The sequence below is a fragment of the Melanotaenia boesemani genome, chromosome 22, assembly GCF_017639745.1.
Source record: "Melanotaenia boesemani isolate fMelBoe1 chromosome 22, fMelBoe1.pri, whole genome shotgun sequence".
Lineage (NCBI taxonomy): Eukaryota > Metazoa > Chordata > Actinopteri > Atheriniformes > Melanotaeniidae > Melanotaenia > Melanotaenia boesemani.
The window spans coordinates 11,740,544-11,798,438 of NC_055703.1; the positions used below are offsets into that span (position 1 = coordinate 11,740,544).

Sequence of the window (57,895 nt, forward strand, 5' to 3'; positions counted from 1 at the left end):
CACACAAACATACACATATTCAGGACTGTCATGAGCAATGCCTGATTTTCTCTTTCTTATACTTTATTTCCAATGAGCCAGATTTTCCTGCAGTCTTTTAAACTGGTCTGGAGCAAGAGTTCTGGCTTTATGAATGTCTTTCAAATGTTTCTCGAGATAATGACTGCTTTTATTGCTCATTTTCAGTCCAGTCCTAGAACCCGATCACTTTCATAGGAATGTGTTTTTAATTAGAGCATAAAAGGCACCAAGCTCAAGGAGAGAACTGGCGTAGAGTCCACATATCATGGACAGCTTAGCAAAGAGTATTTTACATAGTATCTTTGTTACAAGTTGCTTTTTGCAAAGACACTTTATTTGTTCCCGTTTCTTCAGTTGCTTACATAAAAGCACTGAAGATAGCACAGTTGAAACCCATAAAATTATATTTTTGCACCAACAGGATGATTACCAGAGATATTTGCTAAAAACTTTGCAAATTTCCACAGGGTTTGAAATATGTGAAGGAACTGGACAAGTGGACAATAAAAGAAGAAATCAATCTATATCTAAAAGTGATACCTTTAAGAAATAGGAAATAAATCCAGAAAATAAATCTGATAAGAGCCCTATAAGATACATCTTGACCTTCATTTGATCCATTTACTCTTCTTTGAAGCCTCCTCAGAAATGCTATCCATGAAAGAGTTGCTGACAAGAAGCCATTCTTAAGGAAGGTATACAAGGAGAAAAAGCTGGGGCATGCCAAAGGAGGCAACATCCAAAGAAGAGCTTTGAAATGTCATTAAAGAAGCCTGACATCCCTAAAGACTAATTAAAGAAATGACAAGAAAGCTTGTTTCAGAGGGCACAAACTGTGTTGAAGAATAAAAGTGCTCATACCAAATATTGATTTAAAGGTGATTATAAATATCTCTCACATATGGTTTCCAACTGCATTTGCACATGTTTTAATGAATCCTTTCACATATTTTCCATTTTCCTGAAAAACATCATCTCAAAAGGGATGAACTAATGTCTTTAAGATATATGAGAAAAATCAAGCAAAGACTTCCATGACAGGAAGGCTGCCAAGAAGCTGTTCTTGTGGAGCAAGCTTAAAAGTTAATTTTTGAAATGAACACCTTTTTCAGCACAGTCTGAGCCCCTTTCAGACTATCTTTGTTGTCATTTCTTTCTCATGAATAGTTCTCTAGGATTTTTGAGAGCCATTTCATAGCTTTTCTTTGGACGTTGCTGCATTTTCATCAGTTCTCTATCAACACTGCTTCAACTATGTTGAGGTCTGGAGTCTGGGAATGATTCATTACTCCATTTCCAGGCCAGTTCTTGTGTCATTTTAGTATAATTAAGCCTTTTCTCCTTGTTTCCTTTCCACACTGTATTTCCAATTAAGTTTACACATTGCCATTTTTTAAAATAAAGATACGAAGGGTGGCTCAAGACTTTTTCACAGTACCACACACTGTAAGACTGGTTCGAAAATGAGCCGAAATGTCTGTCTTCCATTCTCCACACCTCGCCAAAGCGGGCGTATTTTCATTGAATCACTTCCAGTATGTAAACACAGGAAGTGACACATGCCAACATCTGCAACGTTTTTGCTGCCCTCTCTTGCTGTGTATGTGCGTACGTGTATGTGTGGTTGGAACAAAAAGTTAAACAAAAAGCAGTACTCGGTTCTAACCCCTGAATATCTGATATATAGCCTATGCGCATAAATAGAGCAGAAACGGTGCCATTTCACATCCAAACATTAAACTCAGCTTTCCCTTGCTTATGAAGTTTAGAAATTCCTCCGCTTTGTTTGCTTCAGTTTTCAGAATTCTGTCGCTTTTTCATTTTTACAGGCAATTATGCTGACAGAACAGGCTGATCGATTTCTGTCATTACGCATCAGGTATTTTCCTCAAAAGAAGTCTGCGCTCTACAAGCACATCGCCTTTTTCCCTTCTAAATAAAACACGCGCATGCATTAACTACCTATAAACGTGCATGCAAACAAGTCTCTCTCTCTCGCTTGCTCGCTCGCTCTCTATCGCTCTCTCTCTCTTTCTCTCGCACACACAATCCCACAAGTGTAGAGGCGCTTTTAGAAGAACTGGATGGAGCTACCGCTCATCTCTCCGAATCAGTGGACTAAAAAAAAAAGAAGAAAAAGAAAAAAAGAAAAAGAAAAACCAACAAAAACCAGCTTTACTCTTCAGAACATCAATTTTCTCAAAACAAAACTACTTGCTGCTGATATTTCTTTAATACATTTTGGGATTAGTTAATTTGTTTTAAGGTAAAAATCAAGGTTTTTTTGGACGGTGACGCCAGGATAACGACTTTTACGCGTTACTGTGATCCAACCAGCGAGGACGTCACATCCCTCTCACATAAAAAACAAGGATAATTTCTCTACTGGAGAATCTCAACACGAGCGTTTACGGCTTTAAGCAAGCTAACTGATGTGAAAAAGGATTTTCCTTCAGTCACAATTAGCCTGTCTCATCGCGCTCGATATCTTGAGCGTGCGCACGGCTCCGTCCACAAGGCGTAAAACGTGTTCCGAACTGAATAAAGTCCTTTTTAAAAAGACACTTTGAAGCGCTCAGGTTTGAGTTTGAATCAAGCAAACTATCGCAATGATAGATCATCTAGTAAGCTGAGGAGCTTCCAAACCCTGCACGGAGGCACTGTCATCTTAATTTTCTCCGGCATGGCATCTCGCTTGAAGTAGCCTTCAAAGTGGAAGATGGCTTTTGACTTTCCCCCAGGTTACAGCTTAATCCCTTTGCGTTCCTAATGGGTACAGTGAGAGTGAGCACTCAGCTTTTGTAAAGGTAAGAACTGAGTTGTGTTTAACCTTTCCCAATCGTGATGCAAAATTCCAGCGGTACATTTTAAATTTGTGTCCATTTCTGATGATGTTTTGTTAGCAGATTTGACATAAGAGACACGCTGTGAGTGGGTACACATTTGCCATTTTCTAATTGTATTTGATAGAATGGGGTTTAGTAAAACCTTACTTATTTATTTATTAGTTGAGCTTAGAGGTTACAGTATAGAATTTGTGCCAAGGTTGAGTTGATCACTTTACAACCAAGCCTGCTTTCTCTTCATTATAGCTCACTGCAGGGCCACTGCTAACCATTTGGGCGCCCTAAACAGAACTGCTTTGTGGTGGCCCCAATTTTTTTACATTACATACAGTCCCTGACAAAAGTCTTGTCGCTTATCCATTTTGTAGAAACAAAAGCTTATAACCTGACTTTAAATTCATCGATTGGTTTTAGAAATGTCTCATATGAAAGCTAAAACCCTCCCAAATTATGCTCAATATACTAAAATAAATTTGCTTCACTGAAGAAAGATTGATCATTTAATGAACACAGAAAGGTCAGATTTTGGCAAGACAAAAGTCTTGTCGCCTTGTCATATGATGCACCCAATCCTAGATTACAGCCTCACCTGTGATCAGTTACTGATCAATCACTTAGTGGGTGTGTATAAAAAGAACCCCAGCACACCAGACCTTCACATCAACTGCAACTTGACCTCTGACAACATGCCTAAGATCCACCCTGAGACCAAAGCGTTAATTATCAAGAGGCTGAAGACCAGATCCACTGCTGAGGTGGCTGACACCTTCAATGTGTCTCAGCGTCAAGTACAAAGAATAAGAAAAAGATATGAAAAGACTGGAGATGTTTTTGACAAGCCCAGGTCCGGCAGACCCCGCAAGACAACTGCTCGGGAGGACCGTTTGTTGCTTCGAAAATCCAAGGCCAGCCCCTTTTCCACTGCAGCAGAGCTCCACCAGGCCTGGTCACCTCAAGTTCCTGTGTCAACCAGAACAGTTTGTAGAATCCTGTCTCGAAATGGCCTCCATGGTCGAATCAGTGCACAGAAACCAGCTCTAAACAAAAGGCAATTAAAAAACCGTGTGGCATTTGCCAAGGCCCACAGCCTGCTAAAAGGATGGACACTGGAAAAGTGGCAGAAGGTGGATTTCTCAGATGAATCCTCGGTTGAATTACATCACAGCCGCCGCAAATATTGCAGGAGACCTACTGGAGCCCGCATGGATCCAAGATTCACCCAGAAAACAGTTAAGTTTGGTGGCGGAAAAATCATGGTCTGGGGTTACATCCAGTATGGGGGTGTGCGAGACATTTGCAGGGTGGAAGGCAATATCAATAGCCTAAAATATCAAGAAGTATTAGCTACCTCTTACATTCCCAACCATAAACGGGGTCAAATTTTGCAGCAGGATGGTGCTCCATCACATACTTCTATCTCTACATCAAAGTTCCTCAAGGCGAAGAAGATCAAGGTGCTCCAGGACTGGCCAGCCCAGTCACCAGACATGAACATCATTGAGCATGTCTGGGGTAGAATGAAAGAGGAAGCATGGAAGGCAAAACCAAAGAATCTTGATGAACTCTGGGAGGCATGTAAGACTGCTTTTTTTGCTATTCCTGATGACTTCATCAACAAATTGTATGAATCATTGTCGAACCGCATGGATGCAGTCCTTCAAGCTCATGGAAGTCATACAAGATACTGAATATGGATCTCACAGCACTACTACTTAATTCACTGATGTTATGCAACATATTTTTGTATTTGAAGTAAATTATTTGTTCAATTTTCTGTAGGCGACAAGACTTTTGTCTTGCCAAAATCTGACCTTTCTGTGTTCATTAAATGATCAATCTTTCTTCAGTGAAGCAAATTTATTTTAGTATATTGAGCATAATTTGGGAGGGTTTTAGCTTTCATATGAGACATTTCTAAAACCAATCGATGAATTTAAAGTCAGGTTATAAGCTTTTGTTTCTACAAAATGGATAAGCGACAAGACTTTTGTCAGGGACTGTATATTATTTGATGTTTGGGGTTCATTTTGGGGAAATATTTGTAATTTTTTAACAGTTCACCACTCAGCCCCATGACAGGCCAATATGCATGAAATACTTTTGGATAAAATAAAATTAGAAATTTGTGAATATATATATATTGTGAATATATATGTATATATATATATATATATATATATATATATATAAACAACAACCAAAAACAAAAGACGTGAGCAACGTCTGAACATCTTTGTCACTCAGACAGTTTTAATTTAAGGCAAAGTTAAAAAAGAAAACTATCACATGTTATTGTCGTTGTTAAACATAACTGGTAGATGTTTGCTGTTGGGTGTGGTCTCAACTCATTTATGGTTAAGTATGTGGTCTAAGGTTTAGCTTACATTATGACATATATATATATATAACAGTAATTTAACAGAAATCAAAGACAAAGCCAGGCAGAGTTTTAAGGAATCACACATACACTTAACTTAGGGTGCCAGCGTAAGGCTTGCCAAACGTATGATGGGAAATATGCAAACAAACCCACCCACAGCGGACCAGCCACAGCAACCACTACAATATGTTTGTTTTGTATTATTGATATTGGTCAACATAGTTCATACTATAATAAACTGGGACATGTTCTTTGTAATTACCATGTTTAGACTGTTACCATGCTCACAAAATAAGTTCAGCTGAGATCAAAATATTCTGTTACTGTAGTAGTGTCATTTGCAGTGTGATTGAACATGTCAGCAGCTCAATCAATGCAGTGAACGATAACACGTCTTATTTAAAATCTCTGTCTGGCTGGCAGTTAAGGGGGCAGTTCTATTCCTGTTTTCCCTTTGCGTGTGTGTGGTAAGAGGACAGAGTGTGTCGGTGCAAGTTACAGCTGTTGGTGGCTAATTGCTTAGCTTTTTTGTTTGTTAGTTTATGGTGTGGCCCACAGCAATCTCGTATCTTCCTGTTAACCCTTTAGGCGCCAAAGGTTCAAAATTATGACAAGCACCAGGCCAGAGAACTACTTTCCACCTCTAAATGGTAGACATGTAAATCGGCCGTCTCTCTCTGATTAATGATTCAACTTTTTTTTCTCATTTACAATGTGTCTAAAAAACAAAAGGGGCTAAAGACATGGGACCAACTGTTATAAAGAGTTCTTGACCTGAGCTGTCATGTAATAACTCATGTGTTATAACCACCAAGTTGGGGCGCTGTCAAATATGGATACAATATATATTTTCACTCATTTAACAGTTAGATTATTAAGATCTGAATCCACACTTGCATTTATCATCACTTTAACCCATTTTACTGTTCTGCATCTAGAACCTCATTAGCTGGTGGTGTGATTACTAACAAGACTTAAACTTTGTGACTGCCAAATAAAAAAAAAAAAAGACAAACACACAACCAAAGACTGCTATCTGCATCATCATTTAAAAATGCTAACTAGTGATATTTAAACCTTGAGAAGCAGGAAAAATGATGCAACAATTTTTCCTTGGAGGAGAGACATCTCTTTGCACTGTGATGCTTTACAGAAGGACAGAAAAATCTAGAAAGCGATTAAAAAAATTTAAACCAGTGTTGGAAGAGATGTTTACACTGATTTCATAATGTGCCTCTCGATTGCTCCCTGTCCCGGCAGCATCAGGTTCATGTCTGGTAGAACTGATTTAGTTTGTGCTCACGCTTAAATCTCCTTTAAGTCACATTTTACGAACTTCAGGCCTACAGTGCCTGTGTGAAATTGGCAGAAAAAGACAATTTTCAGTGTATGCTCCATGGAGACTTCTTTTAAAAAGGAAGATGGGGTCCATGGATGCAGAGGCTTCAAAATTCTTCATCATCCTGCCTTCTTGAAGAGGACACTGTCCTTCTTCCTAAAATATTGTCATGTGTTCATGCATGCAGATATAATCTATGCCTGTAGTAATGTTGGAACAACATGCGACCTCTAGTGGTTGTAAGAGCAACTGCATGTGAATTCTAAAAATCATTGAATGTTGTGCTATGAAAATGACGTCTTTTAGTCAAGACCATGATTATATTTTTTATCCTTGCCCCATTTTAAATAAAATATTCTTAAATAAAATTATTTAAATGAATGAATAAATTACCTATATGCTCATTTTCATTGGCCAACTTCTCTCTGTACATTCAACGTAAAACATTCAAAGAGAATGAACAAAAAATAAAAAAACTTCTGAGTTGAGGGGCACTTTCACAACAGATGCTCTATCATTGCTTTTATTGAGCAGCACAAGTCAAATGATGCTGAATCAAGAGTAACTTTCATCTTGGGAGCTGTTTAAAGAACTGGAGTAACTCGCTGAGCCAAATAGCTCACAGTGAGACATCTGCCAAACACTTCATAGAAAGCTGGATCTCTTTAATTTGAGAATCATTAGCAAGTCAAGTGACATGTCAGTTAATCCTCCTTCATAGATATCATGCTAGCTGGATAATCCTGTTTAAATACCTCTCTGGTAGCTCAGCAATTCCTTCTTACTGTCACTGCACAGACCCACAAGGAGGTGACTAGTGCAAGAGACCTTCAAGGAGATTCCTAACCTAAATAAGGAGACTGAATAGAAACTTGTGGAAATCAAAACATCACAATCTAATTACTGGTTTAATTAAAAGTATGGAGTTTCGTAAAGGTCCAAGGTGTCCCACCACTGGACACTGTTGGATGAGTGACTGACAGTCAAGACTGTGAGGAAAACAGATGAATCATGTCACTGGAATCAATAGGGGGGTCTCACTCTAGCACACACACACACACACACACACACACACACAGACGTACACACACACACACACACACACACACACACACACACACGCACACACACACACATATGCCTGGCACAAGCACCTAATGATTCAATTTCAAAAGTTAATTTATTGAGCAGAGCTGAATTTATTAGAAGGCACTGACACTGATTATGTGTGAAGGATGCGAGACAGAAAAGAAAAACAGTATGTATCATCAATATAATGAGGGGAGGAAAAAACAAACTAAATAGTGAAGACGGTGCAGGATTGGACACTCGAGTGGCTGCATCAGGAAATATGCTGCCAAAAGGTCAGTGTGAAAACAGAGTGACATATTCTCTAGACAGATGACTCACCCGTGACCGTGAGTCTGTAGGACTGAATTGCAAACACTCATTATGCGTTTCGTCTGCTTGCACTATTATTTTCTCCGACACTCTTATCTGTTCCCATATAAACTTACATTGACGTAAATTAAAATGGAAATTAAACTAATTTTAATCTGCAGAATTAGTGCCTTAAGTACTGACTTGACTAGAAATCTTTCATCTACAAACTTGCCAGTAGTTATATCAGTTGTGTCCACACGTGCTGATCTGGTCAGGGATTGTATCCATTTTCATTGCTGGCTAGCCAAAGTAGCCAGATGAAAGTAGATAGGAAGGCACAAACATTTAAATATAAGTCTTGAATCTTCTTATTGGCAGATGCAAAGAGGCAGTTAAAGACAGTATATAGATAGATCTAAATCAAAGGGGAAAGATAAAGAAATATTGCACAATACATAAAAAAAATATTTAAGAAGAGTAGCTGTAGGACTTTTGTGATCATTCTAGAAAACCACCTCAGGAAGGAACAAAGTGACTTTGTGAAATGTCTGGTTGTGAGAAACAGATTTGCTGCTGCAGGACACATCATGAGTAATCCATGTCATAGTTTATGTCGTATACGATCTCATCTCTGGTTTCCACATTCTCTGTCTGTCTTTACTTCCTGGTGGAGCAGGAAAATCAACCTTTGACAGTGACTGACCAGTAGAGAACTACCTAAAGGGGATCCACCCCCACCTCTTAGTCTTACCACGAGTAGCGGTGCAGCTCATATAAACAAAGAGGAGAGAGCAGGTTTTTAAACATTTTTATCTGGCAGTGACTAAACATGGATAATAAAAATGGAAAAAGTAAAGAAAAGAGCAAGACAGCGGTAAGTAGTGCAGTCTGTCCTGATTAAAATTGATTGCAATTGAAGAATTTAATGCTGTAACAACAACGCCTTTAAAGATAACATCGTTAACATGTTATTTTCAATGTTATAAGTATACAGTATCATAACATAAGGGCAATGAATGCTGCACATGAATATACTTTATACTGTCACGTGTTACAGTGCTGTGCAAAAATGTCTGGAGACACATAATTTCTTTACATTTTGCTTCCAAAAAACCTGATTCATAATCTTCTAAAGTGTTCTGCAACCATTTTGCTCCAGGCTTCCTGAAGCTCTTTCAAAAATTTTTCTTTGACATATGAATCATTCAAACATAAAAGAGACACCTTACTTATGGTGTGAGCCAGTGTTTTGTCGACACATAGCAGGAAACTAAACAAAGAACCAATCTGAAGTCGTATCTTTAGGAATTTTGTTACTAGCAGCCTGCCACACAAACATCTACTGTGCTTCCATCCTATTAGGTGCATCTACAAAAAGAAATGTCAACAATAACACAGTTTGATGGACATAAATCCCACAATATGACTCTGAAAGAGCTATTTGCTGAAAGGTTGGCATATATCAGCATGCTTTGCAGTGTGTCCTTAACCCTTTAAGGCCCGACCCATAAAAAATTGTAAGAAAAGTCCATTTTCTTTAATATGAGGTCTTTATTTGGCACTTTAACAAAATGGAAAAAAAAAAAAAAAAAAAAAAAAAATTTTTTGGGGGGATATTTACCATTGATTACTGTGTGATATGTCAAAATTATTATAGTGTAGTCTTCTGTTTTCCGGTCTCTATTAGGAGGCCAAAGACAAGTTTCAGATTGTGTTTACCAATTGATTAACAATGTCTCAGAAACAATATTTTACTTTGGGCTCTATAAGGTCAAAAAACAGAAAATGGCAAGAGTGCAGATGAACAGTACCAGGAATAGATGTCTTTAGGAATAATATTAACAAAACAAAAATCCATCAAAAACCTATCACAAGGGCTGAGATATGTATCTGGACCTGGAGTTGATCCATTTGCTGTTCACTGGAACCTCATCAGAAATGGTCTGCATGGAAGGGTGGCTGTCAAAAACCATTCTTAAGAAAGAGAAACAAGGAGAAAAGACCGAGGAATGCAAAGTAACAGGTTAGTGACAACAGGTTCAATGGAGAGATTAATTCTTTCTAAAGCTAAGACCATAAAAATATTAAAGCAATGTAAGGTAGTCAGAGAAAAGAACAAAAGGCAGCAACATCTAAAGAAGAGCTTTGAAATCTCCTTGAACAGTCTGGAGAATTACTCTGGAAGACTAAGAAATGACAAGAACGCTGATGGTTTGTGCTGTGTTAAGAAGCAAAGTTGTTCATGTACCATGTTTCCATTTTCATTTGTGTGTTTCAATTCATTTTTGCCCAGATTTTCCATTTTCATGTAAATATAATTCATGAAGAGGAGTGGCTCAAGACTTCTGCATGGTACAGTAGTAAAGCTGCTGTACTATGGAGTCATGAGATGAGTTGTAGTATTGTAGTATTGGACTGTGTAGGTGTACATCAAAGCACTCAGTCTTGACCCCAATATTAAAATGCTTGACTAATAAACCATTCAGTTTTTAAAGCTGCATGACAGAGACGGCAAAATAGCAACAAAAAAAGCTGTATGTCATGAATCATAAAAAGCTAAACCTTTCATGAGACCAGATGATAGAACACCTTATGCTATTCTTAACACCCTCAGTTTAGCCCTCACACTCACAGAGGAAATACACACACCATGGGGACTGAGTATTTATTAGTGTTTTGAAGGGAGTCTTGCTGTGTGGTAGTAAGAGGGTGACCTTAGCTTATGCAGCATAGAGGGGAGGGATGTCTGGCTCTCAATTTAAGCCCAGTTCATGTAGAAAAAAGTGCTTCTGACACTGCTTTTTATTGATCTCAGTTAACTTCAGCTTGACAGAAACATCAAGAAAGTTTCCACTGTAGCTACAACAGGATACAGGGCTGAAAGCTAGTTTTGATCTCCCCAGCTTGTCCCTCTCTCATCACATCTATCATGTCTGTCTTTCTTATGCCACCTGAATCATAAGAGACAAACTTTTCTCACCTTGTTTCAAGAGTCTAAAAAGTCTCTGGAGTTTGTAAAGTAGATCAAGGAACCTCCTGTATGTCTGTCTTCCCATCTTTTCCCCCTTAGGCATTCTCTTTCTGGTCTCACATTTTTACCCTCGACCCTAACTTATTTATTAGTTTCTCACACTATCACATCCTGCTTTGCTCACTTTTCTCTTCCCCTCTCACAGTTTTTTTTTTCTTGTCTTGTGTGTTAGAGAGCTGCAACGCTTCAGCACAAATCAAAGAAGCAAGATGTAATCAACAACCTGAATGCAGGTCTGTCCTCCTTCATCACTTTCTCCTAGTGCCAGCCCACTTGTCAGTTTTCATGTGCTTTCATTCACCCTCCTTACTCTACTCCAACAGCCTTTGTTGACCCCATTTTTCCTCCCTCCCTCAATCACACCTCTTTGAAACTTGAAGAGTGAAATCAGTGCAACACATATGCGATGTAAAAAAATAAATAAATAAAATGATACACAGTGAAAGCCTGTGTATCGACATACCTGTCATTCCTGTGCACACAACTGGTAGTTGCTATAGAAACATGTCACCTAGCAGCAGCACATGTAGTTGCTATAGGGACAGTACCTCATGTGAGGTCTCTTATAGATAAGGAAACTTGTTACAAAATTCATGTCGTTGCTCAAAGACAAAGTAATTGCAAGGAAGGTTGCAACGTAGTGAGGGAACCCCCTGCTTTAAAAGTTGTGATGAAGTGGAAATATATTGAACATAAATGTCTTTCTGAACTAATGATGGACATTAAAATGCTTTATGTTTTCTTCTCATATAGTGAGCCTGGAATGACTAACAACAAAAGCAATTTAGTCACTACCGAGATGATCACAAGGCTGCTAATTCATTATACATCATACATGGTAAATGAAGAGGTTGATTTTGCATTATTTATGAGTTCTTTTTGGCAGGAGGTGAAGATCCGTATTTGAATTTTCCACAAAATAACACAATTTTGTCTCTATCATGTCAGTTCAGACTTGATGAAGCCTTACACTGAGCACTTGATCTTCACTTTGATGTGATGTTGACATTGTGAAGAATGGTCTAATATTTTCAGCAGCTCGTGCAGCGTTTTTTTTCTGGACAATCATCTCCAGTGGCCTCAGAGTTATCTCCAGCACAGAGCCTATTCTTGATCAGTTTGTTCAGTCTCTTTAAGTCTCTGTCTCTGATGCTGCTTCCCCAACAGATGGCTCAAAGCTGATTGGACGTTCAACAGACTCAAAGAAGATGTGCAACATCTTAGTGCAGACATTGAATGACCTTAGCATCCTTAAAAAGTAGAGTCTACCTTGTCTCTTCTTTTAGATGCTTCTGTGTTGCATTTCCAGTCTAATCTATTGTCTGGCTGAACTCCAAGATACTTGTATTTCTTCTCCACCTCCACCTCTTATCCCAGGATGCAGACAGTGCTTTGTTTACTCTTGTTCCTCCTGAAGTCAACAATTATCTCTTTTGTTTTGTTTGTGTTCAAGATGAGGTGATCTCACAAGTTGACTGACCAGTTCTCTGTACCCAGCTTCTTGTCCATCACTGATACATCCAACAACTGCAGAGTAATTAGAGTATTTCTGCAGATGACAGGACTCAGAGGTACAGTGTGAAGAGAAATGGTGAGAATACATTACCTTGTGGTGCTCCAGTGCTGCTGACCACCCTCCCAGACACACAACCTTTCAGTTTCACAAACTGTGGCCTGTTTGTTAGGTAGTCATAAATCCAGGTGGCGACAAAGGTATCCACCTGGAATTTATGGAGCTTCTCACATAAGTGAGCAGGCTGATTGTATTTAAAGCTCTTGAGAAATCAAAGAACATGATCCTCAAATGTTGCCTGATTGGTCCAGATGAGAGTGGGCTCTCTGAAGCAACCACAAGCCCATTATGATATGCAAACTGTAATTGGCCCTGAAAGGTGTTCACTTGGTTACTGAGGTGCTGAAGAATCCAACATAGTTGTTCTGAACAGGTTTTCAGAACCCTGGTCTGACACCATCTGCACCTGCAGCCTTGTTGTGGTTCAGTCTCTCCGGTTGCTTCTTCCCTTGACTGCAGGCGACAGGCTAGAGGTGGAGGCAGAGAAGGTCTCAGTATGTTCTGATGTGGAGGGAGATGAGGCTGTGTTAAGGTCCATGACTGAGCTGCAGGGTGACAGAGTGGAGGTGTGACAGGAAAGCTGTGGGCTTGTGGAGGTGAAGTGTTTTTGTGCTGTTTTCAATAACTCCCTGTCTCTCTCCCTGAAGGCTTTCTTTTTTATGTTTAGCAGATTTTTCAGGTCACTGATGATCCAGTGTTTGTTATTGGAGAAGCACCTTACTAGAAATTACTTGAGGAACACAACCTTCAAACCAGCATGAAAAATCTACTTAAAAAATTAACTTGACGATAATCATTTTCAAAAAAAGTTGGCTGTATTTTAAAAATCATGACAGCATTATCCGACTTACTACAACATTCTAGACTGTCAGATGTAGATGTTAATATTTTATCTTTTTAAAGACTAATACAAGATCTCCATATGTTTATTACTCATGCACCGAAAGAGGCTTGCTTGCAGCATGATCAGCCTGTTCAATGCTGAGGTCGTTTACTGAATATTAATTTGTTATTTTATTCTGACATCTCAGGCTGTTGTCAGGAGAAAAAACCTCTTTGTATCAGCACTGGAGTGGTTTCTCATTAAGCTACTTTTGTGTCTGTTACGATAGCATTTTTTTTTCTCTCTGCTCCACTTGTTCCGCACTCCAGACTTGTTAAAACTACAGTACAGATGCAGTAAGCTTGTCTCCCTTTACTGTCCTTTCATCACTGCTAGGAAAAGCATTGCACTCTCCTGTCCTTTATCGCCTTTCCATCCTCGTTCTGCCAATCATCATCTAAGAGCAGCTTTTTCTGCAGGATGTGCCTTTACTGTCATTACTTAATGCTGCACCTTGTTAGATGCAATTAATAATTAGTAATTGTTATTATATTCCCTGTTCGCTCCCCTTCTTCTGTTACCATATTCCTGCTGTCATGCTGTCACTTCTGTTATCCCAACTCTTTTCCTCTCTCCTTGACCAACATCCATCCCTTTCTCCTGTTTAAGTAAACAGAGGAAATCTCTCCCATTGCTCTTGTGTGGATTTCTTTTTGACACACACTAAGTAATGAAATGAGATAATCGAGCCAGAGCAAGCGGGACCTCAGCAAACCTGAGAAAAGTGGCTACTTGTGTTTATCCCTGTGTGATTCACCATCTGTGATAAAACACTTTCCTATTACCAGAGAGATGATTGACAGAGGAAAAAATACATAAAAATGTGAGGAGAAAAGGGGCTTGTGGGAGAGAATGTCTGGTCTTGTGTGACTCACATCTACTTTGATTCCAATTATCAGAGCTTTTTGGCTTTATTGCTTTAAAATATGTAGAGGGAAGAAGAAGGAGGACGAGAAACAGGAAAGTGACCAAATAAAATTAAATTAAAATTAGAGACAGAATAAAAATAGGAGGACGATTTTAAAAGATAGGAAGAGGAGTGAGATAAGCAAGGAGAAACAAGATGAGTAGTGTAGAAAAAGAAAGCATGGGAAGGAAAAAATATGCAGGGTCACAACCAGAATGCATTAGCTCACAGTCTTAGAATAAGAATGGAGGCAAGGCGAAGAGAGGGGGTGGGGGGTTACCACTGGTCTTTGTAGTGAAAACTGAAATGGTGATGTAGAGACAAAAAAAATAAATAAAATTTAGAAAGAAACAGGAAATCAACACAAATAAAGACATGCATGTCATGTATGTTTGATGGAAAAATCTTGTATTGATGAGATAGTGACTATCTGTTTGAGACACAGCTAAGGAGCCAGTTCAACATTGTCTGGCAACCTGTGTGTTCAAACTCTGTGTGGCATCCTGCAATTGCAGTTAACCGCTGTGTCTTCCCGATCTTAGAGTCTGTCGTTCATTGAGAATTTTTCTAACATTGCTTTTGTTTCCATGGTTAATATGCTTGATAATCTTCATACACTTGCATGCTCACATGCTCACATGTTGGCATGTTACTTGGAAAACTAAGAAGAGAATACAAACACTTATGCAAGTTTTACAAATTGCAGAGGTAGTAATGAACATGACTTATAGAAAACATCAGGAATACAGAGAGAATTATTTCACATTCTTCTTGCACATTAAAATATGCATACTTGATTGATATGTTAGATACTAAAAATTGAAATTACAGTGCTTTGTTTTCTCAACTTTTAAAATTTCCATTGTCCTTTAGTGTTAAAAAAAAAAACTTTTATAAAGAGATGATTGACATCATCTCTGTGGTGAGTTTAAGTACTACGTTTTTTTCCGAGGAGGGTGGAAATGTCAGCAGACACAGCAGGGGGCATTTTGTCTCTACTGGTTCTTGGCATCAGCTTGATGCCTTTAAGTGTTTATTTTTTTAATTTAGATCTATCTTTAGAGGGACCATGGTTGTTCCTCATGACAAAACAGCAGCCACTTACGACCCTGAGCATTGGTTCTTTTGTTTTATAACTACTGTGTTTATTCCGGATGGATATCAGAGCAACTGATGTTTGTTTCTGCTATCTAAAGACACTACTAAAGCATGGACATAATGAGGCATCAAATCATGTTGGGTAAGCTATTGTTCTAGCTGGCATCCAGGCCCTAGCTTGTAGCCCTTGGCACGGCCTGTTGACAAAGGAAAAGTTGTGCCAAATTAAAAGCAAATGCTCACTGCTCTCCTGACTTCTAATGGTCACTTAACACCATTAATACTGTTAGCAAGAGGTGAAAAAATTGACTGTGAGGAAGAAAGACCTCTGCTACTTCTCCCTCTCATGTTGCTACTTGTTAGCATGCTAAAACACAGGCAATTGAGGTTAGGTAAAAACTTGTTTGTGTGAATTCTGTTGACCAGTTTATTAAGAGGTTTATAATCCTACATTTTGTACTTTTAATAAATAATAAAACATTACAATTTGAGGTATTGTATAAGTAAAGTTAATGTTGTCATAACAATTAGTTTGCTGTTTCCCTTCTTGTCAGTCTCCAGCCACTTAGCTGTAGCTGCTGGGGATGGTTTTTGCAACATTATATTAGCTGTTTAATATTTTCATCTAAATTTAAGATCTTATTGTAGATGTATAAACATGGCAACATCTGATAATTTGTCAAAATTGATTGAGAAATACTTAATATTTCTATTTAAAGTAAATACTTATGGTATTCAGCATGGTTTAATCTTCTTACTGCTCAACAGGACAATGCTAATGTTCATGTCAACCCAGATTAACAAGCATTTAAACCCAAATGAAGGCTCTTGAAATAAGCCTCTGATTGTTTTAAGCCCTCTTCTTCTAAAAACTATTAATAGACATCCGAGCATCTGGTGAGCATAGAGATGACTCATTTGAATATTATGATGTGTCTTTACCACTGTATTAAAATATGAAGACAGCAAACACAACAATAAAAACACCAGTGCAGAAAATATAGATTTTTAGTTCAAATGAATGAACTCCCCAATACTGAATTTAGCAGCCATGTTTATGTTTCTGTGATCATCCTGCTTCCTTATTGTCTGAGTTGTTTTTGTCATACATACAGAAGAACAAAGTAAACAAACATCCTGCTAGAGTGAATGTACTATAACTGATGTATAGTGAATGTACAACATTCAAACAAACATATACACACACTCCTAAACACTAATGTTCTCCTGAAGGCTAACAGCAAATACCAAAATATCTCTTGCAAACAAACAAAAACATTATACTGGGCATTTATTTTTTTTATTTATTTATTTTTTTTCTTTTGTGTGCTTACATCTGTGTTACTGCTTGTGTTTTGTTTTGTAATTATTACCAATGGTAAATTTTACTCTGACAAAATATTTTAAACAGGAAAAGAAAATTTTTCCACTCACAAGCTGATATGCATTTAGATTAGACAAACAGACATGATCCTTGGAACCAGTTCAGTCTGCATGAGAGTAGGATATGCTGTACTCTGAATATCAAGTGTTTTACACCTCATAATGTAGAGTAAATAAGAGACTGGGGCTTTGCTTAAGCAGATGTGCCTTCCGAGACATTTGGTATTTTTTCTTAATTTACATATATATATATATATATGCACATGTACCAAATATTGTATTGTTTTCTTTTTTAATGGCATCTTCTTAAACCAAGAAAAAATTGCTCCCTCACTGTCAGGTATAAAAGCTGCCTGCATTGGTTTCTTTTACACATTACCCAACAAATCAGTGCTTAGCATAATATTTTTGCCTAGTCTAATCATTAGTTTAACTAGTTTATTCATTGACTGTTAAGAGCAAAAAATGTCAACCCCTTTTGCATTAGTAATACAATGCAATGCAATGGGGGTGGGGTAGTTTAGCTGGCAACTGTATTTTATGTAATGTACACACACACTCACCTGTCCCTGAGGCTATGAGTAAAAAGAAACATTTTTGCTGTCGTTGTGCCACTGTTCATCTGCCCTTACTCACTGTCTAAGTATATAGAGTTGCAGGAATAACAGCCTTTAACCTTTACAAGAATGCAGCTTTAGATATTAAGCTGAACCAGAATTTAGCAGACAAAAAGAAGAATCTTCTTATTGTCCCTATATTCAAAATATAGCTCTCGTTCGAAGGCATTATGATTTTTTTCTTTCTTTCTTTCTTTCTTTCTTTTTTTTTTGCTTTGTGTTGTTTTATATGATGCGAAATTCACTCTTTTGGCCACCAGTTTTTTTTTTTTTTTTTCTTTTTTAATCTTTTAGCTATTATCAACCAGGAAAAATTTCTGATTCTTCTAACCATGAGTGCTTTAAATGCTGTGTGACTACTGATAAGTGTTTCATACAATCACACATCTCACATTATGATATCTTTTTCAACACTGGTGATAGCTTTAACATGTGTTCATCTCTTTTATTGTATACAAGTTGCTGTGGAGCAGCTTAGGTTTTTATCTTAGTTACCATGGTAATGTACTCCATAGAGCATGAACCATCGTTATGGCCCCGAAAATGCAGAGTTAAACCTGTAGTTTTCTTGCTAAATTTTTCTTTGCGGTTCAACCCCCTGGAGAGCTTCTTAAGCACCTTAAGGGTGACTGAAGTGGGAAAAGGAGCAGTGTTAAAATGTCATGTGGGATATTCAGAACAGGATACAAAATTTCTCCTCAAGTGAGGCATGCACAGCATATGTTTTGGCTATGATCCAAGAGATGCAAGGGTTGATTGATTTAATCACTAATTTGTATTTACTTACTTCAGTATCATCCCTTTTGTTCTGTACTTGATAATAGTTTATTATTAATATGATAATTGACCATTCCTGAGTCAGAAGATGTTAACAAAATGGATGTCTAATACTGTAATATGAATATGTAATATGAAAACTGCATATCATAAAAAAGCTATTTACCTGCTGATGTGTATCTTCAGGTGAAATATGACTGCGGCAGCAGGTGTGCTCACAGGCTTGGCCAAACTAAAGCGCCAAGACTCCGCCCGCTCTCAACATCGTCCCATACCACCTTCATCACCAGGCTTGGGAAACCCCACTGCTGAGGTTGCTCCCAGGTAATTCCAGAAATAATGAAAAAAAGAAGAAGAAGAAGGAAAAAAAATAAAATAAAATAATAGAAAAAAAGTAAGTTTTTTTTAATCAAGCTTTAAAAACAACAACAATAACAACAAAACTGTGAAATGACCATATGATTAACAACAGTGCTGTTTTAACTGTTTGCCAAGAGCATACAATGGGCCGACTGTTATTGTCTGTAGAGATGCTGCAGTGGAACTGCCATTAGTGTCTGGTACAAACTGATGTTAGATCATCATTTTTCATCAATTATTTATCCAAAATCCCAATTTTGTTTTCTTGTCCTTCATTTTATTTAGAAAGCGGAAGAGGCGCAGCGACGTTGTGGTGGTGCGTGGCAGGCTCCGCCTCTATTCGGCCTCTGGGTTTTTCCTCTTCCTCGGGTTAATAATTTTGGCTATAGGGATTGGTATGGCGACACTGGGTTACTGGCCGCACAGTAAAACCAAACCAACAGGAGGTGGAGCTGGGGTCAAGGCAGAAAATGATGTGGCCAACACAAGCCATGATGCGCAAGGTAAAAACAGAGCAGGGCGTTGATAACATCAGTCTTCAAAGCTATTCTTCAACCCTGTGGCCCATTGTCTCCTTGATTTGTAATTTTAGGGACGACTTCAGAGCAGACTGGTGGCACCCTGATGCGCTTCCTTGGACAACATCTTCACTCTGAGAGGATGAAGATGCTTGGGCCCTTCACCATGGGGATTGGGATTTTTATCTTCATCTGTGCCAATGCAATACTTCATGAAAACAGAGACAGAGAAACAAAGGTTGGGCTGAAATAATGAGATCTATGCACACATGGAGCCAAATACCAGAGCATGCATCAAAGAATAGCTGGAATCAGACAAATATCAGAAAAATTTGATTAACCAATTCATTTTTGGTTGCAGAAAACTTTCTAAAGGAATATTTCCAAACAAATATTTCAACTATTATTCCTTCCCTGTCCCATATTCACTTAAGGTGCTCTGGTTGCAAAGAGAAAGACATGTACGCTGCAACCATTTATATCCACCATCTTCAGAAAACATGCAGATCAGATTTCTCTAAACATGCCTCCACCACCATCTCTGCAATTTTCTCTTTATCACATTTTCTCTGTTCATATGGCCTATTCTGTCTCTACTTTATTTGATTAACCCCCCCCATTCTAGTTGTCCAAACATCTACTCCAAGACAACTGGGATTCAAGACAGAGTGCACATTTTGAAACGTCTGAATTATATGTTCTGATATCATCATCATTATCACTTATTTTATTTCAAACACAAATTTAAACAAACATGTACAGAATAAAACAAAAAGCACAAAACAATGTGGTTGAAAAGCAGTAGGTAGAGTAAAAAAAACTTATTATTTCTACCCCTTTTAAATAATTATGTAATAATCTACTGTATCAGTTGGACACATTTTTTGTTCATAATCCTGAGAAGACCAAATGCTACCAACACACTTCATGAACCCTTATCTCCAGTATTACTAGATTAATACAGACTTCCACCCAGTGGTTGACATGAACCAATTAATATTTACAACCCCAACAACTTTTCCTTGACCATATATTTCCCAACCATTTTTCTTTGTGTTGCTTTGTAAATTTATTTAAATTTGTGCTTTACTGTAACTCCTTACTCAATCCATTCCATAAATCTACACCACAACCAGCACATTCTCCTCTGTGTGGTATGGACACAATGTTTTTAATTTATTTGACCTCTTAGATAATAACCCTGTCTTTAAACATTTTTTGAATGTTACCTGGAAGTAAATTGTTTCTTGCTTTGAACGTGATAAGACAGAGGTGTACAGCTACAGTCTTCAAGGGCCATAATCCTGCAGGTTTTCCATGTTTCCCTGCTCCCACACACATGACTCAAATGTCATTGTGCAGAATTTCATAGGCTGTTGGATCCATTTAATTTAAGTCAGGCATGTTGGACTGTGGCCCTCAAGGACTGACTTTGGACACCCCTGTGATAAAAGCTGTTTTAATTTTGACCAGGCCCCTTAATTTTAGTATATTTGTGTTGTGTGTTCCCTATGACCCACATTGTGTACAAGTCTGATTGCTCTCTATGTTACAATTAAATGCAACAAACATATGCAAGATATCACAAATTGAATACTACAGCTGCTACTACTAACCTACCTTTTCTCTGTTAGATAATTCATATGAGAGACATGTACTCTACGGTCATCGACATCCATCGCCTCAGGCAGAAAGAAGAAAAAGAACAGTATTACCGCAACAGCACCTGTGGAAGGGAAGCAGGCGATCTTCGAACTTTCGGAGCTGATGCTGCAGCACGCTTAGCCAGCAACTCCCTCCTGGCTTTCTCTTCTCGGGCTGGAAGTGGAGGAGGAGGATCAACAGAAGAGGAGGAGGTACTGCTTGGGGACGAGCAGATTCAGAGACATAGAGAGGCTAAGTTGGATTGTAACTTTGCCGGGCTGCTGGCACCGCTGTATAAGGACCGTCCATTTTCCGGTCCCGGGCTTGGGCTGGGTCGCTCTGATTCAATGCGCCACCAATGGTCAGTGGATGGAGAAGGTGAAAAGGGAGGACACCATGCAGGGTCTATTGTCTCCTCCTCTATCTCTGCATTTACTCTGCCTGTTATAAAACTCAACAACTGTGTAATTGATGAACCAGAGATGGAGGCGATCACTGAAGAGGACAGAGGGGGAGAGATAAGAGATGGAGAGAGGTCAAAACCCATGAGCTCCATGGAGTCTCTGGTGGTGCCTGTAGCCTCTATTGCAAAGGCCTTCAAACCACCAGGATTACATCGGAGCAATTCTGCCTCCTCTTCCTCCCGCTGCTCCTCCTTCTCTTCATCCACCCTCTCCCCAGCTCCCTCCTCTACCTCAGGCTGTTGGCTTTCTCCAGGAGCAGCCAGGAGTGACTTTGGCTCCAATTCCTCTCTGCACATGCTCAACAGTCATTCCAAATCTCTGGATCTGGAGCGCGATCCCAGCATGCTTAGTGTGCACCAGGAGCAGCGGAAGCACCCCAGCTGGCCCCGACTCGACCGCAGCAACAGCAGCCGCAGCCATACCGCAAATCGGAGCAGCAGTAAAGGCTACATGCGGCTCGATGACAGAGAAGATCAAGGAGAGTGGCTCTTGGATGTGTTGCCATCTGTCACAGTGCGGCGAGACTACAGTAAGCGTGAGAAGCTGCTAATGATATCCAGGTCACATAATAATTTGAGTTTTGAACATGATGAGTTTAATAGCAGCGCACTGAAGAGAGGGAGCTCTGAGACTCGGTTCTGAAGTTCAAGTCGATGACAGCTGTCTCCTGTTCTGTAAATTGCTCTCCACACATTGTGACAGTGTATCAGAGGAAACTGATATGTTTAACAGATTCACCTTTGAGAGAAAACTGACATGTAGTTTCTAAAACAACCTTTTGAAAAGAAAATAGTAGCAGTAGTGATTAAAAGGTGAGCCTGTACTGTAGAAGGTTCAAACTTAATGTGTGCTAGACACAGCATGCCCACTGAACCTAGACAGAGGTCTAGGTCCTGTGCTAGGATCTTAGTGGAAGAAGGAAAAAATAGGTTATATAATCAGTCTACTCTAGTTTTTAACAAATGTTTTTAGATCCAGCTAGACTTTAATGTTGAATCAAGAAGGTGGCGTGCAAACTACAACAAAGTGACCCGCGCTGCTCTGAAGTCTTGTGTGCCCATCTGTGGAACTTTAGTAAGAACTTATGGCTACAAAAACCAGCAGCTACCAGCCTGGCCCCAACTGTAAACTCAGATTGATTATCTTTGCCTGTGGATCTACTACAGGCACTTTAAGCTGTCATTAAATTTCACTCAGGATTATTCGTTTCTACATACTGCCACAAATCCACTGACTTTACAAAGAAACTCTGTTTCATCTGTAACAATTACTTGCATTATTGATGTATCCATTATTCTTTTCAAATAAGTCAATTAAATTTTAATGCAGTGAAACAGCCAGTTTACTTTAGTCATGATTTATAAAGCAATGTATCTGATTCATTGTTAACTTAAAAAACTGATGTACACATTTATTAAGAAATGTCTATATAATGGTAAGTGGTAAATTAGATTAAACTTAAATTCATTATAGATTACCGTACACAATTCTCATGTGCAGATTTTATAAATCCACAGAGCTGGATTGATGAAAGGAGAACTATGATTACTAACCGTGGCAGGTTGCCTGGTATTTTTAAAACTTTGTGAGACAGTGTGCCATCATGACAGTACTACCTTTGCAGATGTTTGTGTTTGTACAGTTGTGCAGTTGAGATCCAAACAAAGGAAAAAATGGGCAGGGTCCGATGACTTGAGTGCTGAGTGAAGGTGTCAAAATTCAGGTGGCCAGGGAGGCCTTGGGCCTCTCCGCCTTACGGCCCTGTCCCAGGTTCTTTACTGACGTCCATGTTTTTGTGAATTCCCAAATGAGGTATCAGTGTCTGGTATATCAGCGTATCTTGTTTCCCAAAATGGGTGCTGTCTGAGAACTCACTTACATCGCAGCAAGTGTATAGTCTCTGCTGTTTTCCTCTATTAAACTTTATTTAGCATATCAAGATGATATAGGTTAAGGCCCATTTATGCTTGATGCAGAAGAAGGATACGCAGAAGGACCGATAGTTTTGTCTGTCTTCTGTGTCAGTAATTTGACCTGTTTTCAGGGAGCTTAGCTATCCGTTGCTTGTCGCAGAAGACAGAGCAATACCACTGCAAATCATGGGGGCATTACTGAGCAAAATAGCTGACACCAGCAGAAACTAACCAGTGAAGAAGAAGAGGAGGATCAGGAAGCAAACTCTGAGCTTAACACTGCTAACTAGTGGAGAAATTAACTTAACCATGGCAACACAAAAGACACATGAAAGTATGACAATGTTAGAAACAGACTTTGCTATCTATGTACCTAAGAGAGCATAAATGGGCCTTTAGACTGATTACAAGACTTAATGATAAAGTTGACACTATAAGCAATCTACATCTACCGGTTCGTTGCCTCTATACTGCTCAATATGTGTTTCAGGTTCTGTTAGGTTTGTCAGATGCTTTGATAAAAAGAGATCATTCTCACTACTTCTGTAAATGACATTAGTAGCATTTTCTCTGCTACTTTTAATGTAACACAGAAGAAGGGTGATGCGTCATGTTATTTTGAGGTCTAACATGTGTTAAAAGAAAACAACTTTTTAAAAGTGCTGGAACCTTGCTGGAAAGATAAAATGGTTTCCAGCAGTATGTGGGTCACTGTCCAATTTTAACCTCTCTTAAAATAAACTGTATTTTCACTGAGATGTCTTTGGTCTTGATGTCTGAATGTATTTAACCAGTACTGTTTACACATGGAGTCAAACATTGGAGTACTTGGAGTGCTTTTCTTATGGGTTGTAGAGGACCACCATGGATTCTATAAAAGGTGGATGGGTCTAAAAAGTGAAACAGTAGAAGTGCTTGAAATTTCAGCACCACTTTCATTGCTGGCTCTGTGGTGCCTGTGTTATGGGTAAGTAAATATTTATATTCTTAACTGTTTGTGATTATAGTGCACTTGATATTCAATTCAAGAGTTAAAAAAAAGTTTTATGCTCCTTACTGGTTAAATGCCAGGCTTGAAGGATAAAAACTGTTGTCCTCAAAATAATTGTTGCTATTAGAACTTTTATTTGTAAGAGATAGATCATAGTCAAACTGATACACCAACTATATATTCCACTATGAAGACATCTTTAACTCATCAAATTTGTGTGATTCCCTGTTGAAGGCCGGTGGCGTGAAACTCATTGGGGTTTTTTAAAGTCACTTTGACTTTGCCAAATGAAAAAAGACATTTTAGTTATTTTTAAAGGCGAGCACCTTGGAGTTCTTTGTGTTAGTCTACTAGTCTACTCTACTCTTTCCAAGTTCACCTCGTACAAGGAAAGAAAAGAGGAATCCAGGAAAAGCTCCCACAAAAACAAGTTTTTGAAGTTTTACTTTTGGCGTGTTGCTCATTTCTTGATATTTTACAATTTTCTAAATACATTGAAGTTGGTCTGTGAAGACACTAAAAAAGGTTTGCATGAGTCATCATCCATTATTATATGCTCTGCAGCTTAGATAACACAAACACGTTCACATTTGTATGGCTGCCTTAAATGTGAGGACATTCACTAACATAAAATATTGCCCTGTTCAATACCCAAATCCTAACCATTACTTCCTACCCTCAGCCTCCTAAAACTATTCCTACACCCACACAATGAAAAAAAAGAGCTCCACAGTCAAATTCTTTTAAATTTTTCAAAGTACCCTCATTTTCATGCTCTATGGCTCAAATCTCTCAAAAAACAAACTAGCTGTATGCACACACAAGCACACAGATATATACAAATACCAATATCTAATCTAAATTTAGATCAAAGTGGACATATATGTTCGGAATTACATAAATACACCGACACAACCAGACACACTCATAGGCTATTTCAAAAGCAGCAGACTGATGATGTTGTCTCATCTTTGTGGGTTACCGAGGGAACAGATGAGAATTCTAAACTCTGCTGAAGGCAGGAGGCATTTTTAGGCATCAGAGATGGATGATGTCACATCCTGTAAACTTTAAGCAAGTAAACTAAAATTAATTCATCCCGTTGAGACTGTTTTTACTCCCTTTGTTGATTCAATGAAGGTTTTTTATCTATATAAATAGATAGCTTTTTTCTTTTCTTTTTTTCTTAAAACAATAGTTCTGCCTGTAGCGTTTTGATCTGATAGGACCGTCTTGTTGCTGGGGTACATAGGAATACACTGACCTTGCTGCTGGTTCTCTATCATAAATGCATAACATCTCAAAGTCATCTCGCTGATAAAATGACCGTGTACATAAAAAACAGCATTTGTTTCTGTGAAAGCTGCATCAAAGTCTGATTATTGGAGGGAAATAGGACATGGGGAACAGAACATCCTCCTACTAAGGTTTAGTTACAAAGAACATCACTTAGTCTGCTTTGTCAAGACAGATGGCTGAGTGATGAAACCAAGAGAATAAAAAGCTCCAAACGATATACTTTGGCCGCTAAAATGAATCCGGAAAAGTGCCTTATCTGTGTTAATCCTTAGTCCTTCGACAGGTGGTGTGGTCGAATCTCAGCTTTTACTCTGGGTTACTGTGACCACCTAGAACAAGGCGCTTGCATGTCCTCTACCACTCTACAACATTATCTGGGTATTTTTGCAGCCCTGAGCCAATGTGTTACGAACAGACAGCTCGCGCCTTCACACCTCCCAGGCTGTGTCACACACTCCAGCTAGCTGAGGAACTGGAAGTGTTTTGGAGAGACTCATGCTTTCAATATTTCAAGACACCCATGTGCATGAGACTACTGTTGCATTTTTATCAGACAAAGGGTGGTGACAGTCAGGGTTGCAAACAGGAGCATGGCTTAGTGGAAACATGCATGATGCACATTTCTCCACAGCAAATTTTCTGAAATTTGTTTTGAACTTGCCAACAAATATTATTGATTTTGGTACTTTTTACTGGCCCCGCTGTTGCAATAAATTAGGCTGCTTTCCACCAAGAAAGATGTTAAAAGGATTGGAACTTTTCACATTATCCCAAAGCATTTTAGAGTATCCAGATTCAAAGCCAACTGTGACAAACATGAAGGCTGTGAAGACCATTTGCTTACCAGCCCTCTCAACACTTTATTTTTTACAACAGAGCTGGCAACAACAGGTGTAACAGCTGTACCAATAATGTGTGTATGCTCCTCTTAAGATCCACTTGGCATATGTAAAAGGCTACTCTTTTCTTTCTAGGTGTTATGCAGCACTTTTTTTCTTTCTATTTTCTAAAGATACAGAATAAAGAAACAGCATATAGGAAATCACACGAGAATTAATTTGCCAGTGCTAGTCCATGGTTACAGTATGCTTCACACAGTCTAATGTAGTCTAGATGGTCAACCGATCTTACATTGACATTTTCTGCAGTATACACAGATCATCTAGAACTAAGAACTAAAATAAAAAATATCTGTGGTTTGGAACCTTCTCTGTTTATCTCTATACTTCTTTGAGGCTTTGCTGTTTAATATAATCATCCCTTCATTTTACTAATGTTTAATTTTTATCCATGAACCAAATTTGAAAATTGAGTAAGGGTTGGAAAGTTCTTTAAATAACCACAAAAAGCAAGAAAATTAAACAGTCACCTCTGTGGTGGCACACAGCATGCAACAAACAAAGAATTCTCCTGCCAATGGTGCTCATGTAGCTCATGCAGTGAGTCAGTTTCATTGAAACAGAGTGGATCGTCTGCGTCATAGTTCAGAGACACACTTGCATCATCATAAAAATAAAAAAATACACCAATGTTAAATAGGACTTAGGTCAGTCCTGTTTATTACCCTTCCTCTGTAGGTCTGACTTAGGTCAGTGGCAGCCACAGTTGTCTGGGCTGTAAAACTGTTTTTATTACCGTTTTCCACACTAACAAACTTGCTACCATGTTATTCAGTAACACACCACAAATTAGGGACGGGCATATTGATACTCTGGAGTCAATTCTTTGTTATTTGCCAGTTCTAATATCGGATTCAATACTTTTTTGAATATCGAGATACCACTGCGCTGCTACAAAACATGCAGACTGTTTTCACTTATGAGACTTCATCAATCCATTTTCTGATGCTTATCCGGAGTCGGGTTGTGGGGGCAGCTGCTCAAACATGGGTAATTTGACCCATCCATCCAACTATTCATCCATCCATACATCTATTACAAGTTCAGAGTAGATAAAGAGTAAGCAGAGAAAAACAACATGTCAAAAAGGGTTAAAAAGTATTAAGCAGACACACTAGGAAGCTAAATATCACTAAATCACTGTACTGTGCTCATTTTAACAGCTGGGTGAAATGGATGTATACAAGACAGTGTGGTTTCATTTAATATATATTTTTATGTTTTTTTGTTTTGTTTTTTTTAGTTTGTGAAAAACAGAAATAACAGTGGGTGTGTTGTACATTATGTCCTTGTGTTGTTGCCCTTTTTACTGACATAATCGGCTAATAAACAGACTAATTACTGTGACACATCTGGAGGGCAAATTGAATGGTTTGCAGATTAGCCTGGTAGAGTTGCTTCCAGCAGGGTGTACTGCATAAGCCCAGCTGTCACAGATAATAGCAATGCATCATGGTTTGGGAAGAGCAATGGTGAATTAGTAATGAGTCATCTACTCAGAAACATATTGGCTTCTACAGCAGTGAATGCTCAACATTTTCTGCTTTTCTGATGAGGAAATAAAAACCTCATTGCTTGTTTATTATATTTTAAAACATTCAGAAAAAATCTGTGTTTGCAAGCTGTAGATAAGTCTTCACTCTCAGCCTCACCTTATTAAAGGATGCTGACAGGTGCTTCAGCGTGTTGGCCACAGAAAATAACATGTTGTCATATGACTCCTCTTCTAGTTGTTTCCTATCCCACTGCAACACATCCTCTGTAATTAAATAGAAAATGCAGTACATCACTGAAAAAACCTCATGGCGATTGTCGTAGTATGTGTTCATGTGTCTGTCTGTAGGTTTGTGCACTTGCCATGAAACAGCAATGGGGGAGTCAGCCTAGTTGCCATAGCAGCCCGAGATGTGCTCTGGACCCCTGCCTGTGGAGTAAACTCACTTGCACACACATGCGAATACTAGCTGAGCTTTTAAAAACAATATTAACACCCACCAGCCAGAAAGCAGCAAAAAAATGTTAAATGGATAAATAGAGCTGTAACTGTGGGGTTAATCTAACAGGCTCCTGCACTGCCACAGAGACAACAGACAGATCAAAAAAGATTAGTACAGTTTATGTAATGCACCTGACCTAGTTGTGTCCAGGCGCTGCTGATGGGGGAGAAAAGGAATGTAGTACTTTGCATAAATATATTATAGGAATGCATTTTGTTCTAAACATAGACAACAGGGACCCCCAATTCCCATACCATCTCCATGGCTGCTTTCCTATGCCAGAAGTATCAAGAGGAGCTCATCTGAAAAGCTGAACTTACAAACAAGGATAACGTGCAGGCTGCAGAAAAAATGTAAGATAAATAACATGGCAGGCTTGGAGACTTCTGTCACTGCATTTTCAGTAGGAGCAGAAGTACAGAAGAGATCAAGATGTAGTCAAGGACTTCTGTTTTATATAAATAATGCTTTCAGGTTAATAACAGCCTTTAAGACCTAAAGTCACCTTTGACCTTTGAGCTTTGTCTCCAAAGCTTGATGTGTTCAAACTTTGAAAGAGCTCATTACACTCTTATGTGTACCACACTCTTATCTCAGACAGCATTGGGTGTTTCACAGCTGAGTACAGTATGCCTGACCTTTCACAATGACTTTAAAGACAAAGATGTGTCATATTTCCGTAGTCTCTTCATACATCTTGAACCAATCAGAAAAACAAGTTATGCTCAAGAAAATAAGCATTGGGATATATACAACCAAGTAAAATCTTGAAATCTTGATTAATGTACCCTCTCATTGGGTCTGCTATAGCTGCAGATGTTCTTTAGTCACTTCTGAAATGACATACCAATTTTGTGCATGTAAAAGATCTGCAAAGTATGAACTCATGTATACTGCCTCTGCTACAGTTTCCACCATCATCCTGCACTACTGTTCAGCCCAAAGTCAACATCAAGGCGAGTTGCTCTCACTCAGAGAAGTTTCTGCTCCTGAGCTTCTTAAAATGCCTTGTTTTTAGTTCAGACTTTTCTGCTTTGATTATCTACATCACCCAGAAACACATTTGCCTAATCCCTGCTTAGTGGCTAGTTTAGCACAGCTCAAATAGAGAATAGCCAAATCCTCCTCTCTCCTCACTCACTGACACTTTGGTATTGAGGTTCCTTCCTGCTAAGTGCACAACGGGTTAGACTGTCCCACTGTCTATTCATCAAGTGTACAAGTGTACTGATGGTGACTTTTTGACATTATGCTCCTCATTTTGCAGACTTCTCAGTGGGAATGCCAACAGTATTCCCACTGTTGTTGATGTAAATATGTGGGTGTCATGCCTTTGAAACATGTGTACAAACCACTCAAGGATGTCGTAGAGAAGAAATCCGCCCTGAAGTTTATCTGTAATTGACACCATGCTGCAACCAGATTTTGTACATGTACTGCATGTTCAATAAGGTATCGCACAGGATTTATTATGTTTGTCATGTTTTTTGCCTTTTGCTAAAACACTTTATGTATAAAAATCACAAACTGGCAGTAACAGAAAAAGGTGGAAACCCCAACAGCAGCTACTGTCAGATACATAACAAAGGCAAAGCTTTCATAAAGACTATAACCAAGCGACATGTGCTGTTCCATTACTGAGTTCTGCTCCTATCTCCATACCATTTCAAGCCTCTGTGATTTCACGCATTCGAACCCTACAAATGTGACATCCATTTTACAGAGGCACAGTGGTCAGTGAATTGGGTCTTGTCAGCACCTCCTTTGTCCTTATGAGTGATTGTGGCCAACTCAACACTAGCAGGAAATGAAAGGTGGTTGTCATCATGTAGAAGCACAAACTGAGACATAGGATGTGGTCATCTGTGCAGGGAACAAAGGAAAAGAGAACATGGTAGCTGTATAGTTCTTAAACCTTTATTATTAACCTGCAGCATTTGTGCTGTGGGACAATTTAAGCATTTGGCATTTTGCCATAAAACCAGGTTGCTACCAAAAAAAGAGTGGCTCTGACAGGATGAAGGCAGCTAGAGAAGCTAAAACAGTACATTATGCACATTGTGTTTTTCTTTATTTTCACTATGGTGCAATAGAAATATGTATTCAAAATTAAAATGTGACACGCTTAAAAAAGGATGCCAAATACTGAGACCAGTCCAAATCAGAACTTACTTTAGCTGCATCCTGATCCACAGTGTGATATCTGATAAACATGTGTGGATGCTGTTGTCTGTCAGTGTGAAGGCGCCCCAACAGAGAGCCTGCATTACCAACAGGGATCAAACACAGTCTATCAGGCAGAGTAGGGCTAAGAAATTATGTTACTGACTTTCATTTGGGGAATTGAGGAATCTGTCATGATTATAGCTTCAGGCAGGAAAGAAGAAAAAACAAAAAAAAAAATACATCATGGCCTTTTCTGTATTTTGACTTTGCTTTTCGGGAAAGAGTACTGAGGTCATAATCAAGTTATTTTTAGTTGTGCATAGACTATTCTTGGATGCAACGTGTATAACAGTGTAAAGTATTCTGTAAGATAAAAGCTGCTGATGGTTTGAAAGACAGTGCCTGTACTGTGTACAGCAGCACCTAAGCTCCCACAGGTGGCAAATGCTGGGTTGACTGAAATCAAATCTACCAGCATCCTAACTTAAAAACATTTTACCCTAAGTGTTGACATTTTGCATCAGGATTTGAATATGTGAGAGAAAAACTAACCAAATGTGATGGCCAGAAATGCTTTAATTTGTGCTCTGTATAAAAACCCAATGTCTCTGCGGCAATACTGATTACTCAGAAGACACAAACACATCCAGTGCAAGCACCAGGTGAGTCACCAGTGGGCTTTGCATCTGTTTTATATTATGTTCTAAATTCAGCCACTGCCTTTCTATTTCTCCACCCACCAGTTTATTTTCTCTCTTGTGGATTCCCATTTGATGCCTTCCTGGTTCCACAATGCTCAGTAACCACCTTCTGCATTCCATCTAATCTTCTCATCTCTTCCTCTGCTCCTCAATTATTTCCTTTCCTCATACCACTCACACCCTGATTTTACTCTGTTCATGCCTTCTACCATCTTCTTTCTGCTTCTATCCTCTCTCTTTACCCTTTGTCTCTGATGCCCCCCTGCTTTCCCAATGGCATCCCTCTTTCTCTTTGTACTTCTTGTCTCTCGCCTTTGTGTGGACGACTGCGTTAATATTTCACAGGTTCTTCAGTGAGCGTTGCTGAGACACGCAGGTGGAGAGCTGCTAATAAGAGAAACCTTTGAGTCTGCTATGTTGAGGAATAAGAGAAAGTAGGAAATCTGTCAGAGAACTGCTGTTGCTCAACTGCTGACAACTGAGATAGTCAATATCATCTAACAAAAATTCATTTACTGAAACCATTTACAGGAAGCAAGACTCAGACCATTCTCAAAATTTTATTTTATTCTTTTTTTCTTTACTTAATTGAAAATGAAAACACGCAGGACGCAGATGAGAATGTGGACATGTTTCAGGTCAATTCATTCAATTAGGTCAAACCTGTCAGGGCTGCACCTCTTCCTCCGGCCCGCTCTTCATCTCCCGAGTATTAGGACTGGACTACACCACCCACAACGCACCGGGAGCTGTCATTATCAGGATCACCTGCAGGCCCTCATCAGACTAATAGTCTTCACCTGGACACAGCCCTATATATACCTTCTGCTTACCCTCTTTCAGTGTCTAGTCTTGCCTTTGCTGGTGCTTTCATTCTGCTGACCACCTTCATTAAATCATCTTACCTGCAACCTGCGCTTGTGTCCAGCCATCCCTGTGTCAGCCGTTACAAAACCTGTTTGTCCAGAAACATTCTGGACTGGTCCAAAAACTATGTTTGTCAGAAGCAATGATTAAATTATTGCTTTTTTTTTTTTTTAAAGGAGAAATTATTTTGCTTTTAGGGATTTTTCTTTACAATGACTTGTTTTTTAACCATGTGAACAAATGGCTGCAGAAATAAAAAGTGTAAATAAACCTGTTTTCTTCTTTCTTCTTTTTTTATTTAACCCTCAAATATTGCAAATCAAGGGTTACCCTGCTGCTGAAGAAACCCACACTCAACCCAGCCCAGGTTGAAAACTACCGGCCGGTCTCACTGCTTCCATTCATGTCTAAATTACTAGAGCGTGCTGTCTTCAGTCAGGTCTCACAGTTCCTCCAAGACAACAACCTGTTTGATCCATATCAATCTGGCTATAGGCAAGGCCACTCTACTGAAACTGCTCTCCTGTCAGTTACTGATTCCCTACGGCTTGCCAAATCCGACGGTCAATCCTCAGTCCTTATACTGCTGGACCTGTCTGCTGCCTTTGACACGGTCAACCATCATATACTGTTCTCCACACTCTCGAAGCTTGGCATCTCAGGATCTGTCCTCTCGCGGTTTACGTCCTACCTCACTGGGAGATCATTCAAAGTATCTTGGCAAGGGGGAATGTCCAGATCACATGAGGTGACAACAGGGGTGCCTCGGGGCTTGGTGCTTGGCTCTCTTCTCTTTTCACTATACACCTCCTCACTCGGTGCAGTCATTAGCTCTCATGGTTTCTCCTACCACTGCTATGCAGATGACACTCAGCTTTTCCTTTCTTTCCCACCTGACGACACAACAGTCTCAATGCGAATATCAGCATGCCTTGCTGATATCTCCGCATGGATGAAGGATTGCCACCTTTAGATAAATCTGTCCAAGACTGAGCTTATTGTCTTTCCAGTCAATCCTTCCTTACCGCCACAGATAAGCGTGCAGCTTGACTCAATCACGCTTGTGCCTACGGCTTCTACCAGGAATCTTGGTGTCATGGTAGACAACCAGCTGAACTTTAAGGACCATGTTGCCTCGGTTGCCTGGTCTTGCCGATTTGCTCTCTACAACATCAGGAGGATCAGACCCTACCTGACTGAACACACGGCACAGTTCCTGGTCCAGGCTTTGGTCATTTCACGCATTGACTACTGCAACTCCTGCAGTACTAGCTGGCCTGCCTGCATGCTCAGTTAAACCACTGCAAATGATCCAGAACGCTGCAGCAAGTCTGGTCTTCGACCAGCCCAAAAGAGCTCATGTCACTCTGTTACTAATTGCTCTCCATTGGCTTCCAGTTGCAGCACGCATCAAATTCAAAGCTCTGCCCAAGTTGATATTGTTTAATGAAATCGTGATATTTGCAAACAAAATGACTTACAGAAACTACAAATATATATACATATATATATATATATATATATATATGTATATATATGCACTGCCTCTAGCACTACATGACAGCACCTGGGTCCAACTGGACTCAAAGCAGTCTGACTATCACTTAAATATGATGTCCCATCTTGTTTGAATTCGTGCTTGAGTTGCTCTTACTCTCAAGTATAAGTCGCTTTGCATAAAAGCGTCTGCTAAATGACTGTAGAATAGAATAGAATAGAATAGAATAGAATAGAATAGAATAGGATTTGGTGTTTGATTGCAAGGAGTAAATGAAAAGTGGATGAAACAGAAAATAAAGAGAGAAAATAAAGATCTTGTAGAGGTTTGTGGATGGACCTGTCCATGGTTATGTGGGATGTTGATGCAGGTGGACTGACAGAGAAGTCACACAACTATCTGCATGCATGTGCATGTTGTGCCTTTAATTCCTGTCTGTGGTGTCCAGGTGGAAGCATGTGACTATTAAGAGTCAGTTAACGAAAAGCATTTTTCACTACACACACACACCTTTGTGTCTTCATTTTTTTTACACTGGCAGTTGAAACACAGGGCCCTGCAACCAAGACACACAAACACACGACTCCCAGCAGTTGCAAGAAGATGTTTGGTCTCTATTCTCATTAATAAACTACAGTTCATGCATGAGTGAAATCATCTGTATATATATATGTGTGTGTGTGTGTGTCAGAGAATGAGAACGTTAAATATAAGTGTGCACTTGTGCCTCTTTTAATCTTTATTTGTGTGTTTTTTGTGTCCTCGTGCATTTATGGACTTTTCAAACGCACACACACACACACACACACACACACACACACACACACACACACACACACACACACACACACACACACACACACACACATATAACCACACATGTGGAAAGGAGTTTGTGTGACACTGTAGATGGAAGTTGTGTGTTACATGTCTGAACGACTCCCTTATTTCCTGCCGTTGCACGCAACATCAGTTTAACCAACCAAACAAGAGAAAGCAGCTCACATCTTCCTTAACGAGGCAGTTAAATTAGTTTTACTGAAAAGAATGACCTCAGGGCACATACACCCCCTCCTCCTCATGCTTTTCTGGCTTTCTCCTCTTTCCCTTTTTAATTGTTGTTCCTTCTTTGTTCAGCATCTTCCTATCTGTGATCCCTTGTGTTTTGTCACTCTTTCCTTCCTCTTTTTGGATCGCCATCATTGTTGTTTTACTGCCAAAAATGAACTTATTTATATTTGTCCACCCCACATAAATATGCTCTCATACTTTCCACATTTGCCTTTCAAGAGGCTTGATTGTGCTCTTCAGTCATGTATCATGTTACCGAGCTGTAAGAAATACAAACAGTCTTCCGTGTGCATCAAGATGGTGGTTGTTCATGCACACTACTGCGTGCAGGGTGCTCACAATGTGGCTGTGTTTCACACACTTGACTGCAGAGAAGTGTGTAAAGTGATGGAAAATAGACATGACAGGTAAAAACTGTTTTGGGCTGTATTTATGCACGTTAAAATGTGATTGAAATGTCAGTGGTTCTGTCAGATGTGGGGCGGATAGATGACTGAAATATGTGGTATTTTCAATGTAGATGCAGAGCTGACTGATGCAAAGGTACAATGTTTTCTTTGTCTCTCCTTGCTTCATAGTTGGTAACAAGCTATTACTGTTAAGACATGCAGCAGTTATCACACACAGCATGGAACACTACTGTTGATTTGCTGGAGGTGGACATGTTGTTTTTAACTGTCCAAAACAAATCATGTCAGCTGGCTCAAAAAGTGGCAGCAGCCGCTAGCAATGGTGCATTCAGACGGAGACTTGTCAGAGCAGCTGCTGCCTTTTGTGACCAGTGCCAAAGCCTTGGGGTTAGATTTGTTTTTGTTTTGTTTTTGTTTTTTTAATTGACTGTATTGTTAACTAAACTTACTGGTATAGATCAAAAACCGATTTTTAGTTCCTCATTCAAATTGTCCAGCAAATTTCTATCATCAGTGGGACCAAAGTGTGTAATAAATCCACCAAATTATACATTTATTTGTGTTATCAGCTCCCACTTTTTAAAATATGCATTAAAGAGAGATTGTCAGCCCAGCTCATTAATTTAACATCACTACTTTCATTTAGTGTTATGAAAATGCTTTGATTAAAAATTACATAAGACAGCTGCAGTTTGCTACTCTTTTCTAACCACACATCATATTGTATTTCCACCTATGCAAGTGCATTAACTCAACAGGCAGCACATTAGCAGGTTTCTACAGTATAACGTTTAGTGCACCCTGCTGTTGCTGAACAAGTTCTTTTAAGCTTCAACTTGGAAAAAAGAGGAAGAATATCAAATTTTAATGGGGTTTGTGTAAGATATGTGTAATAAAAAATGGGGGACAAATTAAAGGAGAAAAATTTTGTTAGATACTTCAAAGCTGCCTGCTGCAGTTTATAAAATTCAGTGAAGCTTTCCTAAAATGAAAAACTACCATCCTTCAAAGAGATGTTCCCTGATAATAATGCTGCCTCTCCAACATGTCCTCAGCTAGGTTGGTCTGGTTATAATTCGTATACTCTATTCATTAAATCTTCACACATTGGATAAATTTATTTATATCCTGTTTGTATAATGTGTCATTTTGTCACAGTTTGTAGTATTCTGTTAAATTAATTAGTTCAGTCATACAACAGTGTATGTTTGATTTAAACATTGATAGGGACTTAAAAAGCCTCGTTTCCATTGAGCGGTTTGGTTCGGGCCGGTATGGTCTGCTACGCTATTTTGTGTTTTTCCATTATAAAATGGGTCCATACAACCGAACCATACCACACCATTTCTGGACCTCCTTCAGTTGTAGGTCCATTGGAAAATTTCTATGGCACGGTTAAGGCGGAGCTACTGGCATCGCCGATGAAATGTATGGATTGGTGGACAGAAAAACGTCACTGCCCATGACAAAAACAAGTGCAACACAAACAACTCTGCTGTTCAGTTTGTGGTTCAGTTGCACATTGTATTTGGGTGTTGGAAAGATACTAAAAAAAGGATGCCTGCAAATAACATTAAGGTCTGGTCAGCTCTGGAACTACAAACTTTCCTGGCTATAGTTGGCGATAGTGTGATTCAGAACGAGCTGGATGGAGCAGTGAGAAACGAAAAAGTTTACAAAGAGATATCTCAGCGGATGGCAGCCGAGGGATTCAAAAGGACATCTGAGCAATGTCGGGTAAAGCTTAAGAAGCTAAAAGGACAATATAGAAAAATTAAGGATGACAACACTCATAGTGAAAACAGCCAAAGTACTTATAGGTGGGACGACGCCATGGATGACATTTATGGCCACAGACCAGCAAACAAAGGCAGAGAGGGAGGGCTGGACTCTGCAACTGCACTTCTAGAATCCATAATAGATCCTCTTGGTAAGTATTTCCCACTTGGGATGAGCGTTACCTATGCTAACTTGTTAAAAAATCACAGCACACTGTGCATTATGAAGTCCATAATCATAACTGTAAATAATCTTTATTTATTGCTGTTTTATTTTCTTTATTGTGTGGCCCTCAGAAGCCCTTGGAAGTGTTTTGTTGCACTTCTATTGTTTTCTGTAGTATCTCATAAGTGGCTGGCTGGGACATCTAAGCAAGTAAAAATTTATCATGCAAAATATTAAATTCAGCTATTTTTTTGGCTAAAAAGAATACAGGATTATTTTACTTAAAGATTTCTGTAATTTTATGAGTTTAAGATATCTGTTTGATATCAGAATTATCTGGACAAGAGTTTGCACTATGGTGCACTCATCAACATCACAGAAATGTACTTTACTTACACAAAATAAGAAATCTACTAATTATATTCATTAACTTAATGACACGTTGAAGGAAAATACAGTATCTTGGAATCTGGCTTGACAGCAAACTTTCCTTTGAAACTCACATAAATGTACTACTCAGTAAGGTCAAATCCCAAATTGTTTATCTCTGCTGTAACAAATCTTATTTCTTGTTATTGTATATATTGCACTTATTTTTAGTTGCTAACTTATTATTTGTTACTGTATTTATTACACTTGCTATTTTCTTTTAGTATTGTCTGTGATGTCATTTTGTCTTCCTTGTGTTTTCCTGTGTTCATGGCTTCTGTGTTGTTGTTTTCTGTTGCCTCTTGCTAGGTAGTCATTGTAATTGAGAACAGATTCTCAATTAACTCACCTGGTTTTGAATAAAGATTGAATTAAAATAAAAATATATGTGTGAAATATGTGAATGTGTGAAACAGTTGTTAAACTGCAATGTGAATGCAATGTCACAATGCACTACATTTCTACAACACATTGTAGAAATGCAGTGAAATCGAAAGTACAGATTGCTGTAGAATGTACTGAAGTAAAAGTCAATGCAGGACTCCAAAATTAAATTTATTCTACTAAAGTAAATAACCCACTCATTAAAAAAATACTTAAGTACAGTAATGAAGTGATTCCACCACTGTTGCAGTTACTGTTTAGAACTTTGATTGGCCACAAATGGAAAATTTAGTGCAAGCCAAGACAGATTTTTTTTTTATTCTGATCTTGCCAACAGCCTCACAATGCACAATAACTGGAAAAATGCATGTGTCCATTCATTTCTATATCTGCTTTATTCCATTCCATAGATCCGCACACACTCATAGGGTGAATTTAGAACACCTCTAATGTATGTGTTTGGACTGTGGGAGGAAGTAGGTGTGCAGAAAATCCACAGGAGAACACACAAATTTCACACTGATATGTCTGTGACATATCATATATGAGTGACAGAAAGAATAATATTGTGTGTACTGATGAGCTTCTCTTGAAGGATGACTGGGCTCACCCTGGATAGCTTAAGGAGCTCACTTATTCCAAAGGAGCTCCCTTGGACTGAAAGGAGCCATGTGAGGTGGTTCAAGCATGTGGTCAGGATGCCTTTAGGCGTCTTGCAGGGGAAGGGTTTTGGATATGTCCTACCCTGAGGAGGACTTGCAGCAGACCAAGTACATGCTGGAGAGCGTATATCTCTTGGCTGACTTTAAAACCCTGGTATCTTTTTGGACAAGCTTGAGGAGATGACTGGATATAGTGGAGGTATGGGAATCTCTTCTCAGACTTTAGCCCATATTATCCAGTTCCAGGTAAGCAGTAGAAAATGTATGGATGTATAGATGGATGTATGCACGAATGGATGAATAGTTTAATACCCTCCTCCTAAGTTGGAACTTGAGAGACACAAAAGCTCTGCCACAAGTGCAAGTACATTTTTTTATTTGCTCAACAGATCAGAGAGAAATTTAATACAACTTGATTAGAGTGTGAAGATAATGTTTTTTTGTGGAAATATAAATAATGAATGTACACTCCAATTTTGCATGGCTTTGGAGCCAAAACCAAATTTGTTTGTGCACTTAGAGGAAAAAAAGCAGGGAGATTTAGATGACTAAATGGGTTTGAATTTATCTCATTTAGCCAAATGGATAGCGATACCAGTAATGTTTCCAGCTGTCTCCCATAATTACCGCACATTGGATGATGGGACAATGACTGAACATCCAATGCTATACATTACACACACACATAGACTAAAACAACCAGAAATGCATTCATCTGTTAATAGTAATGTTCCTCCATTTAAAGCATTTAGCATTCAGAGATATGCTTTACCCTTTAATACCCACCAAAAACACTGAATATACATGACTGTCGACTTGGTAATCATTAAGCATCATTAGTCACCATGGTTACAGCCACAGTAAGAAAAGGTTGTGCACATGGGTATTTCAAGTATTAACAATGGCCACTAATATTTGTGATAGTTGAATCAACAATGACATCAGCACTGCAACCAAAGACAGATGCAGAATAAAAACTGAAATACAAACCATGTGGACACAGACAAAGAGAAGCACAAAACAAAATCATTAGCTGTTATGTAACAACATATCGCACCTATTAGGCTGCACAAACAAAGCTGTAACTTTAGATGAAATCAATTAACATATCCATTAAATAACTGTAAAGGCATGACATTTATACAAGCTAAGTGATTATTAATGTTATTATTATCATTTCTTTTTTTATTTTCTTTCATGCTAACTAGCAGCTGATAATAATTTTAGTTAAATAATCCAATGATTCTCAGTCACAATAGAAACATATTTGGAGACCTTGGTGACATAATTGTCTTTTTGTTACATCTCTGCAAAGTGGTGCTCTGAGCAATTCAGTCTAACCTGATCCAGCTCACTGTTTTGGCTTGTTTGGCAGCAACATTTTGTCATCCCATTATAATTGAGGGACTGTTTTCAGCTGCAACAGGAACCTCTCTTAGCTATTACTCGTTAGGTGTGTGAAGGAAAAACATATGCAGGATTTTATTCTCTCAGGCTCTTCTTCTTTACTGGATCATCACCTTCATATTTGAATTTCATATTTGGTTTAAATCTTCTGTGTGCAACATTACCTCCATTTGATCAATTACTGAGTTATACTCTGCAAGTGTTGCCCTTTAAACACTGACTACAACCTTTGCATCAGACAACACTTGTTTAAAGTAGTTCTTGTCAAATACACCCTGCATAAAGTAGCTTAACCTGGCTTTGTCTTTTGCTTGGAACTGTGTTTGCTCTGTGTTCTCGTTAATAAATGATTACTATATCTGTGTGGAGGAGTGTATGCACGACACTTGGACAATCCCTTCATACTGAGTGACTGAGAACTGTTTACTCATTGTGTCAGAGCTTGTGGGGGTACAGCTGTCTTGGATCACATGACTAATGAAGCCTGTGCAAAGCAAAGTTATTTAAGGGAATGCTGTTTTCACTAATCTTATAAATTCATGAATCTAACTGAAGAAACAGGCCAGCAGCCAACACTTGACTTTCGATTTTGTGATATCATGAACCTCTGGAAGGTCACCATACAAGGGAATAAAAAAATATCAGGGCATGAAAACATTTCTGCACACAGACATGCTAATGCTAACTTGTCCTGTTTCGTTTTCTCCCTCATCGAGTCTGTCCACCTCCTCTCTCTGAGATGCACACATGACTCCATTTACAGTTATGAATTATACACAGAGCTGCCTACACTGAACATAAAAGCAGATGTGTATATGTGTGTGCACCGTCTGTGTGTGTGAAAGTGACATAGCCTATACTCACGGCAGGCTGAGGGCTTTGATTGCTAAAGCTGAAAGACAATGTAATTGTTCTGTCAACTGCATGTATAAGCACAAAGTCCAGGTTCAGATCCAACTGTTCACCTTTTAATGTCATTTGAAAATGCTAGAATAATTAAATAAGGCATCTTTAATTAAAAGAAAAAAAATATGGAAAGAAACTGACACCACATTACAAAAAAGACATTAAAAAAGAAATAAACAAATGAGCATTTTTATAATTAACCACCACAAAAATACCAATATCAGAGAAGGTTTAAATAAAACTATTAATGGCTATAAAAGAATCCACAATGTACAACTCTACAACACTGTCTAAAACAAAACAACACTATCCATACAGGGGTTTTGCAATGCTGAGAACTTGCAAAGAAAAAAATCAGTCCTTAAGGCTCTTGAAGATGCTTGTGCTCTTTGCTGCCAATAGCAGAACATTTGGTGTGTTTTGCTTGTAGCTGAGACACTATAGAGATAGAGTCAGCAGAAGGGGCTCCAGAGAGGTAATAACAAAGGCAGACTGGGAGACAGCTGGTCATTCGAACATTTAAGAGGAGGGATCTATGCTACATGAGTGGATCTGTTCACCAGCTGGGAACAAAACTCAACTGGGTACAAAAGTGAGCGGCTCATTCAAACACTTTCTGATCTATTTTTAAAAGGAAAGAAACAATAAGATGAACTTTTCTTACTTTTCATGAGTTTTTACAAATGCTAGATAGGTAATGGTAATAATTCAAAATGTAAAAATCAAAGACATTGAAGGCTTATGTCATTGAGCCTGTTACCATGACCAACAACATGCCATCGACATGCAATAAGACATCAGAGTACTGAGGCAAAATCTAGGTTCTATTTCCTAAAATTACAATGCTGCCATCTGATAAAGGATGTCAGATCATGCTGTCTACATGATCACTGATCACAATGTTTTATGTATATATAAACAGGCTCATCGAGGCTGTTCATAACCTTGAAAAACAGAATTACAAGGTGCAGCTGATTATTTTCAGTTCGGTGGGCTAATTGAATTTATCTTGCAGATGAACAAGTCAGTGTGAAAATTAGCACCCCTAATTTTAGGGCCATGGTCCTCACTTGAAAGAGGAGAAGAATTTCTTCTTCATTTTGGAAGTGAGTTGCTGCCTCAAATGAAGAAGTTTAAAAGCTTTTTTTTCACAAATGAGGGTGAAGCAGAGCAGAAGATTGACAGGTGGCCTGAGGAAGCATCTCATGATGAGAAAGAGAGAGCTGAACCAGAAGGCAAAGCTGTTGATTTACAAGTAGATCCTTCACTCATCTATGGTCATTAGTGGTGAGTAGTGATTGAACAACCACCTATTTTGAGCTTTCTCTAAAGGGTGTCTGGGCTCAACCTTAGCGGTGGGTGGGGATACTCAGTTGGGGATCAACAGGATCTACTTCACGTAGTTTGGGCAATTGGTCAAATTGCTTTCCTTACATCTTCCATGCAGGGGAGGTGTTTCTGACATGTCCTTGCCTGTGGAGTCTTCCGAGCAGACCTAGGGCTTACTGGAGAGATTACATTTCTCTTCTGGAATGGTTATACCTAGCATGAGTCTTCAGAAATGTTAAAGGATTTGGCTTAGCAGGGAGAAGTGTGCTTAGACTTTTGCCCTATCAGCAGCAGAAATTAGATGGTTGGCCAGTTCAACAACTCAAAAGCCAAACCTGATGGTTTGTGAGGCTGCACTATAGTATGAGCAACTTGAACATAGTGAAGATGCTAATAAGCTGATGTTTAGTAGTTGTGATGTTGACAGTGTGTATCAACCTTGTTGTGGGACATAGCATGCTTTCTAATTAGCTCTAAACTCCAAGAACAGCTGGGGGTGATGAAAGTATTTAATCACAAACAAGAAATTGAAGATTTTAACTTTGGTTACAGGCTCCAGATTGAATATCAGGGGATCACTAAGGCAATAACAATTAACTTGAGAGGGTTTTTAATATGTGTGCCTAATTTTAGAATAATTCATCAAACACTTTATTTTTTCCTCCATTTCAGTTCACTCTAGTTCTGGAGAAGAATTAAAAGGATCAGAAATGTTATATAAATGTTTATGAAAATGTTATGCCAACACATCAGATCCACCAACAGACCCAGCCTGTATTAGAGCCCTGCCTTTAGCATACAAATAGAAAACTGTTAGCTAGATGTGATAATGTCTGTGGGAAGTGTTTATTCTACACTACATAAACTGGACATACAGATAATGCATACTTCTACATATCACAGAGGTAATTCTGTAGCTGTTACTGCAAAGATGATGTAAACCTTTTTTTTTTCCTGCTCTTTTCTATCTGTCCAAAAATGTAAAAAGTCTGCCAATAAAAAGACACAGACACATTTGGACATTAGGAATAGTGATATAACTGCTGCTGGAGCAGGCTGTTTATTGTTAAATTGTTGCTAGCTCAAAATTACTTCAGAAAAATAGTATAGATTTTTTCAAAGTGAACAACTTCATCATAGATATCATCTTTAATCTTTATTCCCCCCTTCCCTGTGTTACTTTAGCCTTCCTTTGTTGCATTTACCCTTTCCAACACATTTACTTTTGTTCCCTCTTATCTACGTCTGAAACATTATCCTGGCTATTCTTCCCCACAGATTCACAGAATTCTTTTTTCACCCACATCATTTCCACTTCATCTCCTCTTCTGCCATATGCATTAATCTATCCCTGTTTCTTTGTGTATATTTCCCTCCTTAAAATCCTCTATCTCTACTCTGTAAAGTCTCTCCAAATTAATAATAAATGAGACATCGGATTAAAGCAACATGGTGCTCTGTTTAATCCCCAATTTATTCTAAAAGGGATCCCTTAATTAAGGGACACCTTCATATCAGTGCTTGTGTGTGGGTGTCTGCTAGTGAGAAATGGCATAAATTCAAAGTATACCTTTCACTGAGATCCTTTGCCACTGGGCAGATACAGGGGCTTGCTATAAAACTATGCAAAAGCCACATTTCATGCACTTTTCAAATAGCAGCTAGAGACAACTAGCTAGGAAACTGCCTGGTCTGAATTGAGATGACGATATTTAAAAGGGAGGGAGGATGAAGAAGTACTGGAACATAAAAAGCAATGATGTAAACACCAAAAAGGATTCACTGAAATAAAGAGCTGTGAAGATATGAGCATGACACTTAACTTTTTATTCATTCCCAGCACATCACAAACCTCAGTAATTCATCAGGAAATGTTTGAGTAAAGAATTTTTTTGAACAAGCATGATTTAATTGTCGTGAGATTGTAAGAAGAAGTACATTCTATAACTAAGAAAATCAAAGTACCTCTGCTTTACATCCAAATAAGGTCAGACAGGCATGCCCAAACATCTGTGTGCAGTGTGAGCTTCTGTTTGTCTGATGTTTTATAGACGTGATGGACGACAGGGACCCAGAGATCTGGGCATACAAATAACTTTGAACTATGTCGACGATCATGTGGACTGCTCACCAAACAAAGCATTAGATCTTTTGAACTCCCTGTCATCTATTATAATTATGGTAGCCTGATGTGTGGTGATGGAAGCTATCCATGGTGTGATTTAATCAATCCTACATTAAAAATCACCTAAATCCTTTCACTTTTAATCTACAAACACTGCGAGCGACCAGGTTGAATGCATCAAGTCGGAAATTCAAAATACTGCATGTTTGCTGTTATAGTAAAATGGTATGAGATTTTTACAGTATGAAACTCTACGATGTACATACTATACATACACAATATATTACAGGAACAACCGATGAAAAACAGAATTTTTTACTAAATCTTGCGCAGTTATCCCAGTTTTTATTAATATGCTCTGTTTCTGTAACATAAAAAGCCTTTCCGGGAACACTTTGTAGTGTAACTAGTATTATTATTTTATTTTATAATATTTATTTTTTTATGAATGTTTGTGTTTGTTACAAGGCATATCATGAACAATGTGGGCCATCAGTGGCTGGGGATTTCTGCCTTTAATCTGTAGAGCACTGCCCACAGTGTCAGAAAACAGAAGTTTATGTTTCACATAAATATTAGAACAACCAATCCTGAGTACATGAGTACATTCAGTTGGACTCAAATGGGCACAGACTGACTTTTCAAAGTTTCTTTCCATTAAGATTGTGCATCAATTTGCTGCCATTTAAAGCATTTTCAGACTTAATTAAATTCAGATTTTTATAATTACAACAACATCTGACAAGTTATCATTAGGGTAACTTAAAGGTACAGTGTGTAGGAATTACTGACATCTAGTGGTAAAGATGAGCATAGAAAAGAGACTAAATGCTAAATTCGGTTGTGAATGGAGGGTGGCCAAAATTCTTCCAGACATAAACATGTTTTCATCTGCGAGTGGATCCAGTGGCCTCAGGTGCAGTTATCACTGTGCTACAGGTAACTACTTCAAGATTGTGTGCATACGTACTGTTTTCTTTCACAGTCCTTTTAAGGTGTTAGTTATCCCAAATGGTGCTCCACCACCTATCAAGCAAAGCCAGTTTTAAAGCTCAGAGGGTCTCATGTTACACTTTACACAGTTTGGTTTGGCCATCCAGAGACTCCGTAGTAGAATGAAGGCACAAATATAGTGGCTGTCATGTGTGGGGAGACACAGACACATGACAAGTAGATAAAAAAAATGACTCGTTTTAAAAGAACAGTGGTTTTAGTAAAGTAATTAGATAATAAAAGAAACACTGTTTCAAACACTGAACAAAGCGCAGCTGAATGAGGAGTGAAAATTTAAAAAGTAAGTGAGGTGAAAAACAAACAACAAAATTGTGGTGGTGTTTAAACACTGTAAAGAACAAGGCTTGTTACAAGAAAAGAAAGGAGTATGGGTAGAATGTTGATGAAAAATTAGGAGGGGACATTTTATGCCCATGCAGAACAGTGTTTGTGCACAAATGCAAACACCAAGCTGAGGAAACTGAAAATATCTAGAGTGGCACAGATTTGAACGGGGGTTTTTAAAATGATAGCACTGATGAGAGCACTCAAGATATTTGATTACATGTCAATTAAATCAAGAGTTAGGAAAATCTATTTAGTTAAGATGATTTTTTTGTTTTGTTTTGTTTTGTTTTTTTGTTGTTTTTTTTTCACTTTGATACAATTTTTACCTCTTTTCAAATACCTCAAATGTTTTTACAGTCTACAACTATATACCAGGATAGGGATGGTGGCTGTGACTGAGATAAAGCTGCTCTGAGCCCTCACCTGTGCAAACAACTGCAGATAATATACCTGAAATAGATACTCATGCCGTCCAGAGAAATAATCTTGCAATTTTTAATTAAATGAATCGGTTTTCATCTATTGGCAACAGCAGGGCAGAATTTTTACAGATCTACTATATCATCATCCAATTGATAAAATGGCACAAACTTTTAATAAAATGTAATTTATACAGATAAAAATGGTTCCTGAACTATATTAATGCCCATGTACAAACAAATAGCGTCCTTTTGAAAGCAAAAATTGATGAGCAGGGAGGGAAGGCGCTCTACTGTGCTGTTTTGTGCCTCTCAGCAGGTACCAATGCAACCTATCGCCATTGCTGTTCAAAGCCAAAACTTTGGGTTGTGTAAGTATAACCTCATTTAACTGCTGCTGGGCTGTATGCTTGAAATTTGTAGCTGTAACTTAGAAATCCAACTTCTGTGATAACTCACGTGGCAGAATGTCTGACTTTCAAATTACACAGTGTCATGCAGAGAAGAAATAAAAGGAAAAATGAACCCAAGATGGCCATTACAAAAAAAGGTGAGGAAATAGATGGACATCTGAAACCAAGACAGGCAAAAATAAATCCCATTTTCTATCTTCCTCTTCTTCAGCCTCTTTATCTTTGCCCTGTTTCTGGGTAACCTCTCTGACTCTGCCAGCAAAGCCTTCCTCCATCCCCCTCCTAACACCCACCACTCATCCCTTTTGTCTGAGGTTAAACAACCCTACTCAGTACAAGAGCATCATCAGGGGATGAGATAACCTTTTAGTCCATCCTTTTAATCTGTCTCTCTAGCACACATCCACTCTTTTGTTTCCTCCATTTTCCCATCAGTCTCCAATCCTTGCCTGCTTGGGTCAGTGTGCGTAAATATGCAGCATACTCAAATGTCAAAGTGACTAACAGAAGAAGATTCAATTACAAGTCATCGTTTTTCACACCTCTGCATTCTCTCTTTTTTTTAAAGTAGATTAATGCTTTAAGAATATTACATAAAACATGTTGGTAAAAGCTTTTTTCTTTCACCTCTTCTGAATCTGTTCCTTGCCTTCATAAAGAGTCTGTAGCATCTTTTCACATAGGTTCCCCTTTAAAGCGCTTGTGTCAGAAAAATATTTGAGTTTCAATGATCCTTGTTGCAGCTCCTCGTCTGATTGTCCCCCAGCAGCAGTGCAAGACTGTGGTTGCACAGCCAGAAGGTTAGCTCTGAGCTGTTGTATGATGTGAGTTAAAGGTTGTGCACGACACCAACTCTGCTTCATGGAAATACAGACTAAATTGTCACTTTCTCCCACAGCAAAAGCATTTATTTTTCCTTTAAACTCGAATGAGCTGACAGTTTAGGACATCTTATGATGACTTTTCATGACAATTGAACACCTAGATTCTGGTCCAATAGGGTATTAGGCTCTCCATGCAACCACTATCAAAACATCAAGTAAGAAAATTTCTTTGCTTCACTGTTCCAGACACTTGAAGCAATATAACTTGTTTCTTGCCTTTGAGTTTAGAGTTAGTGCATCCTGTTATATTTAAAGCCCTAACATCATTATAATAATATATCATGGGACAAAATATCAGTTAAAATTGCATTTAATGAACTTCAGTTTTCCCCAGAACCTTGGATATCAACCTTTGGCAACAGCCTTGATCAGGTATCACACATTAACAGCAAAACACTGATAAAACTAAAAAAAAAATAAATAAATAAATATAAAAAAAAAAAAAATTTCATCACAACATTTTAATTAACATACAGGTAAACCGGACCCAAAGTGGAACAATCAGCTCTTCATCACCTCATGCTGATCCATTTAAAACACATATTTCATCCACATCTGAGCTGAGCAGTATTTCTAATACCCAGCTGGAATATGATCACTGTTTATTTCCACCACAGTTGTAATTAATCATGAGGATTACAGTAGCAGTACTGTGCCTTGGTACTGGAGATTAAAGGATGAAACCTGAGTTATGAGATTTTCTCTCTGCACTGTGAGGTGTGCTGCATGTTCAAATACTTCCACACATTCAACTGATACGCACACAGTGTTGACAAGCTGATGAGGATCTTTGCTGTACTCGTGTTTGTGAGTGTAAATATAATAAACCATGCTGCTGGACACTCTTATGTAACCATCCTGCCGGCCCTGATGCTAAAAACGTTGCTTTAGCAACGGGAATTAACTGGTACTAAGCTCTTTCCTCTCCTGTGCTTCATCTCGGTTTCATTATTCGCTGTCTTCACCTTTGTTCTTCTGTTCTTTCGTAACTTTTATTAAAATGAGCTTCACTGGAATGAAGTATGAGAGTACACTCCCGCTCTCATTTCTTCCCCTCCAGTCTGCTTCCCTGACTTCCAACTGTCCTCCCTCCTCCTCCCCCATCCTCCCCCATCGCTCATTCCCTCGGGTCTCTTGCAGCACAGCCCTCTCTCTTTTACATCCGCCCACTGAGTCTCTCTACCCCTCATCTTCCTCATCTTCTCTCCTTCACTGTCTGGCCCTCTCTTTCCCCGGGTCCTCATCCTGTCTCTTCTTTCAGCTCATTTCTTCTTCTCTTCATTACCAGATGAATTAATCTGAAACTCTTGTCAGTTTCTCCTCCACTGAAAAAGTGATGGATTCAATTAACAGAAGATGCAATGCTGAATGTTTTTTATTCTCTCCGGCCTCTTCACTTCTTCCTCTCCCTCTGTCTCGCACTTCCACCCACTATCCCTTTGTTTTTTCATCTTGCCATTAGTCTCTACAGCAGTTTATATCTCTGAACACACTCTTCTTCCCCATTACAATTTAATTAGCTATTGACAGATTATTATGCTAGAATTTTGTTCATTTCCCTCAACTTTAGACCTCTCACAGATTGCAGACTGATTACTAATGAATGTCATGTTTTATTACCTGTCACCTCTATGTTCAAGCTAAAAAATGAGGGCATCTGAGAGAAAAGAAACAAAGAATTCAAAAATTCAAAATTTTTTTTACTATCTCCCTCCTCTGCTTGTCTTTGAATGACTGCTCACTCCTCTCAATATTTTTTTTTCCCTTTTGCTCTTTTCAATCTTGAAATTTGTTCTGCTCGCCTCCTTCCTGCTCCTTCCTTTTCTATGCTCTAAAGAAAACAGGCATCAGAAATAACCTGAAGCAAAAATCATACAGTGTGTGCTGCACTGTGTACGATTTCAGGAAGGACAGCAAACTTACACTCCCTGGTGACTTCATTGGGTACTTGTATATAACCTAACAACATCCAGCGCAGTGGTTTCAGCTTTTTATTAGTACATACTGGGAAGTGTTATTTCGTGGTTACACTTGTAAATGTGGTTTGAGCAAAATATTACTGCAACCTATATTTAACATAATGCTTAAATAATACATGTCTGCAAATACTGAATTTGTTTCTGGGCTGTTGAACTGAATTTGTGTTACATATTACATATACTTGGTAAAGTGACCACTGAAAGTGTGATGATTTAGCACAACAGATAAAAATCCTTTTCATTCAATGTTTAAATGTAAAGAAGTACATTTTAGTACTACGCACACATGCTGTGGTAACTGGCAAAAGCTGCAAGGACACTAGGATGATATGAGGTCATCTGTTTGCTGCAGTTAAAACTTACTGTTGGATAATTAACAGGATGATGATGATGAGAGACTTTTCATCAATGCAAATTAGAAAAAAGAAAGAAGATCAAAGACGCATCTGTCTTAATTCAACAAGATCAAAGATGAGTAGCTGTCTCCAACAGGAATACCCCAGCGTGCTACACACAGTATAATTACAGTGTGTAAAAAGAAATGTCCAATATGGAAAATTTAACTGAAATACACAGGCCAGCCACAATGTTTATTCTATGTAGTTGTTCTTCTAGTGTTGTAATGAAGTTTTATTCTATGCCCTATTTTTAGATTAGTTGTTACAACTTTAAACAGTTAACTTTGAGCTGCACCTCCAACAAGTTGCCCTCTCCAAGTTACTGTGCTCTCCCTTTTCACCACAGTGACACTGCAGTGTTTGGGTTTACAACAAAAGCCATCATATTATTGTCAGCAGCTCATCAAAATGCATATTAGAGTTCACCACTTTATCATGAACAGTTAGTACCATTAAACCAAAGCCAGAGATCATGGAAAACATAATATAACAATAGAAATATAACTTAATTGTTGCTGTTTTATAAGGAGAATGTGAATCATGTGGATGTGAATGTGAATCATTAATATAATAATGTTACAAGACCACAAGTTGGAAGGATTGCATTCAGATTATTATAAGTGCACCAGGTGTTCCTAAACGTTGCTGTGACCGATCAGAACGTAATTACTTTTTCACTGGACTGCTGATATGTCTTGTTCCAACACAGCCAGCAGGCGATTGAATCAAATTGCAATCTACAGTGAGTTTGGAGAACATTTATTGTGTTATTATCTTTACTGTATTCTTTAAGTCATCCACGAGCAATTTTTTGTAGCACATTGTCCTGCTGAGGAAGATACCAGCTGTAAGGCATTGTTGCTGTTAGGAGGTGGTGAAGCAGGAGGATCCAAGCTGAATGTAAGGATCTAAGGTTTCACAGCAGGATGATCAAATCTTGTAGTTGTAACCCTCTGGCTGATTGGTATAATGCACAATGCACAGTGTGCATTTATATGAAAAAAGAAAAGGAAAACCAGGAAGACACACTTTCTCAGAAAGCTACAATTTCTTCACCATCTTATCACCATGACACCCGTGTGGCGCAGAGGGAATTTAAACATCAGCGGTGGAACTTTACAGCCTCCAAACAGTAATCACAGATAGGAGGTGATACTGAGATAACTGAGGAAAACTACAAGAACTGTCATTGGTTAGTGGGGGAAGTTTTTTTTTTTTTTTTTTTAACCTCCTTAAACATTGATAGTTCTGATGGAGATGAGGTGAAGATTCAATCTTATATCACGATGTGGTTTAGTAAAATGTCTGGAAAGTCAGTGTTTTCAAATAAAAGGCAGCTATATCTTTTTGCTAAATCACAATATCAAAAAGTTTAATAAACCAACACTTCTGCATCCAACTGATACCAAAACTTTCATTCATTTTGAATGGCAAGATTTCCCACAAAAATATATCAAGGCAGGCAGTAAGAAAACTAAAAAAGGGGAAAAAAGCATCTCATCACATCATAATCGTTTAAGGATTGGAATTCTTTCACCAGCATTGTAAACATCTGCTAAAAATCACTGAAGTCAGGCATGAAACCTGTGTTCAGTCTGGAGAGATCAGGTTAAAAAAAAATTACTAGCAAACCTGATCACATCCTGGCATCTCAGTTCAAGATTTCACCCTCAGGTCCTTGTTTTTATTTTCCCCTGAGTGGAACAAACAGATACTGTAAATATTTTGTTCCCTCAGCTTCCAGATAACTCAACTGGGTCAGTCTCACTCATTTCTCTTTATTTAACATTTGTAACTTTTTTTTATCTCTTTTTTTTAACCATTTACTTACCAAGGCTCCTATGTCCATAATTTTTTCTTTGTATTGAATATGAGCGTCGTTATCTAAAAAGCCATGTCTTTGTTTTATGGTATGTTACAAACATATCTGAGTATGTGAAAACATGATTGTTTGTGGGTTAGCTACAGCTTAACTGCCCTTCTGGGACTAATAGTTTTTTTTTTTTTTTTTTTTTTTTAGAGATTACAGAAACAGGAAACATAAATGAAATGGCACAGAAACAGAAAACACAAAACAGATGAACATGCTGCTTTTTCTATTACATTCAAGTTTCACATCTGGACAGGAAGAACCGCAGACCGAACCACAACTTCCTCATTAAAGGACAACCCAGAGTTGCCTCTTGAATGAGGGATAAAAATGACTTATCTAATACTTATTTTTAGTCTTCTCTTAGAATTTTATGTAATATTTTGTTATGGTAGTATTACAGCCAATCACAGGGTTAAATCAAGTCCTACGCCGGAGGCTGTGACCGAGAGACCGAGATAATACCTTGATGTGAAAGCATAAATCAACCTTAAGCCCTTAAGGCATTTACTGACAGCAGCTGTTGTGTTGGTATTTGGAGTCAGAGCAGTTAGTGTTATTCTTTTTCTTGGGAATCAATAACCACCAATTTATCTTGGCAAATGCAGACTCCAGAAGTGTCTCTGTGATTGTAGGTAAATGTCATACATCTTGGGCAGAAGCTCTGAATTTCATTAAAAAAAAAAAAAAAAAAGCCCCAGTAACTATGGCAATGTGCATCACTGACGACCCTTGATGCAACTTATGCTAAAAAGACCAAGAGGTTGCTATGACAACTGGTAAGAAAACAAGACCGAGGGAGAGGAAGGAAGTTGGAGTTGATTTCTTAAAGCCTGCAGACAGTCATACATACATAATAAAAATAATATTCAGCGTAACATCTCCAGGCACACAAACAAAACACTAAGAAATAAGAAAAGTATGAAAATATAACAAATGACATGTTAATTTTCTACCTCTAGCACCGTCCTCTTTACAATCGTTCTGTACTCCAGGTGCACCACCCAGCATGTGAACTTGTTAGTGGGTATTCACATGAATCTTTCAGTTGTAACATTTTAGCTGTTTTAGTTACTTTTGGGCTCCAACTTCAGAAAGTGAAGTGTTTATCTTGTAGGAATTTGTCTTATATTATTTCTAGACTTTGTCTTTTTATTAGTCTATCCCTATTAAGTTCTATCCATTATGGCTGATAGCTCACTTAAAAGTCCCTCGTCCATTAGGCTTCATATTTCCTGGAGTCTGTCTGTTCCTGAACATCTGACAACCCTCCTGCTAACTGTGTGCTAATTAATAAATAAAGGACTGAAAAAAAAAAAAAAAAAAAAGTAGACATCTTTTAATAGTCTGCTGTGATGGGGCGTGGTATCGCCTGTTGGGAAAAGCCAGACCACTGACTGTTAAACACACTCAATAAATCATCTGCAAATAATGTTGCTAACTTTAAGAGCATAAAAATGAACCATCTGAAAGAAAAACATGTACTCAGATTAAAATAATTATAGTTTATGGCATAGAAGCTCATAAAACAGTCATAGGCCAAAGCCACTGAGAGCTGCTTGGAAAGAGAAGACATTAGTAAGAGTTATAAATAAGGTTTTGTAGGATAAGTGAATTTACAAACAAAAACAAACAAACAAAAATGGGGATGCATACCTTGAACATTAATCATATGTAACATTTCCCTATTTTCTTTCACTGCATTTAACTATTATAACAAAGCTTGTTTTTTCCAGGTTTTTACCCAGCCCATTGCTTTGTTTGCAGGGATCATAATAAAGACAAGAATGAAACAAAAAAAAAGAAGATGTAGGGATTTTTTCAGCCATAAATTTTATTACAGTCTCTTAAAAAAATCTTTAACAGGATAACAAATGACTGCCATAGTAAAGTCGACATTAATCAGACATAAAAGGAAATATTCAAGCTCCAACATGGATCTTTTTTCGAAGCAAAAATCTACAACTTTTCTTGCTGTCACCGAAAAGCAAAAGATAAAATTTGTTAACAGTCAGTTTTTGTCTTGTGCCTGTCAATTTTACAAAGAACTGGCTGCACTCTTCTCTGCCTCCTATAATCCTCTCTCTTCAAAAGGCAGCACAGAGAATCAATCAAAGCTCTACCTGAAAAACAAGAGATGCTGTACTAACTATTCTGTTAAAGATTATATTTTACAGGGAGGATCTGATGTGTTTAAAGTCCCGTTGGAAAATAAACAATGTTACACCACATAGAATTGCAGAAATATGAAAAAGAAATATATTACTCAGCTGCTATTTATTTAACAAAAGCCAAGCTAAAATTTAGAAACCAAGTACAACCTTACTGTTACCATGGGAATTAAGAGAGCAAAAGCTATAAAAGCAAAATGTTTTAGGAGTTTACTGGTCTGGAGGATTCAGGTGTGTGTAAACACAATGCCAAGGAGGAAAGACATCAGTAATGACTTTAGAGAAGCAATTGTTACTGCTCAATAATTTTGGAAGAATTACAAGACCATTCCCATGCAATTTGGAGTCCACAGTTCCACAGTGACAAAGATTATTCACAAGTAGAAAATATTTAAGATAATAAACTTTTTTTTTTTTTTACAGGAGTGAATATGCAAGGAAGTTCCCCCCAAAATAAAAGAGACAATACAAAATAATCCAACATAATAGCATAACTAATCCTTTACAGACATCAGTTACCAACCATGTTGAAGTAATAAGGAGAAAAACTGAACAACTATGGCTTGTTTGCAAGAGTTGCAGAAGAAAGCCTTTTCTCTTTAAAAAGATCACAGTTTAGGTTAGCCAAGCTGAACAAACCACATGACCTCTGGAACAAGACCGAAGTGCAGATATATTTTATTTTAAAAACTAAATAACACATCCACAAAAAACCCCTCACGCCAACTGTTAAGCACGGCAATGGAGGGGTGATGATTTGGGCTTGTTTTGAAGTCACAGGGCTTGGACACCTTGCAGTCAGCGTTTTAAAGTCAAACATCATTTTAGCTGCATGACAGCTGAAGTTTGGCTGAGCTCTAAGTTATAGCTGCTAGAGGTGGTTCTACATGCTGTTGTATCACGAGGTGTTTCTGCATTTTGGATTAGTTTTTTCAAATAAACAAGAACATGTGGAAACATGTTCTTGTTCATCTGAGGTATTTATGTTAAAGATAGTGGAAATAGCAAAGGTTTATATTGTATATTTTTCTCAAACTTTAGAATCTCTAACAGAATTTTAAATGACAAACATGTTTTGAACTTTCCCATCTTAGCACAGGTATCTGCAACAATCTACACCCACAACAAGCACAAAGCTTTCTCTTTGCTTCTCTTTACACATTACTCGTTAGGTTGTTTTTATCTGTTTCCCACTAATTCCACAGCCTGGCTGCAAGAGACAGACAGAGAAAGTTCATATGGTTTCATCTCACAATCGATGAAGCACCGTTCCCACAGCACTTATGACACATACACACACCCACACATCACATCACACAGGCTCACACACACAAACAATTACATCTGACTGGAGTGAATGCGTCCTAACAACACACAAAGACATGAGACAGAATTTTTGCAATTTCTTTCAGGATGTTGGAAAATAAAATAAAATTAACAAAACATTTCTTTTATATGTCCACAAATATCTAACCTTCATCTAACAGCTTCCGGTCCCTGGTTTTGGGTTCGGTTTATTTACATTTTCTGTAGTAATGAGCACTTTGTCTGCAACTAACAACAGCAGAAAAAATGGGAGCAAATGTGGAAAAACAAACAAACTGAAGAGCTTGTTAGGTTGATACAAATGCTGGTGCTGCGAACAACCAGAAAACAACCCTGTTACTTAGCGCTAGCTGTCCTAGATGGAAGTTTGCAGAAGTGATCTAAAAATTCCTGCAGGGCATGAGAGAAGAGGTTTGGAAAAAGCATTTAGCCTGAGTTAAAGCTGCTCAGAGGAGCATTTCCAACACAACAAACTATATTTACTCTTTCCACATCAGTCGCCTAAATGTTTCATCAATCCTGTCTAATGAATAATGAACAGTTCTGGTGTTTGTTTCCTTTGTGTTTTTCCTATTCTGTTTATTTTCTCACTCAGCTAAATGAAATAAACATAGCACTTTTTAATAAATTCTAACACATGAAACATCTATCACGAAAAGACATAAGGCCACATTAAATTCTTCAATTTTAACTTCAAAAGAGCCTCTATCTCAGTCTCTCTCTTATAACCTCCCACAAAAACAATAAAAACCTACATGGTGATTTATCAGAGAGACAACACACACACACTCATATATATATTTATATGGTGAACTCCTTAAACTTAAAACAGAATAAAGATCTAAAAAATACATTCAGAGTTTGCACTTTAGACAAACAGATACATTTCTCCAAAATATAAGTCTGTTATTTTCTGATCAAACAAACAACAAAGTTAATCAATTTAATTGATCTTCATGAAAGCATCACTCAGTTAGCCAGCACAGTTTACTGCCTAGGACCAAATAACCCCTGTGATCTAATCACCTGAAGCCTGCCTTCTCCCGCATGACAAAGGACTTCTGGTGCTTTCAGTGAGTCTTTGCTTGACAACAGGACAATCCTGAGGTGTCAGGATACAGCTGTTCACAGAACAAGAATACACCTTGCTTTGGCAAAATGCAGGCTTCAAATGTAAAATATAAGCGTTTTGAAGCTCCTGTGATAAGGATACCAAAGAGCAACAAATATGGCCTCCTTTTGGTTTGTCAGCATGTTATCTTTTTTAAAAGTGTTTTTTTTATTATTATTATTGTTGTTGTCTTTTGTGTGTGTTTTTTTTTTTTTTTTTTTTTTTTTTTTACAACAAAACATCTGTTTTAGTAGTCTCGTTCTGTTGTCTGATACTAACCTGCCATTTTATATAGTGGCTAAGCAGCTGGTAGGTGTAGAAGAAACAGAAGTAAGAATGACTCTTATCTGATAAAACTCAGGGTTTGAAAGTGTTCCATGAATTTGAGTCAGTTTAAGGCATAAGCAAACTAAACAGTTGCTTAGGGCTCCCACACCATCAGGGAGTTTGAAATGTTGAGAAATTTTGATAAAATAAATAAATAAATAAATAAATTGGTAATACACACAAAAACTTGATTTTAGATTATTTTATTATGGATGAAAAATTGAAAAATTTCATGCTTGACATACAAATATTACTGGTTTAATCAATTGTTTCTGCCCCGGCTGCTATGATGCATGCACAGGTTTTGTGCAGCAGAGCACTCTACAACCTTTGAGGTTCACTAACATGAAAAGTACCGGAAAAGTTGGCTACAACTTTAAGCTATTTTGTAGTTGAAGATTTAATTTTTGCACAGTTTTGTACTTCTGTTCCAAAGTTTAAATAAAACTGATTAAACCGGTTAACTTATTTTATAAAAATGCATCTTATTATGTCTGCTGATATTTTCTAACTTTAAATTTCAAATTCAGTATGCCACACGCATAAATGAGACTGCATTTTAAAAAGTACACATTAATACAAGACCATTTTTATGAATTTGCTACACCAACCAAGCCAAAGTGACACCAGTATGATGAAAGCAAATTACAAGTAATGTGAATGGGGGGGGGGGGGGGGGGGGGGGGGGGGGGGTCTAGGGGAGCCCCCTAATCAAATTCTGCTTGGGGTCCCATAAAAGCTTAGGCAGGCCCTGGCTTGAGCACATTTCTTGATACCACTGTTTTCAATTGCTCACTGAGGTAAAAGCCAGAGAAAACTTAGAGTTTGCAAACACTTTCATCACTTCTAAAAAGCTGTGTGGTCCAGAGGTACAAAAGGAAAACTAAATTTAATCTTTTTCACGTGTACACATAAAGCCACTGCTGATTGAACCTCAGAGGAACAGAAGCCTTTAGCTGCTTGACGAGAAAACATAGCCAAGCTAATTGAGAGTTTTCATTCTAAGACTGTGTCTGCAGCAATATCATGAAGCTATTCGACTTTCGATTATCCAGAATGGTCAGTGCTTTTAGGAACAATAAATTCACTTACTTTTCCTGCAAATCAGATTTCATCCAGCATCACAAACTGATGCACTTGATTGGAAGTTATGGAATGCAAAATGATATTTACTGTATGTTCTCCGATATTACATAAATATCAAATAACTGCTAATAAAAAATTATTTTTTGCAGAAAGAAATGGCTGATCAAACAAAAGAATCTTTTTTTTTAACCTTTCCTCGTTTTGTTGCTGCATTGCAGCTTACAGTTGATATTATCTGTTCTGTTTTAAAGTAATCAATATGACCTTCAATCAAAAGGGCATCAGTTTTCTTTGTAGCACTTGTTTGTGTAGATAAACAAGGGTTAGAAAGAAGGAATACAAAGAAGA

At 38.2% G+C, this 57,895-nt stretch overlaps 1 protein-coding gene across 2 annotated transcripts; it reads left to right on the top strand.

Annotated features, from left to right (window-relative positions):
• Window positions 1–2,091: 2,091 nt before the first annotated feature.
• Window positions 2,092–23,893, top strand: tmem200a (transmembrane protein 200A). Of its 2 annotated transcripts, XM_041976360.1 has the most exons (6): window positions 2,092–2,828; window positions 11,173–11,233; window positions 18,425–18,562; window positions 18,884–19,101; window positions 19,191–19,354; window positions 20,751–23,893. In XM_041976360.1, the coding sequence occupies exons 3-6, from the start codon at window positions 18,432–18,434 to the stop codon at window positions 21,864–21,866; spliced, it is 1,629 nt and encodes a 542-aa protein (XP_041832294.1). In that variant the 5' UTR covers window positions 2,092–2,828; window positions 11,173–11,233; window positions 18,425–18,431; the 3' UTR covers window positions 21,867–23,893. The 2 variants fall into 2 exon arrangements, with proteins under 2 accessions (XP_041832294.1, XP_041832293.1); XM_041976359.1 differs by lacking the exon at window positions 11,173–11,233.
• The last annotated feature ends 34,002 nt before the right edge of the window (window positions 23,894–57,895 follow it).

What these genes read in the sequence shown, in the direction of transcription:
- tmem200a (XM_041976360.1), top strand. Translation starts at nt 18,432, where the DNA reads ATGACTGCGGCAGCAGGTGTGCTCACAGGCTTGGCCAAACTAAAGCGC. An exon ending in ACTGCTGAGGTTGCTCCCAG is followed by an intron (nt 18,563 to 18,883) that starts GTAATTCCAGAA and finishes CATTTTATTTAG; the next exon opens with AAAGCGGAAGAGGCGCAGCG. An exon ending in CACAAGCCATGATGCGCAAG is followed by an intron (nt 19,102 to 19,190) that starts GTAAAAACAGAG and finishes TTGTAATTTTAG; the next exon opens with GGACGACTTCAGAGCAGACT.